Below are 72,089 nucleotides of genomic sequence, written 5' to 3'. Positions count from 1 at the left end.
TGAGCAGCAATAGGGGATGAAATATGCTCGTTGCACAAGTAAATTTTAGGGAAAATATTTCATTGATTGATTTCTTGATTAAATGATAACAATCTCTCCTATTTATAATACTCTAATACTACTACCCTAACTTAATGAACAAGAAACAAATATCTAAACAAATATGGGAAAGATATGGTGAATAAAGGAAAACTAAATAATTGGAAGATCATAATAGATATGATCGTATCAACTCCCCCACGTTTGAAATTCACCTTGTCCTCAAGGTGGGAACCACGAACCATTGACGAGAGTTGAAAGCAAAAGCTTTAGCAAGGCGTCTCCTCCTGGATCATACACGTATCGAATAGCTGAATGTCTCCCTTTATCACCTTTGTCAAAAATCAACAAAGGAGACCCAATGTTGTTGGCAAAATTCCATGCCACAACGAAAAGCTTGTTCACGCCTCCCAAAATGCTCAAACATGGCATGTCATTACGCGGAGGGATCAACCTTGCATCTGTGTCGAGCGATGTTGACCGATGATTCATACTTGGAACATCACCGACATTCAAATCCACATAGACACAAGCAATTATGGCCAATTCAGTGTAAGCGCCATATCCTTTCTTTCCCCAACAATTTCCAACAACATTTTTGGATGACATTTGAACAACATTGAGTGAGGCGATGGCCTTCTTCACTTCATCAGTAGAATCGTCCTCCTCTACATCGTTTAACAATGCCTCTTCCTCCTTCTCTTTACTCATATCGGGGCTGCGCGGTGGGTACATTTCCGCAAAAGATGAAACTTGTTGGTCTTCGAGTCTGCCATCTCTACCTTCCCTAGATCCCCTATTCTCACTAGGCACGCCTCGACCCATGGCTTCTTTTGCTCCTGTCTCTAATATGGAGTCCTTTGAATCACAAAGCTCCTCCTCGTCCTAACCACTATCATCAACGCAGTCTAAACATGAATATGCAATCTGAACATCTAAACTCGATAAATAAGAATCGACTTCATTTAGGTTCGTCCCTTCATTCACATATCCACTCACATAGCTACCCAAACTCACGTAAAGTGTGGGGGAATGTGTATGAGTAACGATGTTAAGGGTGAAGTTCCCTTAACACGATAAAAGGCAGTCGCCGGAGCTTTGCCGGTCAATCAAACCAAGATTTAGGATTGCAAAAAGATAAAATACGATAAAAGCTAAAAAGATAATTTCATATTTCTTGATTGCATAAAGAAAATAACAATAACCCTATTTATAATACTAATACTAACCTAATGAGCAAGAAATAGATATCCTAAAGATATGGTAAATCAAAATAACTAATTAATAAAGATATGAGGATCTTCATGTGGATATGCACATATCAACTCCCCCGCGGTTAAAATCCACCTTGCCCTCAAGGTGGAAACCAATGAGCAATGAGGCATCCTGGCTCCGAAACCCGGCTATCACAAAACTCCGTATGCTCATCAATCTTCATTCTTTGACCATGACCAAATAAAATCACATCTCCAAATGCATATTTTGTGTGGTCGATTTTCTCATTTAGACAACTCATATCGCCTTCCAACTTGCACATATATATAATTCCAGGGACTAGGAAGCTTGTAAATCCAATAAAGATTCTGCTGTCTTTGCGTCGAGCAAAAATTTCAGATACAGTTCCAATGTCAAGTGGTAAATGGTGCAACAGGTCACCTGTTCTCAGGTCCCTTGTGTGCAAAACATTTTTCACATCGCTTAAATAATTCACAACTATCCGATTGCCACTTACAGCTGAAGCAGATTCAAGCACATCCTTTTTATCTTCTTGAAGTACCACAGTCCAGGAATTAGGTTCTGTTAGATCAACTCGTACAAGTTTGTATCTTGGAGCTTCTTTACTTGTGAGGAAGATTAAATTCGTCTCGTCATTTGCAACATAGTGATAGGAAGCATCAAAGTTATCAACAAGCCTTATGAAAGGTAGCAACTCCTTTGTCCCCCTACAACCTTCAAGTTCTTTAGAGAGCAATGATAAATCACAGTAATAAACCTTGTTGACTGGGTCACAACTTTCTCCAATGTACAAAAGAACATACTTCCCATCTTCCGTGACTGAAGCAGAATGTGAATGTTTGGGATTATCATGATCCCTCCAACATAAGATATCTTCAGACTGATTGGTACCCAAAAAATGATAATACACTTCTTGGTTTAAGTTGGAAAGGGTCTCTGTGCCTGCATCTAAATTCTCTCACTCTTTCGGAGCTGGATAACGGCTGTTGAAAAAACCCTTGCCATCATGCGTCCAACTAATACCCGAAAACTTAACCCATGAAACAACATCAGGCTCAGTGGTTTTATAATCAATCTTGATAACTTTAATGGTCACCCAATCGCTTCCACTTGAACTATTGCCATAGGCCAAGTACTTTCCATCCTCACTAACTGCATTTTCACTCAGTGCCACAGTTCCATCATCATGTAACGTGTTCGGGTGGAGCAAAACCTCAGGTTTCCCTTCCAAACTATCCTGAACATAGAGAACCGTTCGGGAAGCAACATTATTTTCATCAGCTACAGCAGGAGCATCCTCACTAACATCAACAACTTTTACACCCTCTGTGTATCTGAAGGAATCCCGCACCGAGAGAAGCTCACGGTAGTCCTGATCCTCTTCCTTGGAAAATCCCCCATCCGCGATCGGTAAGGACGCTGGTTGTCGCTGCTCCTGGGGTTCCCACGACTTGTGACCGTTTTGAATTTGGTGATCTGGGAACCGATTACCCCAGGGATCCCAATCCACGGCCTCATCAGATCCATCGAAATGCGGGGCTTTCATCTTCTCGTAACGTGCCTGCTCCTGACGAAATTGATCATAACGGGGTGTGTTAGAATAGCCTGCTCCGTCATGTCGACCCTATGCGTTGTCCCACGCAGACATGTGTCGCCCGGACCGATTCTCCAGCCTATGAGCGGGATTGTCCCACTCCGTCGGTTGTCTGCCAAGATAATGATCAAAGCGTGGCTGATCTAGACGCCCATGATCCAAACGCTGCAAGTGAGAATAGGGACCCTCTTCTCGCTGGTCCCATGCATTCTCCGACGCCGGCACGTGTCTTCCGGCTCGAATGTCCAGTCTATGCGCGGGATTGTCCCAGGCCGTCGCCTGCCTGCCTCGACTCTGCCCGGTGTTGACCCCGTAGCGGTCCCACTGCGTCGTCTCCGAGTTCGGCGGAAGAAATCTCCCCCGAGGCGGCCCGGCGAACCCTTGTTGCGTCTGATCCGGCCGGAAGCCAGTGCTGCTAGAGCCCGATGCATCCCACGGCATCCCCTCCGAGTGCGGAGTATTATAACTGCCCGTCAAACCCTAGAAGTGGGTGAGACGCCACCGCCGTTGCCGTCGCCAAGATCGGCATGTTCCTCGCTGAATCTCCTCTTCCCCGCTGCCCATCATCAAACGGCGGGTCTGGGTCTGGCCATGGCGGAGGATGCGCGACGCTCTGCCGCCGCTCCATCGCGTCGAAGCGCGCCTCCACGCGTGCAAGCGACGCCAGCAGATGTTCGACCGCCATCGTCGTGGAGTCCAGCGATCCACTCGACGCCGGGAATTGCTCCAGTCCGCGTATGACTCCGGCGGAAGTCACAACTCCCGATTCCGTGCGGCTCCCCATTCGATTCGACATGGATAATCTGAGATCGTCAATGAAAGCACCAGTTGTTAAGGGTGAAGTTCCCTTAACACGATAAAAGGCAGTCGCCGGAGCTTTGCCGGTCAATCATACCAAGATTTAGGATTGCAAAAAGATAAAATACGATAAAAGCTAAAAAGATAATTTCATATTTCTAGATTGAATAAAGAAAATAACAATAACCCTATTTATAATACTAATACTAACCTAATGAGCAAGAAATAGATATCCTAAAGATACGGTAAATCAAAACAACTAATTAATAAAGATATGGGGATCTTCATGTGGATATGCACGTATCAAACGACCTCTCCGTAACATCTGTCCTCATCAACATCCCTCCGGTAGCGATGCGGCTGTGGCGGCTGTGGCAAAGGTAGGAATCTGGCACACTCAAGGTCAAGGGGCTCCACAGGCGTTGGTGGTTCATGTGGTGGGTATCCCCGCTGTTCCGGAGGGTCCCAGCAGGAAGGGCTGGCGCACGGGCGACGGTTGTGCTCGTGGAGGCCAGCCAGTTGGGGCCGGTGGCTCGTAAGCCGACACTCGCTGCTGAACGCGATTTTCAGGCCAATCCCAAAGCCTGGTTGGGCACGCCGGTGGACCGTCAGAGACCGGAGACCTCACATACTGTCTCGGGACTGGCAGGTCCTAGCAAGTCTGCTTTTTCGGAGGCAGAAACTGCTGCTGGTGTGATTCTTGCGAAAACCAACCCGGGTTAGGGCTTTTGCGCACGCAATGCGGCTGTCGAGGTGGCTGTTCCTGCTCCACGAACTGGTCCCCAGAGGTGGAGGCGTTGAGCAGACGTTGGTTGCCATTCTGTCGGGTAGTATACACGCTGGAACAAGAGCGCGCGGGCGGCTGCTGACTCTGTGGGGCAGATAGCTGCGGCGAGTTCGTTGCACGTACGGCGGGGATGGAGTCGGTTGTGGCTGTGGCTCCGGCGGCGGAGGTGCACGAGGGTAGCCAACACAGCGATTGGCTGCATCCTCCGAATGGCAGCTTAAAAAGCCGGCGGGGATGTTGCGCGACCCCAGATTGGTGTGGGCTGGGGTATTGTTTCCGACGAAGATTTTCCACGCGCCGATCTACTGCGTCCATACCGGATTCCATCATGTCCAATAGGCGATCAAATTTTGCAAACATTGAGTGTATCTGGTGCGGGGGCTGATATTGGTGGTAAATAGCCATAACTAATAATAGGAAAAAAGAATGAAGTTGGAGTGCCTTCTTTGCGAAGAAGTGGTTCGCTGTTATTGTTTTGGTGAAGAAGGTCTCTTTCTTTTGTTGATTGGTGAAAAGTGGATATGGATTAAATAAGGTGAAAGGTATAAAATAGGGACTTGGTAGCTTCTCTTCGGTGGATTTTTTGTAAGGGGAAATATGGAGGATTAGGTGATTTTTTGTAAGGGGAAATATGGAGGATTAGGTGTGGCTGTGATAATGGTACTGCGGCTGTTTTTTTTTTTTGATATTGGTGAATAGTTTGGGGGATATTGACGAACGAAGACGGAGGATGAGCTCTCAATGAAAGCACCAGTTGTTACGGACGTCCTCCGTAACGTGACCGGATGGCGATTTTCGCGCGAGTTGCTGTGACCAAACCTTCGACGTGCTCGAAGGAAAGCTCACGATTTGCCGGTTCTCGGACGTTCTCCGATGAGCAGCAATAGGGGACGATAATATGCTCGTTGCACAAGTAAAATTTAGGAAAAATATTTCATTGATTGATTTCTTGATTAAATGATAACAATCTCTCCTATATATAATACTCCAATACTACTACCCTAACTTAATGAACAAGAAACAAATATCTAAATAATTATGAGAAAGATATGGTAAATAAAGGAAAACTAAATAATTGGAAGATCATAAAAGATATGATCGTATCAAGGTAGTACTAGACATCAAATTATTAAAGGATGCAAATACAAACTCAAGGTCAACTAGATTTCCAGCAATTCACCTACTGTAGTAATATTACCTTTGTCCCAATAAAATTGAGATATTTTATTTGAACACAAGTGATTTTAAAAAATAATATTTAATGAGTTAACTAAAAGATAAAGTAAAATAATAAAAATAGAATAAAGTAGATAGGAAAATAAATTAATAGAAACTGACTGTGTTGATTTTGAAAAAAATTAACTGACTCAACTACAATGATACAAGCGAAAAGAGACTATGACCTAATATAGTGAAACAAAGGGGATACTTAATTCAAATTGAAGGGGTTGTTTTTGTAAATATAAGTTTCATCCAACATTGGTCAAAGTTCAAGATTTGAAATATTAAACTAACTGAAAAATATATTAAAATCTAAAATTGATCATATATATTAATATAAATGCTTAAATTATGCTTTTGTCCTACTCAACATATCATTTGATTCCAAACAATAACTAATGGTCTTATTTTTAAAGGAAGTGAATAATGGTAGTTGATTTCATTAACAAGCTTATACCTCGATTTTCATTTGTTAATCTTTTGTTTTTTTAAAACGTTTCTATTTACGTCCTCTAAAATGTAGTTAAGAGCCCAAAAATAAACACTATTTTTGAAGCGTTGAAAATATATTTAGATATATAAATTAGCGTTATTAATTGCATTAAAAAATATTATTAACCGTGAATACACTAATAATGTACAGAGTTTACAAACATACCTGCCAACTTATTAAAAGCAAGATTCAACTTATGATAGAGGCTCCCGATTTGTCTTGGTATTTCACCTAAATAATTAATCAATAAGTTACTTACAAATTTCTATAAAAATGCAGAAAGTATATGAAAGAATTCGAAATACAGTAGATTTGATGATTCTGAGATTTACTAGTAAAATATTGAAGAGGTAATCGAATACAAATTTAATTAATTGATAACCGACAAGTATTTCAACAACCTACGTTGTAGATGTCAACACGAAGACATTTAATGTCAACTAAATTTAGTTAACATCTATATTTGCATGTCAACAACAGATATAGATATGTCAACTACATTTAGTTACTATACAAATATCTTCGTTTTGGCATCTATAACGTAGGTTGTTGACATGCTTGTCAGTTATCATATGAAGGAAGTTATCAACCTAACATGACCCTTCTAATATAAATACATAAGAGAGATCAATTGTTAACTCAACCTTTAATTGCTAGTTACAACTAATTTAAAACCATAAGATTAGTAGAGATCTAGTGGTCTACAAATTGCCACGTGTAATTTCGTTATATTATTATTTAAAATTAAAAAGATAAGAAAATTACCAAAATTATGGTTTTTGATCAAAATATCAATATAGTGTATTAAACATATCAATACGATTCATTGAATATGTCAACATAATTTAGCATTGACATTTTATATGTATTATATTGACATATTATGATAGTTATATTGATATTGAGCTGTTACCAAAAAATTACAAAAATTCAAGAAATTTTTTCAGATTTTGACATCGGAACATATGCAAGTGAGATCTCGTTAAAGTCATTATAAAATTATCTTTAATTTGATATAAGTTATGTAAAAATGTTATTTAAATTGAGATAGTTATAATTATTTAAACTTTTTGGATATTTTTTTAAAGTAGGTTATAACTAACTTTTGGTCAATTTACATTAATACTCTTAATTGACATTTTATGTGAATTGTATTGATATTCATGAATCGATAATCTTGTACCTTGATTTTATAATCTAATGTATATTATTTAGTTGTAGTTAGCAATTTAAGGGTGAGTTAGCAATATAACACACCCCCATAAATACATACATTATAGTTTCTAACATATATACAAATATTACAGTACTATTTTTAAATATAAATTTCTCATATTATTTTCTTAGGAATAAAATATATTTTTAAAATTAGACAAATTCTATTTTAGAAAAAAAAAATTCTCTCTAATATCAGGTGACAGTTATTCTTACTAACAACACTTTTTCTTTCTATTTCTCTATTATTTTATCAATTGGGCATTAAATTTCTTATCATTTCAAAAATTGTATTAATTTTTAAACGACGTAGGTAGTATTTTTTTCTCATAATTTTTTACCAATTCATATTATCAAGCCTTAAACTGATTTTAATTAAAAGATAGAAGGCTCTCCAGTTTTGGATAATATCATTTTTATTTAGAATTAGATGTACAAAATATAAGTACTTCTTATAAAAATGAACAGTCTTTTTATTTTGGTTGGTCCCAAATAAATAGCCTTTTTCTATTCTAGTAATTTTTACTCTAATGTTGCGATGAACCGCATTTTCCACTAACACTACTTCAATCATATATTTTTTTAATTTCTTTCATACTTTTACCAAATGTGGATTAAAATTCACGCCGTCACAAAAAAAAATCCATTTTAATGGGATGGATGGAGTAAAATGAACCAAAAAATATATGTGCACGACTAATTTTGAACTTTATTATTAAAAACGTGATAAATGTAGTAATGTTTATTAAGAATATGCAATGTAGTACTAGACTTAAAATGTACAAGTTTATAAACATACCTGCCAACTTATTAAAAGCAAGATTCAACACTAATAATGAAGAGAGGTTCCCGATTTGTCTTGGTATGTCACCTAAAGAATTAAATCACAATTTTACTTACAAAATTTTATAAAAATGCAGAAAGTATATGAAAGAATTCGAAATACAATTAATTTGATGATCCGATATTTACTAGTAAAATAGTATGGAAGTGATAGTTGAATACAAATTTAATCAAGTCTACGATTGAGTTTGAATATTACAATTAGACTAATTAACCTCTGTGATAGACATTATAGAATTATGGGATAGTAATAAAATGCAAACTCTATATATTATACAAAAATACCAAACAGTGATCTGGACCATTAGAAAATATCAACAAATGACAAAATAATACCAACGAAAAATTTCAACACAGTGTCAACATAATTTTAACATAGCATCAACCGTTGACATTCGTTGACATTGTGTTGATATGATCGGCTGATAACTATCTTAAATTGATAACTGAAAATTATGTCAATAACCTGCATTAAAGATGTAAACACGAAGACATTTGTATGTCAACTAAATGTAGTTGACATATGTATGTCTTTTGTTGACATCTATATTTACATGTCAACAGAAGATATATGTATCTCAACTACATTTAGTTAATATACAAATGTCTTTCGTGTTGACATTTATAACGTAGGTTTTTGATATAGTTGTCAGTTATCCATTTAAGATAGTTATCAACCTAACATTACCATTGGATTCTAACAATATCCTAATTGCATACATTCAAATGACAAATTTTAATAATAAATTCGTGAATATTCATAGATAAGTGGTACAATATCAGCATAACTAGCATATGTCATTATAATAAATGTATAATGTCAAAATTAGACTGGGTTGACATATGAATGTGATCGTGTTGGTGTTTTAATATACTATATTGAATGTTAATGTTTTAATACTATATTGAAGCGCGATCATAAATCCTAAATTTGGTAGTTGCTATTATCCTTTTAATATTAGAGAGCATTAGATCTTTGAAAAATCTTATGGTCTCAAATTGGATAAAATTAGCATTTTAGGGAGAGTTGACAATTGATCACACCTCTATGGGTCCTACTATACAATATTTGCATCTTTACAACAAACTACTAATTAAATCTCGTCCATTAAATATGGGGAATAGACGCACAAGATGGGCTGATTATTGGTACTAGCAAATGTCAACAAACTCTATGAAAATGTCTACCGGGACACATTGGGAAGATATATATTACACGCGAATGTCAATAAACCCTATGAAAATGTGATCAACTGGGGGCATATATATACACGCGAATGTCAAAAAAGGTTCTTTGGTGACGCAAACAATGGGCCCAGAGACACGGCCAAGTATTTGAAGCGAGAGTTAGGACAGTGACGGTGGATTTTCAGAGAAACGACGATGGTGAATGATATTAGTGACCAATTGTCCTAATTTTATCACAAAATTCATAAATAAGACAATTTTCTTAAAACAATATATGAAGCACTTATTCTCGGCTTAAAGAGTTAATAGATATAAGTTGTTGCTCACACCTGTTAAGTTGTTCTTGTTAAGATACAACATTTGGAGGTTGCGTAAATTTTCCAAATTTGTTGGTATTCTTCCAGACAGTTTATTGGCACTGAGTAATATGAATGCCAACCGTGAAACGTTGAAAATAGAAGATGGAATATTTCCTGTCAAAATATGAAAAATGAGGTCAACTAAAATAGTTAAATCAATATGAAAGTTCGAATGAATTAATATAGTTACCTTGGAGATTGTTATAATATATAGATAAATACGTAAGCCTACTAAGATTTCCAACTTGGGTTGGTATGTTTCCATTGAACATATTCACCGATAAGCTCAGCTTCTGCAACTCGCTGCACTTATATATATTCCTTGGAATTTTTCCATATAATAGATTCTCTCTGAGAATTAATATCTTCAGTTTCGGAGTATTATTGCATATGTCACTTGGGAGCGCGCCTGATAGGTTGTTAACCCTCAGATCAATGTCTTCCAATAAAGACATGTTTGTAAGAATACCTCTTGGTATTTCTCCAGTGAAGTTGTTAGATGTCGCGTTTACATGCTTCAGACGATGTAGTTTAGACAGCTCAGTAGGTAAGACGCCTGTGAAGTTGTTGGAGCTGACGTCCAAGGTCTGGAGAAACGTTAGGTTTCCCAGATGTGGAGTGAGCTTTCCGTGGAGGGCGAAGTTGGAGAGGTTGATGGCCGTGACCCTGTGGTGTTTGACGCCACAGGTGACACCAGCCCATTCACAGATGGAAGAGTTGGTGAGCCAGCTGTTGCTCAACACACCATTTGTGTCGACAGTGATGGCATTTTTTAACGCAAGTAGAGCATCTTGATCGGTGGTGGAATCGGTTGGTGTTGCAGATAAGGTGAGGGTGCAGAAGATGTTTAAACTAGTTACTAAAAGCATGAGTGAAAAAGGAAGTAAGAAAGAGGTCTCCATGAAATTGGTAGTAAATTGCAATTTAGTTTTGCTAATGATGATGAAGTGGTTTAAAAAAGAGGGTATTAAATACTCCCTCCGTCCTCTAATAATTGTCCAATTTGATTATGCCATAGATTTTAAGAAATGTAAAATAAAGTAGGTTGAAAAAGTTAGTGAAATATATGTCCCACTTTTATATGTTAGTTTTATAATAAAATGTGAGTAAGATGAGTTAGTGGAATGTGAAGTCTACTTATCATTTGTGGTAAAAACTGAAAGTGAACAATTAATGGAGGACGGATAAAAATAGCCAATAAACAATTAATAACAGACGGAAGGAGTACTAGTCACTATAAGCTAAATGAAGTGGAAATATTTTGTCTCTCAAGATAAGTAAACAAAGAAAAGTCTTCATTTTTCAAGTTGCAATCATCTATCAAGATTTTCTATCTCAAAGTTTATTATTTCTTGAATACTCTCTGCCTCCACGAAGAATAGACAAGTTTTAACATTTTGATTTGTCCATAAAAAATAGACAAAGTTCAAAAAAAAAAAGTTTTCAATCATAACTAACCCTACACATCATTCTAAATATGGACCACACAATCCACTAACACTCATTTCGCTACCCTTTTCCTCTCTTTCTCTTACTTTTTTCTATATCTCTCTTACTTTACCGATTATACATAAAAACTCAAGCCATTCATTGTCTATTTATGGTGGACGGAGCAATCATATTCCCAGTTTTTTTTAAATAGATTCATCGTGTACATATTCACAAAATCGAGTATTCATAAATATCTATAAAGAAAATCAGGCAAACACAACATGGACTTAGGTCCCACATAATATACAAAAACAAAAGGTGGACTTAGGTCTACATAATATACAAAAACATAACATGGACTTAGTCCACATATTAAATGCAAGGCCAGAAAAATGCTCAAAACTATTGACAAAGGCTATTGCTTCTGGACTTCTACATATAAAATACAAAAACATAACATGGACTGTTAAACACATAAACTTTTATGGATGCATATAATTTTTCCAACGACGACTAATCAATTAAAAACAACAGTTTGGTGGTACTCCGGACATGAAAATATAATTATTTTGATACTATGAAGTGTGATTAATTGTTTAACTTTTTAAAGTTGCTAACTCTGCTAACTCATCAATGCAGTGTATTAAAAATATCAACACGATGACATTAAAATGACAACATAAACTTAGTTGATATTTTAATACCACTAGTGTTGACATTATATTTAAAATGTCAACATAGTATATTAAAATGTTAATACAAATTTGTGTTGATATTTTAATGTGATCATGTTGACATTATTAATACGTTGGGTTAATGAGTTAGCAAGTTAGCAATTCAATAAAAAGTTAACATTATAATGCAACCCATGGTTATTATATCTATAGTTACATTTTGATACTGCTAGTTCTTATATATATTTACTTTTTTAGCAATACAAATTGTGGAATCATTTTATTCTCCTACCGTACGATTTTAAAGATGTTGGAAAAAGAAAAAGAATATTGAGTGCGAGCTGTAAATTACTGAAATGCAATTTTAAAAGTGTCTTTATGGAACTAGTTCCTTTATGAATTCAACATAGAATGCTCATATCACCCGACATGAAAAACATTAGCATTGTACAAATTTATAATTTTAATGATTCCGAAGCGTGAGAATATGTCACATCTATATCTAGACAGCGGCGGAGGGAGGTGGGGTCGAGTGGGGTCGGCCGACCCCACCGTCGTCCCCGGAGAACAGCCAGAAAAATACTCCCAACGGTCCCCGACCCCACGGTCTCTGGAATTCTGCCCTTGATTCGGTGCTTGACCCAGTCACTGCGTCATGGCTCATGGTTGATTTCGTGTCTAGGGCTTGGGGAAGAAAGACTTCAGTTGGGCTTGAGCCTTGTACTATTAATTACTCCCTTGACTATTGAATAATTAGACTATTAATAAAGACAAATAAGTCAAAAATGGTAAACTATGTTCTAACTATCTTTATTTATAAAAAAAACAAATCAGTAAAATTATTTTTTGTAGAATATATTATGTAATGTAATGCTACGGGAAACACTAAAAGGGCTACCGATTTTATATGTATATTATTTAATGTTAACAAATTAGAAAAAGTTATACTCCTATAAGACTATATTTTAGTATGTGATCATCTATAAAATATGGAGTAATAATTTGGTCATATCATGATAACATGTTTTTAGATTTTTAAGTAAAATATTAGTTTTTGAAATTTGGTTCCACTTTTTATTTGGGGTGATTTAATTTTGAAAAACCAAACATAACTATAAACCAATTTAATTTTTATATATTATTATTATTTTGAAATTTGGCTTACCTCTTTAATCATGTTTTATCATTTTATCATTTTTATTTGGTGATAACAATTATATATTTTCCCTAATTTTGATTAATATGATCAATATATTATTTTTCATTATTAAATTTAATTACCTTCCTTTCTATATTAATGGATTAAATTTTTTCAAAAAGATCTCGAGTTTCTGTTAGTTGTTTTAGCTAATGTTGAATAAGAATCACAACGCCTAGAAAATTTTGTGAGATAGTTTCTATTGATAGTTTTGATATGAATATTATATATCAGTTATCACGTTTAACATAAGATGGATACATTTCATTTATAATATATTTTTATTAAACATACATATTTAAATACTATTATTTATTTTCTCATTCGACCCCACGATTTTTTATTCCTGGATCCGCCATTAATCTAGAGCAATAAAGATTGACCCGGTCCATATGAAAAAAAAAAATTGGCTATGGTGATTTAATTTCATTTAATATAATGCTAATTAGGCTAATTGAATTAATTTTGTATGGATGATCCAACGTTGCCAGAGAAGTTGTGTTTCCAAATTCCTTTGACACAGCACCTGAATTTTGCAATTATACAATAAGATTAACAGTTATAAATACTTGATCATGCTACATATAGCGATGAAGAGATAACTAATTGATGAAGGAAATTATCTAGAATTGTCTAGCTCCACGCTAGCCGACTTGGACCATAGATATTACTCCCTCCGTCCGCCATTAGAAGTCCCGTTGATTTTTCTGCACTCATTTTATAAAAATGATAAAAAGTAGTATGTGAAGAAATGATAAAGTAATAGAGAGAAGAACGTAGAGTCTCATTATTCTACATCAAAGGCTCAACCTTGTTATCTTCTTCTTCTTTGTGGTGCCACATTTCCTTTACGGCTTCTCATCTTTATCTTGTAAAATCTGTAGATCCATTCCACCAACCATTTAGGGTTTCCATACCCACCTTATAAATGAAGTGCAGGGAAACAAAACTATCCACATATTATATTCTATAGAGTCTTGAATATTTAACATAACTCAAAAAGTTCAAAATAACATGCAAATAAATGTAAGAAAACAACACCACCAGTAAATAAACAATGTAGCTCAACCTTGTTATGTTCTTCTTCTTCTTTGTGGTGTCACATTTTCTCTACGGCTTCTCATCTTTATCGTTATCCTGTAAAATTTGTAGATCCATTCCACCAACCATTTAGGCCTTCCATACCCAAAAATCAGACAACCCACAATACCACCAATTACAAATCCACATCCATAACCAGAAACAACCGCCTGCCAACAGAATCCCTCTAGAATACCATAATCTTGATCACCTTCTTCCAACATCGCTGAGGGCAAAGGCTCTTCGCATTTCCGTGATAAAGGAAATCCACATAGTCCAGAATTCCCAACATATGATGTATTTTCAAATGTGGGAAACTGGCCACTGGATTGAGGTATCTTCCCTGAAAGATTATTCATGGACAGGTTTATCGCCGAATGAAATTTGAGCTTTGTTAGCTCTGTTGGAATTTCCCCTTCCAATCGGTTTGAAGACAGGTCCAACGACTCGAGTTGTGTAATGTTTCCAAGAGATGAAGGTATATGTTATGAATCCTCCTGACCCACCTGTTAGTGATTCTCCAATGGAAGGGACGGCGGAGTCTACCCCGGAGGACTCGCCGATTAGCAAGACGGGAGAACCTAGCCCGACGACTGTATCGGATGACACGACGGCGGAACTGGGAAAACAGACGGAGGAGGCTACGGAGAAGGTGAAGAAGAGAGAGCTAAGGCCGAGGAAGGGACTCAAGCAGCCAGAACGCTACCATGACTTCGTGCCGAAGTAGGAAGCCAGCTGCTCGACGAAAGGCCTGAACCAGCTACTGTTTTATTCCAAATTAGACTAGCGTTTTTTCTTTCCTTATTTTATTTTATGTTTTATTTGATCGAATATTGTGTCGAGCGTTTTATAAGCTCCGTCGGGTTTTCTTTGTTGGTTCTTTCCCGATGTATAGGTTTAGGTCGAACCAACCCTAGGGTCCTAGTTATTATAAATAGGGCATCTCATTTGTAACGACCCGTTAAATCGTTACCTACACGAAAGAATAAACCACGTATCAAATACACTTTCGACAACAAATCGAGACGAAAAGTTGGATAAGAACCGCGTCACATCAGGCACGTTTTCCAAGTGGATAAGAACCACGTCACATCAGGCACGTTTTTCAACGCCGCATTAATTACGCGTCACATCGAAACGAAAAGACGTGAATTTTTGTCTTTTATGAAAATATTTTCTATAAATACAACCTCCTTTCATTTCATTTCATTTCATTTCTTTCGCAATCGAGAATCCGAGAGAGAGAAGAGAGAGGAGGAGCCGATGGCGGCGGATCCGCGACGGCGGATTCGTGGCAGCGGCGGCAGCAGTGAAGGGAGAGGGACGAATCGTGTCAACGTTTGTTTCTACCGTTCGTTTTCTTGATTCAAGAAGGTATAACTAAGATTTCCTTCTCATCTCCTTCATTGAAACTTTATTCTTGAATCCTACATGCATATAGAGGGTGTAGGAATCATAGATCGCAAAGTTAATCGGTGGGAAAGTGAGTTTGCTTGAGAACTTTGATAGTTATGCTATTGTTGATTAAGTTGTGTGAAGTTTGATTTGAATCCTAGGTAAATGATCTAAGTTTATGTGCAAACATGTTAAGAGAGTCTTATCAAGCATGATTGTGTGTTATAAGCATGAGAAAATTTTATTTGGATGATTGTGGAAGAAACTCAAATTTCGAAATTTTGAGTATGAAATTTGTGGTGTTCGGATAGTGGATTCCGAAGTGTATTTGACTGACCAAACGGTCGAATTTTGATACCAAAATTTTACTGAGTAAATTTCAAGGTGATTTCTGTGTCTCGTATAAATTTCAGCCCTTTTTGTCGAAAAATGAATTTTTGAAAAATGTTTGAAGTCGACTGCGCAATTCTGCCAGTAACATGTGTTCTCGGCCAGAATGTTTCGAAATCTGTTTGACCGACCAAATGACCTCCGATCGATTTGATTCTTGAACTAGATGAAAATTTGGAGTGTCTTCTGAGTCTTGTGAAAATTTCAGCCTTATTGGACATCGTATGAATTTACGGTGAATTTTTCAAATGAACTGCGCAGTGCTGCTAGAATTTTATGTTCCGATCAGAGAGTTGCATAAATGTTTTGACTGACCAAATGACACGATTTTGGTGTGAAACTTTAACTGGGTGAACTTGAATGTGTCTAATGTTTTGTGACCAAAGTTTAGCATCATATGAGGAAGGATGAATTTTTGGTGAATTTTTGAAGTTTACTGCGCAATACTGTCAGAAATTATATGTTCTGACCAGAGAGTTCAATATGTGAAATGACTGACTAAATGGCGTGATTTCGATATGAAAATTTTCATGGATGAACTTGAAGGTGTCCTCTGTATTGTGACCAAAATTTAGCATCTTTTGATGTTGGGTGATTTTATAGTAATTTTTACAAAACGGTCGCGCAATTCTGCCGATTTTCTGTCTTATTAAAATGACACTTATTTCCAAGTTTAAAAGTATTATATGATGCATGTATGTCCAAGGAACGTGTTTAACAATGCGATCACGTGTGATACGTTGAAATATATTATGGTTTATTTTTCCACCTTTGTGACGAACGTTGGGTTGGGTAAATGGAGAATAACGATGAGAGAGAAACAATAGGACATGCATGATAATATAAGTTTACGAAAGGCTGATTTGTGTTGTCGTTGGCAAGGGTGATTGAATATACGTGAGCTCGAGGAACTAGGGTTGCCTTAAATGGATGTTGAATGGTTTAAGCAAACGAGGTGGGCTCTCTTTTACTAAACTCTTTTACGCTTTCAAAAGTATGATTATGGTGTAATAAGGGTGGTTTAAAAGTGTTATGTCATGCCATGGATTGTTTTGATTGAGATTATGTGCCTGATGCCTAGTTCGTATGAGTTTACTCCGTTAGGCTATATGGCTATGAATGAAACGAATTCGGGTCTGAATAGGGCCGCAAACCCTATCAGGCTGTGTACACAAGTGGGATCGTGAGCCGTCCTTGCTAGTCGGCCGGTCTCGTGGGCGAATAGTGTGGCCACACTTTCGTCGCACTATGGAAAGAGAATGTGATTGAATGATTGATGAGAAAGTGGGGAGATTGATTGTCTGGCCAGACTTTGAAATATTTTTGTGTTCTCGTGATATTTCTTAACTACACATAAAACTCGAGATCACTGATATGGATGACATAACTGTTTTTATGAAAAAAAAATTTCGGCATGAGCCCATTGAGTACATCAAGTACTCAGCCCTGCATGTGTTTTCCCTATGTGCAGGTTGAGCGGGATGTTGCGGTGGATGTTGAGTCGGCATAGGGAATATGGATGCGTTGTGTCTTCATACATAGGCGTCATCCTTGACTCTCTTTAAAACCTTATTTCCGCTGCTATATTTTTGAACTAAAATACTATTCTTTCAAGCTACTTGAGTCTTTCTTATGAACTAAAATCCTTAAATGATATTCTTAAATGTTTGTCCCTTGGTCACGATCGCCTCGTTTGTAACACCCCTGGGGTGGGCGGTCGTGACAGAGTGGTATCAGAGCTTCGTTCTTTCGCTCTGGTCTGAGAGTCTTCTTTCACCTTAAGTCTAGAATGGTAAACCTTAAACTGGAAGTGTCACGAAGGCTCAACATCCAAAGCATCACGCTCAACTAAAGAAAGTGAGGTATGTTTTAAGTTGTTGAAAGAATGTGAGATCGATGTATGAAATTGATGATGATATGATGAGGATGTTTTGGCAAGTGTACGCATGTGAATGAATGTTATACGTGAAGCTAAATTTTGATGATATGATTATGTGGAATATGAGTACGATTGACATGAAAATTTAAGCACGTGTTATATATGTGAACACGATGTTGTGATAGTATGATTATGTGAAGTATGCACATGATTGACAAGATGATCTAAGCACGTGTGGTATGTTGATCATGATATTGTTATGATGTGATTATATGGAGCATGAGCAAGACTAGTATGATGACTAAGTATGTTTTATATGTGTGAAAGTACTACAACGTGAGCATGTCAACATAGGATGATGGAGTGTTTTACATGAAGGACGAAAGTTGATGAGTTGTTTTGAGAATGTTAAAATTTTTAGAAAATAAATGAGTAATCTAAGAATGTTGTTTCAAACATATATGTGAAGTGCATGAGTGTTTTGTTTGGAATACAAATGTGTTATGAGTTTTGAAAGATTTGCATGGTTTGATATGTAGAAAAAAAATGGAAAAAGGATTTTGTGGTTGATGTTTTGTAATATTAATGACTCGTTGTCTAGTGGAGTTTGATTGAGGAAAAAAATGTTTATGTTGTGGAAAGTTGTTAAAAAAAATTGAAAAAAAAAATTTGAAAAAAAAAAATTTGAAAAAAAAAATTTAAAAAAAAAAAATTAAATTAATTAAAAAAAAAAAAAATTTCCTTTTCGATTGGAAAATTTAGCTATGGAGTGTGATGTTATATATGTTATGAGGTGCGAAGTATGAAGCGTTACTCTATGGAGTGTTTTATACGAGTGATGAAAGTTGATGTGAAAGTATGTTTTGAGTTTTGAGTCAAAACTTTTACTCTAAAGTTGAAATTGAAATGTGAAAATTTTGAGGAAAGTGTGAGAGTCTGAAGAAAATTTTATTTCAAAAGTTTTGAATGATAATGTGAAGTGAGAAAGTGTTTTGCTTTGATATGTGAAAATGTTGTGTGTTATAGTACTTGTTGTGATATTTTGTTCTCTACGAGATGATGAAATGTGTCGTGAACTTAGAGTGCCGAAGATGTAGACCTAGTTGACCACGCGGACCGTAGTTCTAATTTGAAAACTCACCTATTGCTTTCCCGAGCAATGAAAACGAACGAGAATGAAAAGTGGGGCGAAATTTCCAAATTATCGAGATATGAGACTAGAGTATCGAGATAGAGGATGGAGACCAGTGGACCATGAAATTTTTCTATTTCTTGGAATGACGCTATGAACCTTGCATGCGAACATAGAGTGCCTAAGAAGTATGTTAGATTGAATGATATCGAAGTTAGTTGGTGACAACTGCAATATCACTTTTCCGAGTGATAGGACAAATGGAAATATGTGGTGTGAACTCGAACTTTATCGAATGATTACAAATTCAGAATTGTTTTTTTTTTCCTGAATGACGAGAACAAGGAGAATGCGAAAAGACGTAGCATATGATAAAGAGTTTAAGAAAAGAAGAAGTGCAAACTGAAGAGATGTTCCAAACGAGAAATGTTCGAGGCAAGAAGAGATGCGAAATGATGTAATCCTACAACGGATGTAGAGATCATACCTGCGATCTAGTAGATAAATCCGATCTTCGGTCAAAAGTGGCGATGCGGCGAAAACGACCGTTATATCATGTTGAGAGCGCGAGTATAACTACAATGCTTTAAGAAAATGACGATTATCACGTGCAAGGAATATATGAAGATATGGCTTTCGAATACTGTTATTAGTTGTAACGACACGATGAATCTTTACTTGGAATCAACAGTTTCGTAGAACGATGTTACCATGTTCGGCCTCAGAAAGATGAACGTGAGAGTGTGACCCTCGTAGCTAGAATGAATGATTTTAATCAACAGTACTTACTTGGATTATAAGAAATTCTTTTTGGAATCTTTCAATTAACGGTGAGCCTTTGTCTAATTACGACCTTGTTTGACTCACAATTCGCAATTATTGCACGTTATTTCTTTTCCTATATCGAGTCATGACTCACTTTCAGTTCTTGAAAATTTGTGGTTGCCTTCGTCATTTTTGGACATCTTGATTAGTAGTCTTCTTTGATTCATCTTTTGTAAGGACAATATTTTGACTTTATGAACTTCCGCCTTTGAGCTTCATTTCTAAAGTTGTTTGCAGTTATGACTTTCAGTACGATCCCATTCCCAAACATGTTTCTTCAAAGGATGGAATATTCTTCTTGGAACTTTTGTACACCTTTTTATTTCGTAACTATGCATGCGGCAAGTTCTTCCTTGCAGAAGTGAAATTTTTTTTAGCTCAGTTTCACTACACATATTGTTTCATGCTCAATGATTTTCTTTCTGCAACACCAAGTTAAGGCTATTGTGTCTCTTTTTCCTTAACGTGGTTGATCTAGCCGATCTTCCTAAAAAAAAAGTTCACTTCACGTTGGTTGCAACCCTGTGAATCCATTGATGTGACATCATTATTCAATAACATGATGTCGTCGAACCATGATCAGTGCTACCTCATGACATTTGTCTATGCTTCTAAATCCTCCCACGATTGACCATCTCGTGTAATGACATGTGTGAACCATCATTCATTGATTTTGCAAATTTGATTTGACAATTGAAATATCTTATTTGGCAGCCTACTATGTAATTTGAGACCTGATTCAGTTTCATCCTGTTTTCAAGGCCTATCTCATATTCTTTCGAGCTCTCGTCAGAAGTAAAGTTTCAACCTTTATGAGTTTATTTGAAACCTTAATTTCCAGAATGAACATGATCAAGATCAATGAAACTTAGACCCTGCCTTATTTTTTCAAACCAATTTCTGCAAGTTGGTAATGAGATCTAAAAGAGTCGAACTAGAAGTGTTGTTCTTGTTTTCTTGATTAATTCTACAACCTTTCTGATTAAGACACCTTCAGCAGTGTTGCTACAATTTTGAATTCAGTTCATATCCAAGTAAGACTGCATGATCAATTTTCGAGTTCTTGATACTAGACTTGGAGAAAAGGGAGGGGTTGAACTTTTCGAATGCACACGGGGGAATAAGTTTCTATACTCAGACATGCATAAAAGTGATGCACCAGCTAGAGGCAAATTTCTTTTCAAACCCCTGGCGACGAGCCGACTATTTTTGTAAGGGATTTCTTTAAATCGACAAACCTCTATAATCTCCGCATTGCAAGCAACCATGATGATAAGGAAAAGGCGTCCGGCGTATCTTGTGTACTTGAACGGAAAGGAAAGGAAGGAATTGAGAGTGGAAGAAGTGGCAGTAGTACTAGATTTTTTTTCTCGATGTGTTTTACAGAAGCTTTGTCTGAATCGCCAACCGACAGACAATTAGAGTTCACTATTGATTTGGAACTAGGGCCTGCGCCAGTATCGAAGGCGCCATACCGAATGGCCCCTAAAGAGTTGGCAGAGTTGAAGATTCAGTTGCAAGAATTGTTAGACTTGGGTTTTATCCGACCTAGTGTGACACCGTGGGGAGCGCCGGTGTTGTTCGTAAAGAAAAAAGGATGAAACGGTGAGAATGTGCATCGATTACCGTGAGCTCGACAAGATGACCTGAAGAATAAGTACCCACTGCCGATGATTGATGATTTGTTTGACCAACTTCGAGGAGCGGGCATATTTTCAAAAAAAATGGACTTGAGGTCGGGATATCATCAACTAAAGGTCCGACGAGAGGATGTACTTAAGACTGCTTTTCGCACTCGTTATGGCCATTATGAATTCGTAGTGATGCCATTTAGGCTGACCAACGCCCCGGCCATCTTCATGGAATTGATGAACCGAGTTTTCCATGAGTATCTTTACAAGTTCGTGTTAGTGTTCATCGATGATGTTTTAGTATACTCAAAGAACGAGGAGGAACATGGAAGGCATCTGCAAACTGTGTTGGAAACGTTACGAAAGGAGAAGCTTTATGCCAAGTTTAGTAAGTGTAAATTTTAGTTGACTCGAGTGAACTTTCTTGGTCATATCGTGACGGCAAATGAGATTCAAGTAGACCCCGCAAAGGCTGAGACTGTGCAAAATTGGAAATCGCAGAAAACGCCGAGTGAAATCCGCAGTTTTTTTTTGGGATTGGCGGGATACTACCGATGCTTCATCGAGGGATTCTCTAAAATCGCGAGACCAATGACTCAATTGTTGAAGAAAGGAATCAAAGCGGTTTGGACACCGGAATGCGAGACGAGTTTCCAACGGTTGAAAGAAAAGTTGACCACATCACATGTTCTAGCGGTGCCGGCAGCCGACAAGGACTTCGCCGTCTCTACTGATACATCAAAAGTAGAACTTGGATGCGTGTTAATGCAAGATGGGAAGGTGATAGCATATGCTTCCCGACAGTTGAGACCGAATGAGCTGAATTTTCCGACTCATGATTTGGAACTAGCAGCAGTAGTGCACACACTGAAAATTTGGAGACACCATCTCTATGGAGTCTGATGTGAGATTTCTACGGATCATAAGAGTCTCAAGTACTCGAGCAGAAGGAGCTAAACATGCGACAATGACGTTGGTTAGAAGTCGTGAAAGACTATGACTGTGGTATTCACTATCATCCGGGCAAGGCGAACGCAGTAGCCGATGCTTTGAGTAGGAAGAACCAACCACAATTAGCTTATTTCCTAACGCAAGAGGAAGCGTTGATTCGCGAATTCGATAGAATGAGATTGGAAATAGTAAAAGAGCCCGAGACAGTAGGAGGAAGAATAACGACGCTAGTGATCGAGCCAGACTTGATAACCAAGCTCATAGAAGCCCAACGACGTGATGAGAAGTTGGAAGAATTACGTGTAAATGTGAGAGCCGAGAAGCTCGATCATTATCGTGAGGAGGCGGATAATGTTTTGACGTACGATGGACGATTGTGTGTGCCGAGCGATGAGGCGCTAAAAGATGAGATTATAAGTGAAGCGCACGACACGCCTTATACTGCTCACCCCGGAAGTACGAAGATGTATCGAGATTTGAAGCAACGTTTTTGGTGGAATGGGATGAAAGGAGACGTAGCGTCACATGTGGAATGATGTCTAGCGTGCCAACAAGTGAATGCCTTACACCAGCGGCCATATGGGAAGTTGCAACCACTCGAAATTCCCGAATGGAAGTGGGAGCATATAGCCATGGACTTCGTGATGAGTTTGCCAAAGTCACATAAGGGCAAGTTGAAATCGCGCTTTGTAGGACCATACGAGTTTATCGATGAAGTAGGTCCTGTAGAGTATCGTTTGGCGTTACCTCCCAGTTTTGGGAATGTGCACAACGTGTTCCATGTGTCGCAGTTGCGCAAGTACGTGTTTGACCCCAAGCATGTGATTCGTCAAGAAAAAGTGATCCTAAACCCCGACATGAGCTACGAGGAAAGGCCAGAGGCAATCCTAGATCGGAAGATACAAGAGTTGCGAAACAAGTCGATAGCATTCGTGAAAGTGTTGGAAACACCATGGTTCCAAAGAAGCCACGTGGGAGTTAGAAGATGGAATTAAAGAAAAGTACCCCGAGTTGTTTATGTAAGACGATCAAATTTCGGGACGAAATTTCTGTTAAGGTGGGTAGAATGTAACGACCCGTTAAATCGTTACCTACACGAAAGAATAAACCACGTATCAAATACACTTTCGACAACAAATCGAGACGAAAAGTTGGATAAGAACCGCGTCACATCAGGCACGTTTTCCAAGTGGATAAGAACCACGTCACATCAGGCACGTTTTTCAACGCCGCATTAATTACGCGTCACATCGAAACGAAAAGACGTGAATTTTTGTCTTTTATGAAAATATTTTCTATAAATACAACCTCCTTTCATTTCATTTCATTTCATTTCTTTCGCAATCGAGAATCCGAGAGAGAGAAGAGAGAGGAGGAGCCGATGGCGGCGGATCCGCGACGGCGGATTCGTGGCAGCGGCGGCAGCAGTGAAGGGAGAGGGACGAATCGTGTCAACGTTTGTTTCTACCGTTCGTTTTCTTGATTCAAGAAGGTATAACTAAGATTTCCTTCTCATCTCCTTCATTGAAACTTTATTCTTGAATCCTACATGCATATAGAGGGTGTAGGAATCATAGATCGCAAAGTTAATCGGTGGGAAAGTGAGTTTGCTTGAGAACTTTGATAGTTATGCTATTGTTGATTAAGTTGTGTGAAGTTTGATTTGAATCCTAGGTAAATGATCTAAGTTTATGTGCAAACATGTTAAGAGAGTCTTATCAAGCATGATTGTGTGTTATAAGCATGAGAAAATTTTATTTGGATGATTGTGGAAGAAACTCAAATTTCGAAATTTTGAGTATGAAATTTGTGGTGTTCGGATAGTGGATTCCGAAGTGTATTTGACTGACCAAACGGTCGAATTTTGATACCAAAATTTTACTGAGTAAATTTCAAGGTGATTTCTGTGTCTCGTATAAATTTCAGCCCTTTTTGTCGAAAAATGAATTTTTGAAAAATGTTTGAAGTCGACTGCGCAATTCTGCCAGTAACATGTGTTCTCGGCCAGAATGTTTCGAAATCTGTTTGACCGACCAAATGACCTCCGATCGATTTGATTCTTGAACTAGATGAAAATTTGGAGTGTCTTCTGAGTCTTGTGAAAATTTCAGCCTTATTGGACATCGTATGAATTTACGGTGAATTTTTCAAATGAACTGCGCAGTGCTGCTAGAATTTTATGTTCCGATCAGAGAGTTGCATAAATGTTTTGACTGACCAAATGACACGATTTTGGTGTGAAACTTTAACTGGGTGAACTTGAATGTGTCTAATGTTTTGTGACCAAAGTTTAGCATCATATGAGGAAGGATGAATTTTTGGTGAATTTTTGAAGTTTACTGCGCAATACTGTCAGAAATTATATGTTCTGACCAGAGAGTTCAATATGTGAAATGACTGACTAAATGGCGTGATTTCGATATGAAAATTTTCATGGATGAACTTGAAGGTGTCCTCTGTATTGTGACCAAAATTTAGCATCATTTGATGTTGGGTGATTTTATAGTAATTTTTACAAAACGGTCGCGCAATTCTGCCGATTTTCTGTCTTATTAAAATGACACTTATTTCCAAGTTTAAAAGTATTATATGATGCATGTATGTCCAAGGAACGTGTTTAACAATGCGATCACGTGTGATACGTTGAAATATATTATGGTTTATTTTTCCACCTTTGTGACGAACGTTGGGTTGGGTAAATGGAGAATAACGATGAGAGAGAAACAATAGGACATGCATGATAATATAAGTTTACGAAAGGCTGATTTGTGTTGTCGTTGGCAAGGGTGATTGAATATACGTGAGCTCGAGGAACTAGGGTTGCCTTAAATGGATGTTGAATGGTTTAAGCAAACGAGGTGGGCTCTCTTTTACTAAACTCTTTTACGCTTTCAAAAGTATGATTATGGTGTAATAAGGGTGGTTTAAAAGTGTTATGTCATGCCATGGATTGTTTTGATTGAGATTATGTGCCTGATGCCTAGTTCGTATGAGTTTACTCCGTTAGGCTATATGGCTATGAATGAAACGAATTCGGGTCTGAATAGGGCCGCAAACCCTATCAGGCTGTGTACACAAGTGGGATCGTGAGCCGTCCTTGCTAGTCGGCCGGTCTCGTGGGCGAATAGTGTGGCCACACTTTCGTCGCACTATGGAAAGAGAATGTGATTGAATGATTGATGAGAAAGTGGGGAGATTGATTGTCTGGCCAGACTTTGAAATATTTTTGTGTTCTCGTGATATTTCTTAACTACACATAAAACTCGAGATCACTGATATGGATGACATAACTGTTTTTATGAAAAAAAAATTTCGGCATGAGCCCATTGAGTACATCAAGTACTCAGCCCTGCATGTGTTTTCCCTATGTGCAGGTTGAGCGGGATGTTGCGGTGGATGTTGAGTCGGCATAGGGAATATGGATGCGTTGTGTCTTCATACATAGGCGTCATCCTTGACTCTCTTTAAAACCTTATTTCCGCTGCTATATTTTTGAACTAAAATACTATTCTTTCAAGCTACTTGAGTCTTTCTTATGAACTAAAATCCTTAAATGATATTCTTAAATGTTTGTCCCTTGGTCACGATCGCCTCGTTTGTAACACCCCTAGGGTGGGCGGTCGTGACATCATTAATTCTAAATCAATTAATGAAATTATTATTGGCCCACTTATCGTGTTAACACTCTCAAAACCCTATCGTGTTGCCGACGGAAACCTCTTCCGCGCCAACCTTCACGTTTTGGCCGCCGACCCTGCTTGCGGGGCGCCGGATTCTTGGTGTTACTCTCGTAACCGGGTTGAAATCTACGTTAAGAGAAGGAGACTCTTAACAACTGGTGCTTTCACAGTGCTGAATTCATGGAGATCCAGACGGAGTCGACAAGCGCGCCGGTCGTCTTGACAGGCGGAAACGCACAGGAATTGATCACCACCAATGCACGCCGCTCCCAGGGAAATCGCAGGGATGGTGGCGCCCCGCCACGCCCTCCCCCGAGGGGCGACCGCCACCCAACAGATAGGCCTCCTACGGATCCTTTGACGCAGGGTTTTGATAGGATCATGGAGCGTTTTGACCAATTGGAATATCGAATGGATAATTCGGATAGACGGGTGGATTTACTGGAGAACCCGCGTCTCCCGGATACAGCCCCACTGGACGACGATTTTAATTCAGATGAGGAGGCGTATATGGAGTACAGGGAGTCAGAATTTGTGAGGAAAGACCCGACCCCACGACATCAACAATTAGGGTTGCGTGATCAACGACAGCCTAGGTGTGGCCGTCGGGGCAGCGCGTATGGCGCGCGTGGGGATTATCGTCGCGAGGGAGACTGGCCGCAGGATGTAGCCTCTGACCGCCGATTAGTGGTACACCAACCGCGCCAGTTATCCAGCTGGGAGCCACCTCCGGCACGTGGGCGTGGTTGGCGCGACAATCGTCGCACTTCGTGCTGGGACCCGCCCCCACGCCGTGACCGTTTTGCATACCATCAGGACTCGGATTCGCGACAGGGCGTCAAGATGAGTGCCCCGCACTTCGACGGGTCGGATGCATGAAATTGGATTTCACGTGTCGAATATTACTTTGATCACGTGCGAATGCCGGAGGAAGACCGCCTTCATTATGCGGTTATGTTGTTTGACCCACCAGCCGCAGAGTGGATTTTCAACTACCAAAACAATAACCGTTTTGTATCGTGGCCGGAATTCTTGGAGGATGTGCGCCACCGTTTCGACCCGCAAAGCTTTAAGAATTATATTGGTCCTCTGTCCAAATTGGTCCAAACCGGGTCGGTGGCTGAATACCACGATACCTTTGAGAAGTACTTGAATCGGGTAGTGGGCATGCCTGACTATGTATTGTTACCAATATTCATTGAAGGATTGAAAGAGACCATCCAAGAGAAAGTGGAGATGCATCAGCCTCAATCCCTCGCGGAGGCAATGGCACTTGCACTTCGCCTCGGGGCTAGTCAGGAACGCAGGTGGCAACAGACTTCTACCGGGGGGAAGAAGCAATGGGCAGGCCGCGAATCACGACAGCCCCTACTGACCGCCCCCGGACCAGCAGCAAGTGCGGTGCAACAATCGGCAAGTGCACCCCCAAAAATTACTCCGATTCGAGTTTCTAATGCAGAGAAGTCAGAGAGATCTCGCAAGGGGTTGTGTTGGCATTGTCCAGAAAAGTATGTTCCTGGCCATGTCTGTGCAGTCAAACTTCTGTGCTATGTGGGAGAGGACGACGAGGAGGAACCTGTGGATCATTGTGATGACATTCAACAACCCGACGAGGTCATTCGGGCGGATCTATCACACCTTCACGCTCTGAGCAGCAACACCCGATCCAAACCTTTCCACGTGGTGGGCAATATCGGATCGTCGGAGGTGGTAATACTGATTGATACCGGGAGCACCCATGATTTCCTTCACCCGCGCATAGCTGAGCGCCTCCAGCTTTCTTTAACGCCTATTCGCCCGTTTCGGGTCTATGTGGGTAACGGGGGATCCTTGCTATGCTCGCACGACTCTAGGCGGACCAAATTGACGATGCAGGGTGCCCAATTTCTGATCGACCTTCACATATTGGACATACATGGACCTGATATTATTCTAGGAATGGAATGGTTGGAATCCATCGGGCGTGTTGCCGCTGATTTTGTGGGGAAGACTTTGGAGTTTCACAAGGACGGTCAGAAAATTTTTATTCAGGGCAAGCTCCCTGGTCCACGCCAGATTTCACTCCACTCTCTGGCCACATTGACGGCACACTCACCCGCTCATGAGTTTTACGAGCTGGTACCCCTACATCTTGATGATCATCCGGCCGAGCTCTTGTCGACCCAACCGGAATTCCCACCGGATTTACCCGACGCGGTCCGCACGGTGCTTGACACATTTGGGCAGGTCTTCAACCTCCCAGTGGGGCTGCCGCCTGCTCGCCCATTCGACCATCAGATCCACCTGTTGCCTCATACGAGGCCAGTTAATGTAAGGCCTTACCGTTATCCCTACTTTCAGAAAAACGAAATAGAGAAACAAGTGAGAGAGATGCTGGACCAAGGGATTATACAACGGAGCCAGAGCCCGTTTTCCTCCCCGGTTTTGCTAGTCAGGAAGAAGGATGGCACATATCGCTTTTGTATAGATTATCGGGCCCTGAACCTGGCCACTGTCCCAGATCATTTTCCGATTCCCACGGCCGATGAATTGTTCGACGAATTGGGAAACGCTAAGTTTTTCACAAAACTGGACTTGCGTTCGGGATACCACCAAATCCGGATGCACGAAGCGGATATCTTTAAGACTGCTTTCAGAACACATGATGGGCATTTCGAATTCTTGGTGATGCCGTTCGGCCTGACCAACGCCCCTTCCACTTTCCAGGCGGCAATGAACAACATATTTCAGCCGCTCCTGCGAAGATGCGTGATAGTTTTCTTTGATGATATATTAATTTACAGCCCTACCATGGAGTCCCACTGTACACACTTGACTGAGGTACTATCGCTCCTACTCGCCCACAATTTTTTTGTGAAATTATCGAAGTGTGTTTTTTGTAGCACCACTGTTGAATATTTGGGACACTTGGTTACAGATGGCCGATTGGTTGCTGATCCGGCAAAGACAGAAGCTATGACCGCGTGGCCCTTGCCGCGCACGGTGAAACAATTAAGGGGATTTCTTGGTTTAACAGGTTACTACCGGCGTTTTGTCGCACATTACGCGGTGATTGCGGCCCCCTTGACGGATTTATTAAAAAAGGACTCTTTCGAATGGTCCACGGCAGCGGATACCGCATTTGGAGCTCTAAAATCAGCCATGACGTCTGCTCCTGTGCTACGCTTGCCGGATTTTACCAAAACATTCTGTGTAGAAACGGATGCCTGCGACGTGGGGATAGGGGCGGTCTTAATCCAAGAGGGTCACCCCATTGCCTTTTTCAGCCGTAAATTGGGTCCGAGACGCAGGGTAGCGTCAACATATCACAAGGAACTGTTTGCTATTGTCGAGGCGGTGCAGAAATGGAGGCATTATTTGTTGGGTAGGGAGTTCATCATTCGCACCGATCAAAAGAGCTTAAAAGAGTTTTTGCAACAAGTGGTGTGATACGATCATATCTTTTATGATCTTCCAATTATTTAGTTTTCCTTTATTCACCATATCTTTCCCATATTTGTTTAGATATTTGTTTCTTGTTCATTAAGTTAGGGTAGTAGTATTAGAGTATTATAAATAGGAGAGATTGTTATCAATCAAGAATTCAATGAATGAAATATTTTCCCTAAACCTATCTTGTGAAACAAGCAATTGCCTTTTTCGTTCTTGTTGCTTTGTGGAAGACGTCCACCAAATCAGCAAGTTTTCGGTCAGTTTCCGCGAGTTTGTCGTGGGAATTGCTCGTTGTTCCGTCGAGAAGGAAGATCACGGAGCCGTTGCGGAGAACGTCCGTAACAACTGGTGCTTTCATCCCGTGCTCATCCTCCGTCTTCGTTCATCCGTATCCCCCAAATTATTTCCCAGCCCCCGTCGAAAAAAAAAAGAAAAAAAAAGAAAGAAAAACAATCAGCCGCAGCTCCACCACCACGGCCACACCTAATCCTCCATATTCTTTCATCCCGAAACTCATCATTATCTGTGAAAACGAAATCTAATGGAGTCCGAAGTGCCGGTGACTGAAACACTGCAATTGGGGCCGATGCGTCAGCGGAATATCGGCGAGATTGGAGGTAGGCCTCAATCGACGGACCCGATCACGCTAGGGTTTGAGCAATTGAACGCGCGCTTCGATAAGATGGATCGCCGGGTCGCAAACTTGGAACGACGCGCTGATTGGGACAAGCGGCATCGGCGTTACACCCAGCCTACGTACCGGCGGCCACAACACCACCAGTCGGACAGGTACACACCGTCGCCTCCATATCAGCCGGATAGACGCCGCCCGTACCACCTCCACCAAACTCGTTATCAACTGCCCGAGCACTATCATCCCTTCGACTATGGACCGCCACCAACGTACAGGGGGTTCCCGCTTCGTCAATTTCTGCAGCTGCAGAACGAGCCTTCTCGCCAACCATCCTGTTGGGACCCGCCGGGCGCTGGGGTGTCGATGGGTAACCTGGATTATGAAAAGATCGCATCCATATATTACCCTGATTATGATTGTGACTCTGTTGGATATGGTGAGGACGCTGATGTCCACCACGACCGATCTAGCAACTCACAACTAACTGTCATTGTTGTCCCACCACCACCACCACAACGCTCGTCATCTTGCTTGAGCATGACAAGCCACTGCCGTGCAGCAGCGTCACTGCCCGCTATAGCTGCTGTCCCATCTTCGAATCTGCCCCCAACAGTTCCGTCTTGCAGCCCCGACGACGACAGCGGAGGGGAAGGCGGATTGTTAGATGAACTGCCTCCACCAGCTATGATCTCTCCGCCGTGCAGCCCCTATATCAGTGGAGAGGAAGAAACATTGTTAGATGGCGACGAGGAGGTTGATTCCATTGAGGAAGTGAAGAAGGTCGTCGCATCTCTCGATGCTGCTCGAATGACATCTCCCGATGTTGTTGGGAATTGTTTTAGTGAAAATGGTGGTGCTTATCTATGTGCATTAGTTGGAAATAAAATTGCACCGTCCTTTCCAATACATTTGAAGGAGATTGCCTTTATCTATGGGGATTGGCATGTTATGGATGCTACATGTCTGAATCCTCGATCAACATCGCTCGACACCGATGCGAGGTTGATCCCTCCGCGCAATGACACGTCATGTTTGAGCATTCTTGGAAGCGTGGACAAGCTTTTCGTTTTGGCATGGAATTTTGCCGACAACATTGGGTCTCCTTTGTTGATTTTTGACAAAGGTGAAGAAGGGGGTCGTTCAGCTGTTCGGTGTGTGTTTGATCCAGGAGGAGTTGTCTTGCCGAAGCTTCTGATTTCAACTCTCATTTTTGCTTTGTGGTCCCCACCTTGAGGACAAGGTGGATTTCAACCGTGGGGGAGTTGATACGTGTATTATCATTATTAATTAGTTTAGATATATTAGGGATTTACATATCTTTTCGTATATTTGTTTCTTGTTCCCTAAGCTAGTATTCTAGTATTATAAATAGGGATAGGATGTTATCATTTTATTCATTCAATGAACATATTATTTTCCACAAACTTGTCTTGAGTAACAAGAATATCATATTTCGTTTCCAAATTGTTGTTCATCGGAGAACGTCCGAAAATCAGCAATTCGTGAGGTTTCCTTCGAGCACGTCGAAGGTTCGATCACCTTATCTCTCCGAGAAGTTAGCCATCCGGCCTCGTTACGGAGAACGTCCGTAACAACTGGTGCTTTCATTGAGAGCTCATCCTCCGTCTTCGTCATCCATATTCCCCAAACAATCACCAATATCAAAAAAAAAAATCAGCCTACACCTCCGAACAGAAGCAAAAATTCTCTGTTTTATACCCTCCACCTTCCTTCTTAACATCATCATCGTAACACACACCTCTTCTTCATCAATCAACATATGGTTTGACTTTGATGAGAGATATTCCCGATTGGGTTTAATTGAGTTCTAATTGCTGCTGTTTATCCCGTGATGAGAGATATTCCCGATTGGGTTTAATCATCGTAACACACACCTCCGAACAGAAGCAAAAGTTCACCAGCTTCAGTAACTTTCAACCGAAAAAAAAAAGAAAAAATCAGTCACAGCACCTGCCCGATCACCTCCCACTGTCTAGCTTCACCGCCGTCGTTCAACGTCATCATGTTATGCAACTACACCGAAGCGGGGCGTTATGAACAACTATTCGATCAATTGGATGCCGCTATCTCCAGGTTGGAAACACGTTGTGATAAAATCGAACGGCGTAGGACAAACTTGCTTGCGTCTAAAGCAACGTATGCACAACAGGCGTGCTATGATTCCCGCAAAGAGATTCGCACTCGTCCGCTGCCGGATCCATCGCCACAGACGGGTCGGCGTTATACCCAGCCGATGTATCGGCAGCCACAGCACCAAAACCGGGACAGGTACCTATCACAGCCTCCATACCAGCCGGATAGACACCGGCCACACCACCTCCACCAGAGCCATTATCAACTGCCCAAGTACTATCAACCCTTCGGCGGACCGTCGCCCGCGTACAGTGAGTTCCCTCGTCGTCAAATTCGGCAGTCGCAGCACGTGCCTGGTCGCCAGCCATCCTGCTGGGACCCACCGGGCACTCGGGTGCCGATAAATAGCCTCTCCTATGCAGAGAGCACATCCATATATAACCCTAATTTTGATTGTGACTCTGATGGATACGATGAGGACTTTGATGTTGGCTATTCGAGGCAGCCCTACCACCAGCAACATTCGGTGCCTCATCTCCGTCAGACTGCTGCCTGCCTTGACCAGCCCGCTGCTCAGCAGCAGCCTCTGCTCCAACTCCCGCCCTCCTGCCGGCATCCATCGAGTGGAACCCTTGACGATGAGACCTGCTTTATGGATGACAAAATCGACTACCTAAGTGACAATGAGAAGGGGGTAGGACATGGGAGTATAACAGCAACAGGGACGCTACCTGCCCCGCCTCACACCGCTGAGTCCCAATGCTTCTCGCATCTCCACCACGATCCATCTAGCCCCTCGCTCCCTGTCGTCGCTGCTGTCCCGCCTTCGATTTTAACTCCACCATCACCGTCGTGCTGCCCCAATCTCAGTAGAGATGAGGGTGAATTATTACACGATGACCCGCCCCTACCGGCCCCAATCTTGCAGCTGTGCAACTCAGATATTAGTGAAGCGGAGGGGACATTGTTAGAAGATAAAGAGGAGGATGATTCTATTGGTGAAGTGGAGAAGATAATGGAATCGTTCAATGTTGCGAACACTAATATTCTTGTTGCTCAAATAACATCGAAGGATGTGAAGAATTGTTGGTTTAAGAGAGGAAGTGCTTACACTAGTGTAAGGACAATTGCTTATATCCATGTGGATTTCTTTGATGGCGATGTTCCAAGTATTGTTCATCGTTCGACATCACTCGACGTCGATGCACGATTCATCCCTCCGCGCAACGACACGCCATATTTGAGCCTTCTTGGAGGTGATAAAGGAAGATATTCAGTTGTTCAATATGTGTTTGATCCAGGAGGAGATGCCTCGCCATAGCGTTTGCTTTCAACTCTCGTCGTTGCTTTGTGGTTTCCACCTTGAGGACAAGGTGGATTTCAACCGTGGGGGAGTTGATACGATCATATCTTTTATGATCTTCCAATTATTTAGTTTTCCTTTATTCACCATATCTTTCCCATATTTGTTTAGATATTTGTTTCTTGTTCATTAAGTTAGGGTAGTAGTATTAGAGTATTATAAATAGGAGAGATTGTTATCAATCAAGAATTCAATGAATGAAATATTTTCCCTAAACCTATCTTGTGAAACAAGCAATTGCCTTTTTCGTTCTTGTTGCTTTGTGGAAGACGTCCACCAAATCAGCAAGTTTTCGGTCAGTTTCCGCGAGTTTGTCGTGGGAATTGCTCGTTGTTCCGTCGAGAAGGAAGATCACGGAGCCGTTGCGGAGAACGTCCGTAACATGGTGCACACACCGGACCAACAATTATACGTCCGGAAACTAATGGGTTATAAATTTAGAATTGCGTACAAACGGGGAATCAATAATAAGGCGGCTGACGCTCTCTCTCGTCGGGATGTCGGGGATCTATCAGCCGAGTCCTCAGCGGCTGCGGCCGAGAGGGACCGACCAGTGTCAGCGGCGGCACCGAGGGATTCGGAGGAAGACGGGGCGCTGTTGACAGCGGCGGCTCACCCCGTCCCGATATTACTGGATGTGTTGCGGCGGGAGACGTCTACACTTACGGTATCCTTCCAGCTCACCCCGTCCCGATATTACTGGATGTGTTACGGATTTGTCCAAAAATCAACTCATAGGATTCATCCCAACTACATTTCCAGTGGTTTGTAAGCTTAAGTCACTCAGCTTGAATGGTAATAAGTTGGCAGGATCATTACCCCAATCCCTTTCAAATTGTCGAAGACTGCAGATTCTTGATATTGGAAATAACAATATACAAGACACCTTTCCAGTTTGGACCGGAATTATAGACGGGAGACGTCTCCCGCCGCAACAGCATCCAGTAACAATTTCAGGAGGAATTATACCTCTGATGCTGCAGTTAGATGCTGCAAAGGTGGAAAGAGATTTAGGCAAGTTCCCAATGGAAGCTGGAAGGATACCGTTTATCATTGGATTGTTACTAATATCCAAGCTAAATAAAATTAAGCAGTTTGCTAAACCAGAGAGAAACTCCAATTCTTGATTTGGTGATTTAACCCCAGTCAGATTATTGTCACTTAGACCAAGGAATAGCAGATATCTTAGGTTACCGAAGTCGGGGATAAGGCCAGAGAATGAATTGCTGCCCAAGTATATATCCATAAGATGAGAAGCATTGGTGATAGAGGTTGGAATTTCGCCTGTGAGTGTGAGTCTGTTATAAAAACATCGAGATAGAGTGTGGACAGTAATAATAAAAGTTTGAATATGGTAAATATGACCGAAATAATTTAAGTGATAGCGCATTTTAGTTTTTGGGATATCCCACTCTAAACAACACATTTCTTAAAATAGAATTATGACTCTCTACTTTTTCTCACTCATACTTTTTCCTCTCTCCACTTAACTATAAATAACATTACATAAAATCTCGTGCCAAAAAATAATGCTCCGCTTAAAGTGGGGCGAAGGGAAGGATTTGAAAGACATTATGGCGTTAAGATTTCCAAGGTTTAGCCAAAGATTAGTTCAGGATCCCACTACTAGTAGTTACCAGAACATGTGCAAAATTTACCTATATAAACATACCTTTCAACTTATTGTTTGCCAAATTCAGTGTTCCTAGCTTAGTGATATTACCAACTTGGTTGGGTATGGAACCTGAGATGAATATGTATTAGATAGGCTTACACATGAATTCTTGCGAAATTTATAAAACAGAGAACATCGAATCTTGAATAAATTTTAAAGTCCATTACAACTCTTCGAGATCATTGCAACGCCAAGATCCAAAATCAGGAACATGGCAAGTAGTTGTAATTAATATGCAATGTAATATTCACGACGTACAAATTTAGCAAGATACAGGCCTAACAGTGAAGGGCGGTCAAACTTACTTACAAAACTTTATTTAAGTGCTGAAATTGCATGAAAGAAGTCAACTTTAAGATTCAAACTTAACAACGAAAATATTGAAGAGATATAAATTCCGAATATAAATTTATGTTTAAGAAATAGATTAATTGTGGCTAACATTTTATGATTAAATAAGACAAATTTGAAATGGATTGTGGAGAGTGATTAATACAGCTCGATCATTTTGACCAGTTATAAAGATAGAGTTGTGATATATGCAAAACTCAATCTTATTGCAGAACCACACCCGGATGTCATTTTTAGACAATACAGAGGTCAGGTCATTCTTAGTATGTTTTTAGGTCATGATAGTAAGCATGACCTAAAATGATCTAAGAATGACATTCGTATTCTTCAAATCCGGATTTTATAAAATGACCTAAACAAACTAACAATATTTAACAATGATATAAAACAAACTAACAATGACGGGTTCAATAGTTTGACACGAAAAATTAGTTATCCTATTCATACTTATATCTCGGCAATAAATTAGGAAAGTTTAACATCATTTCATCACAAAATTAATAAGACAGTTGTCTGAAAAGAGTATAATTTAAAATTACAGAATTTATTCCGGGCCAAAAGAGTACTACTAGATATAAGTTACTACTCGTACCAGTTAAGTTGTTGCCGCCGAGTGACAATTCTTGGAGGTTGAGTAAATTGTCCAAATTTGTGGGTATACTTCCAGATATAGAATTTCTATCGAGGTATATGGATTCCAACGAGGAAACGTTGAAGATAGAAGAAGGAATATTTCCTATCAAAAAATGAATTCTTGAAGGACTAATAAAACAGAGAACAATCAATCATGAATAGATAGTAAATTTCATTACAACTATTAAAAATCCAACTCCAGCATATGCCAAATAGTGGTTGGATAGATTTAGATACATAAACTTTTGGAATGTTAGAATTAGATTTGGTGAATTGTAGAAAACTATCTACTTCTAGTGATTCGGGACCAAAGGAGTAATAGATATCTAAATCCAAATTGTAGTAACTATGAATATTTATAAATATACCCCGCAACCACAAACTTATTGAGCAAGATCAAATCCTAATAGTAAAGACATGTCAAAGTTACTTTAAAAAATTATTAAAATGCTGAAATTGTATGAAAAAAAATCAATTTGAGATACAAAATTAATTAGGAAAATATTGAAGAGATATAGAGTTTCGAATACACTTTTATGTTTAAGATTGATTTACCATATGCGGGAATTAGACTAATTGTGATAGACATTTTAGAATTAAATTAGACGATTTGAATTGGATTTGTAGAAAGTGATTAATACTCCCGCTTTCCATAGAAATAGAATACATTTTCTTTTTCGTCTGTTCCAATAAAAAAGTCAATATCCATAACAAATTTTTTTCTTTTCACTTTTACTACTTTATTATTTAAGTCTCTCATTATCCACTATATGATTTCAAGTATTTTTTTTTTGTTCTTTCTTGTTTTATCAAGTATGGATTAAAATGTGTGTCAAGTGACATATTTCTACAAAGAAAATTACTCTATAACGCATTGACTTTAATCATTATGAAATCAAACTAGTGATGAAGTCATACCTATATCACTCTATTAAAATCTGAGGAAAGTAGTGATGAAGTCATACCTGTCAATCTATTAAAGTCTAGGGACAGACGAGTTAATGATGTAAGATGTCCAATCTCCTTCGGTATGACACCTATCAATTTGTCGTATAAGAGAAGCATGTACAATTAATTATACCCATATCATACGCTTAGAAACAACTTTGGCAATTAAATGTTTGTTTGGTAGGATACATGTGATAACATTTACTTCCTCAGTCTATAATAGCAGTTTCGTTTTTCTATTTCGGTCCGTTTATGAATAAAAGTTCCGGTTTATTTTTATTATAAATAGTATTTAAGCCTCACATTCTAATAACTCATTCGTTTTATATTTATTTAAAATTAATATATATAAGTAGAACTCTTATTCTACTAATTTTTTTACTCATTTTTCTTAACATTTTTTTAATTTTGTAACAAAACTAATAAGACTCATATTTGCAGACGGCGAGTATAATCTATTGCAATCTAGGGGAAGTAGGGGAGAGTAGTGATGAAGTCATACCTGTCAATCTATTAAAGTCTATGGACAATTGAGTTAATGATGTAAGATGTCCAATCTCCTTCGAATGGCACCTATCACTTTGTCAGGCATTAGTAAACGTCCGCCTTATGCATTTTCTTTTATTTGAATATTTAAATAACTGTAAAAATTGGAAAAAAATTTTATTTCATTTATAAAAATTAATACGTTACAATATGAATTAAAAATTAATACATTTATAAAAATTAATACATTTATTTAAAATCTTCATTTCAATCACACAACATAATCATCTTAATAACTCGAAGAAGCAAATTCTCGTTTCACCGAATTCTACTTTTTAATTATAAATTATCATTTTTTATAACATTATCATCTTAATAAATGTATAAAACAATTTAGTTTTCAAGATATTTTAACTAGTGTTTGTAGTCCAACGGTTAGGATTATTGCCTTCCAAGCAATAGACCCAGGTTCGACCCCCGGCAAACGCATTTTTTTAAGTAAAATGGGGCGCCGAGCCCACAATGGGGCGCCCGATGGGCGCGGACGATAGGCCGTCGTCCGCGTTTCTTCCGCGGATGATACATCGGGCGTAAACATGTACTTACTCCGTTTGCGAGTAGGAGTTTCATTTTTTTTTTATTTCTGTCTGTTCACGAATAGAAGTCCCGGTTTATTTTTATTATAAATTATAAATAGTATTTAAATCACATTCCAATAACTCATTTCATTCACATTTATTTAAAATTAATATACATAAGTGGAACTCGTATTTCACTAATTTTTTTATCTATTTTCTTTATATTTTTTAAATGTCGCGCCAAAAAATAATAAAACTTATATTCGCAAAAAATAATAAAACTTAAATAGTGATGAAGTCATACCTGTCAATCTATTAAAGTCTACGTACAATTGAGTTAATGATGTAAGATGTCCAATCTCCCTCCGTATCATACGCTTAGAAAAGCATGTACAATTAATTATATCCGTATCATACGCTTAGAAACAACTTTGGCAGTTTAGTGCTTGTTTGGTAATACTCCCTCCGTCCCGCACTACTCGCACTTATTTCCTTTTTGGGCGTCCCAAGTTACTTGCACTCTTTCTATTTTTAGTAAAAAATTTCACCTACAGCCGTCATTTTTTACTTTCCTATACACTCATTCCTTAATCTCCGAGCCGAAAAGGAAATGAGCGAGTAGCCCGGGACGGAGGGAGTACATGTGATAACATATGATAGCTTTGTGTGAGATGATTTATCTTAAAATGAGATGATTCGCTTATATATGTGAGAAGACATGTATGCCTTTTCTATATTTTTTTTTAATTAAATTTACATTTTAATATAATTAATGATTTTAGCATAATGCAAAATTTAACAATAGCAAACTTGTTAAATTGTGTAAAATATTAAAAATTCTAAATTGTCGAAATCCTACAAATACTGATAAATTACAATAATTATTGTAAAAGCCTTAATTATGTTCCATAAAAAAGTAAAAATTATGATATTCTTTCTTTTACTTTACTATCTTTTATCTCTCTTACTTTATTCTTTTTTTCTACTTTATTTAACTCACAAAACACAACTTTCTTAAATCCCTGTGCCGAAAAGAAACGACTCAAGTAACATGGGACGGAGGGAGTATAAGATAAGATGTAATATATAGAGGTTTTGAAAAATGAAGCACTTACCGTATAAAAAAAATACCGAAATACCACATCAATTTACCGTACCGAAAAAATACTGACTTTTTGGTACACCCCTTTGTCCCAGTTCATTAGCTGACACATTTTCCTTTTTAAATATTCCCGACCAAGATGACACATATCTATTTTTGATAACTTTCTATCTCCAATTAAATATTCATCTCTCTTTCACTCTCCATTTAATATCGTTGATGAGTTAATAACTTTAGTTTCCTTAAGTTTGAATATGGAAAAAGGGATGAGTATACATCCAATCGTTGAATGATGCAAATAAAACTCAAGGTCCGGTAGATTATCAAGATTCTTCGGCAATCCAGCTACTGGAAAGTTACAATTCAATTTAATGAGTTGTTTTTGTATATTTCAAGTCATCCTTTTTGTAACATTAGTCAAAGTTCAAGCCATGAAATATAGTGCTATCAATTAGTATTTAAAAGATGAGAAAATTTTGTAACATTTATTATGAATAAGTCATGTAATAAACCAGTAACGTACAAGTTTATAAACATACCAGCCAACCGATTTCCACTAAGTTCCAGCTTTAGTAGTGAAGTGAGGTTCCCGATTTGTCTTGGTATGTGTCCTAAATAAATAAATTAAGTTACTGAAAAAATATAGAGCCGTACAGAAATTTAAGTTTAAGATACATATAAAGTATATACTAGAACCACACTAATTGTGACATATTTAGGATTAAATTAGACAAATACAGATTGGGTTGTGGAAAGTGATTAGGTCAACATAACAGCTTATTAAGTTTAGTTTTTTTGATATTGAAATAGTAATCATATTATAACTAAATACGGTTTTATAAAGCTACGGCACTTGTCAGTATAGGGGTGTATGCAATTAATCACATCCATATGTAGAAACAACTTGATCCGTTTGAAGATTTATAAGGTTATTACTATTAGGCATTCCTTTGATCTTATTATCTTAGCAATAAATTGGAAGTTTAACATCATTCATTTAGGCCCAAAAGAGTATCCTTCAGTGTCCCACTAAAAATGAAACATTTTCTTTTTTGGATTGTCCCATTAAAAATGAAACGTTTCCTAAACTGATAGTAATAAAACCATCTCTATTTTTCCCTTCATCTTACTTTACTATCTTTTCATTAACTTAAAGAACAACACTGCATAAAACCCCGTACCGAAAACCAAATGTTTCATATTTATTGGGACAGAGATAATACTATATATTAGTATAAAATTTTATATCAAAAGCTATCAATCTTAATGTGTAGGACCAAAAGCTTTTTTAAGCTAACCAGTTATGAACTAGGGACAAATGAGTACTAGATAAGTTGTTCCACTCACCTGTTAAGTTATCCATGGTAAGATCCAGTGTTTGGAGGTTTCGTAAATTGTCCAAATTTGTGGGTATGCTTCCAGATAGATTATTGCGGGAGAGGTGCATGAATTCCAATGAGGAAAGGTCGAAGAGAGAATACGGAATATTTCCTATCAAAATAAGACAAATAAGGTTAATTAAAATTGTTAAATCAATGTGAAGGCTCCTTGAAATAGTTAAATCAAGGGGTTAAAAACACAATAAATTTAGCACTGTTTATTAGAAATATGAACTGTAATGCAATAGACTAACAATGTACGAGTCTATATATATACCTGCCAACTTATTAGAAGCAAGATCCAACCCTAATAGTGATGAAAGGTTCCCGATTTGTCTTGGTATGTCACCTAAAATTACAAACTTACAAAATTTTATAAAAAATGCAGAAAGTATGTGAAAGAATCCTCAAATCATCAAATAATAGTACATGAGAAAAAAAGAAACAATGCGTCATCGATGATGCAAACAATAGGCTCAATATCTTCAAAATATTTCTGCATCTTTAATTTTTCCTCTTAGGTAATCTGGGTTGTCCAATTTAGGATAATAAGGGCGGATTTGCGGAGACACAGCAGCGGCAGATTTATAGAGAGTGACGGTGTAGGTGGATTTGGAGAGAGAGAGAGAAAGAGAGAGAGAGAGAGAGAGAGAGAGAGAGAGAGAGAGAGAGAGTTAGAAGGAAGAGAGCAGGAGAGTTAGAAGGAAGAGAGCAGGAGAGTTAGGAGAGTGACGGCGATGGCAAATGATTTGCAGAGAGAGTTGGGAGAGAAGGAGAGCAGCGGGACAAAATAATTAGAAGATAATTAGAAGAGAAAAAATATGATATGTAAAATCTAAAATTACTTTTAATTTTATAAATATTTTTATACCAAAACAACCTCTTTTGTGTAGATAAGCATTTTGATTTGCCAAACCAACATAGTTTGGGCTGACTAGATTATCCGACAGCTACATGGGAATAACATTTGGCCATAATTGTTTATTACAGGAAATCTCAAAATTTAATAAAGTTAATGAATTTTACAACAAGTTTTAAGATAGTGGAAAAACAAAATTTCGTAATCAATTGTCCCAGTTATTAACACAAAACTCGAAATTAAGAAACTTGTCTTAAAATAATATATGAAGCACGAATTCTAGGCTAATAGAAAGTTCGCACCTGTTAAGTTGTTCCCGCTAAGATATAACCCTTGGAGGTTGAGTAACTTTTCCATGTTTGTTGGTATTCTTCCATACAGTTTATTCCCACGGAGAAATATGAATTCCAGCCGTGAAACATTGAACATAGAAGACGGAATATTTCCTTTCAAAAAGTAGGAAAATGAGATTAACTAGAATATATAGTTAAATCACAGTGAAAGCTCCATTTCATTAATTATACGCAGATTAATATAGTTACCTTGGAGATCGTTATAAGATATAGATAAATACGTAAGCATACTAAGATTCCCAACTTGGGTTGGTATGTTTCCATTGAACATATTCACCGATAAGCTCAGCTTCTGCAACTCGCTGCACTTATATATATTCCTTGGAATTTTTCCATATAATAGATTCTCTCTGAGAATTAATATCTTCAGTTTCGGAGTATTATTGCATATGTCACTTGGGAGCGCGCCTGATAGGTTGTTAACCCTCAGATCAATGTCTTCCAATAAAGACATGTTTGTAAGAATACCTCTTGGTATTTCTCCAGTGAAGTTGTTAGATGTCGCGTTTACATGCTTCAGACGATGTAGTTTAGACAGCTCAGTAGGTAAGACGCCTGTGAAGTTGTTGGAGCTGACGTCCAAGGTCTGGAGAAACGTTAGGTTTCCCAGATGTGGAGTGAGCTTTCCGTGGAGGGCGAAGTTGGAGAGGTTGATGGCCGTGACCCTGTGGTGTTTGACGCCACAGGTGACACCAGCCCATTCACAGATGGAAGAGTTGGTGAGCCAGCTGTTGCTCAACACACCATTTGTGTCGACAGTGATGGCATTTTTTAACGCAAGTAGAGCATCTTGATCGGTGGTGGAATCGGTTGGTGTTGCAGATAAGGTGAGGGTGAAGATGTTTAAAGTAGTTATTAAAATCATGAGTGAAAAAGGAAGTAAGAAAGAGGTCTCCATGAAAGTGGTTGTAAATTGCAATTTAGTTTTGCTAATGATGATGAAGAGGTCAAAGAAAGAGGGTATTAAATAGAAGTAATCGAAAGATAAATGAAATGGAGATATTTTATCTTCTCAAGAATGAAGTTAGCTAAGAAAAGTGTTCATTTTCAAGTTGCAATCATCTAACAAGATCTCCTATTTTAGTGTTTATTATTTCTCAAGTAATTTATTAATCATAGACACAATTTAACTCGAATACTCATAAATCCAGAAAGAATATCAGGCAATTACCCAACATGCATGGACTTAATTAGGTCCACATAATATACAAAAACATAACGTGAATATAGATTTAATTGTCCTACATAAACAAAAGGTTGACTTAGGTCTACGCAATATACAAAAACATAACATGGACATAGGTCCACATATTAAATGCATGGCCACATACAAAAAATGCTAAGAACAGTTCCACATATTGAGAAACTGTCTATTACTTCTTGAAATATATAGGTCCACTTTTAAAATACAAAAACATAACGCGAACTTAGGTCCACTAATCAACTGAAAAGCAACACTAGGCCAAACGAGCCCGAAAATATCGACGCTAAATAAGCCAGATAGATTAATGCTGATTAGCGTAATTGAATTAATTTAGTATGGATGTAAGTGTTGTAATGTCATAGAATGAATGAAATACAATCTTTTGAACGAATATGTCAATCTATTAAAAGCAAGATCCAACATTGCCAGAGAAGTTACATATTCTTTTGGTACAGCACCTGAATTATGCTGTTATACAATAAGATTAAAAGTTTTATATATATATATATATATATATATATATATACATATACATATACATATACATATACATATACATAATACATGTCAAGTCGTTACGTATAACTTCAAAAAAGTGTGGGTGTTCGAAATACAATATATATATATATATATATATATATATATATATATATATATAGGGTTGCGTTAAAGACAGAACCATTCTTAAGTGTAGAACCTAGAACTCTACATATTTTATTCATTGGATGAGGAAAAAATGACGGTCAAGATTAAAAATCATACATATTAGACTATGTTTTCACGACATTCCGGACTCAACATGTGAAAAAACTCACATGTTGATGGAAGAATGAATGAAACGAAGAAGAGTCCATGCATGCTTTATTTTTTCACTTCTCTGCATTCACCCATTAATAATAGTTTTGGTTGTAATGGGAAGTTGTTGTGCAAATCAACACGATTGGATTAAAAGATCTAACGACCTCCGTTTGGCATTTGTTCTACGTTTAAGAATGGTTCTACCTTGATCACAATCCTATATATATATATATATATATATATATATATATATATATATATATATATATAATACATGTCAAGTCGTTACGTATAACTTCAAAAAAGTGTGGGTGTTCGAAATACATGTCAAGTATTCTATAGAGTAACAATTCTTTAATACTGCTATCAATGTTATCTCAAGAATAAGTAAATAATGAAAAGTCTTCATTTTCCAAGTTGCAATCATCTAACAAGATTTCCTATTTTACTGTTTACTATTTCTCAAATATGATTTATTAATCATAGCCATAATTTAACAACATGCATGGACTTAATTAGATGCACTTAATATATGAAAACATAATGTGAATATATATTCAATTGATCTACAAAAACAAAAAGGTTGACTAAGGTCTACATAATATACAAAAAAACAGATCGTGAACTTAGGTCCACTTGTATGGATGCATCTAATTTTTCCAACGATGACTAATCAATTGAAAAACAACCCTTGGGGCCAAATGAGCCCGAAAATATCGGCGCTAAATAAGCCAGATAGTTTTTATTTCATTATAACGTAATTAACGCTGATTAGCCTAATTGAATTGATTTAGTATGGATGAAAATGTTGTAATGTCATAGAATGAGGTACAATCATTAAAACCCACCTGTCAATCGGTTAAAAGCAAAATCCAGCGTTGCCAGAGAAGTTACAAATTCTTTTAGTACAGCACCTTAATGATGCCGTTATATAATAAGTTGTTATAACATATATTTTTGAAGAATTTTGAAGTGTGAAAGAAAGCTTTTGAGGTTAAGATTATACCATATTAAGTGGTTAAAAAACAATAAGGAATGCTGGGAACGTTATATGAATCAAGTCCTAATCGTGGTAAAAAGGAACTGAAACTTATTCACCCATTACATAGGAGTTTTTTTTGTTGAATACTATCTCTATCCACAACTAATAATAGTCTTTTTAATCCATTTTTGTTGGTGTACAATTTTTTTTCATTTTTGGTAATATGCTGCTTTTTTTATTTCTTTCTTTCTCCTATTTATATACCTATAACTAATAATACTCTACTCATTTTTTTCTCTTTTAAGACTAGTCCAATTTTATATCAAAGCTTGTGTAGTATTGGTAGTGGACGGAGGTAGTAATTCTATACATTGTTTTGGTGAAATAAAAAGGATTAAAATATCGAATGAATTTTGGAGTAATGTATAGAGTGGAAATTTGTACAAAGGTAAAGATTTGCTTGTTGTAGTGAACAAGGGGTAAAGATTCTGGCTTAACTGGATTAAGTATCAGACATTATCTACCTTACCATGTTTTCCTTTTATCAATATATCTCCAAAATGAAGTAAACAATGGCAAGCCTTCATTTTCCAAGTTGCGATCAGCTAACAAGATTTCCTATTTTAGAGTGTATGCAACCACAAAATCGAGTGTTCATAAATATCCAGAAACAAAATTAGGCAAACACAACATGGACTTAGGTCAACATAATAAATATAACGGAATATAGATTTAATTGACCTACAAAAAGATAACATGGACTAAGTCCACATATTAAATGCATGGCTAGTAAAATAATAAGAACAGTTCCAAATATTAAGAAACTGTCTATTGCTTCTTGGCTTAGGACCACATATATATACAAAAACATAACATGGACTTAGGTCCCCACTTGTATGGATTCATCTAAATTTCCCAACGAAGACTATTCAGTTGAAAAACAACACTTTGGTGGTACTCTGGACATGAAAATATATTCATTTTGATACAATCTGGTTCTTATATAGTTATATATAGTTGCACCTTGGATATATTAGAGGATATTTTGATAATATTGGTTCCTATATATGTTTAGGATTTTAAGCAGTACAAACCTTGGAATCATTTTATCCTCCTACTACTATACTATACAATTTTAAAAATGATTGAAAAAAGAAATGACTAAGAACTGTAAACTAATGACGTGCATTTCAAATTTTGTTTATGGAATTAGTTCCTTTATGAATTCAACATCGAATTTTCATATCAATCAACATGAAAAAGATTAGCATTTTACAAATTTTTAGTTTTAATGATTCCAAAGCTTGGAGAATAAGTCATATCGATAGAGAGCAATCAATATGGGCCCGGTCCATATGAAGAAAAGTTTAATCCTACGAAGCCTAGTGACTTAGCTAGTGGGCTTGCTCACTCTAAGGCCCAATGGGGGCAGAAATATAGATCCAAATAATCGTAATAGAATAAAGATTTATAAATAATTGCTCAAGCTGTTACAATTTCGGAAAAAGTGGTCTTTCAGACATTTTCACAAACATCTTAAGCGCATCAGTATTTACAATACAAAAAGTAAACAGAAGAAGAGTCCGTACCTTCAAAAGAGAAAAACTCAAAGCAGCCTCAAATTCCCAATTTCAGTAGGTTTCCTACAGCTGAAACTGCTTCAGCCAATCTCCCCATTAATCTACACAGACAGCACATATGTGTGATCGATCGTTTATAGAATGGAAAATTAGAGCAAATCAATTTTGCAAATCGCAATTGATCTTGTGTTTAGAGTACTCTTCTAGGCATTAGATACACAATGTGACACCTCATCTTTTTTTTTGATTGACACTTAGCATTAGGAGAATCCCAAAAGCCTAAAGCTAGACATTTGTCACGCAAGTTAATTTGGCAAAATGATTAGTCGGATATCCATTAACAAAACACAAGTGAGAAGTCTTAGCTATTTATCAAGCCCAAGTGATAATATTTATGTTGAGGCCCAAACCATCGTATTCGATAAGCCCAAGTAATAATATTCTACTTTTTAGAATAAAAATTCATGTATACTAAACACTATCCACACATATACTCCCCCGTCCGTTAAAATTTGGCACCATTTGATCCGGCACGAATTTTAAAAAATATAATAGAAAGTGAGTTGAAAAAGTTAGTGGCATGTGGGTCTTATTTTTATATATTAATTTTATAATAAATTGTGAGTGAAAATGAGTTAGTGGAATGTTGGGTTCACAACCAAAAATGGTAAAAGTGAAAGGTGACAAATTTTTAGAGACGAATAAAAAAGGAAATAAGTGATAGATTTTCAGGGGAAGGGGGGAAGTAATGTTTTATAGAATCTTCAATTTACAATATAAGTTGAAAGTTATGCTATTAAAACAACAATAGCCATTATTCAACCTCAAAGGCTCAACCTTCTATCATCTTTAGCTTCTTTGTGGTGCCACATTTCTTCTACGGCTTCTCATCTTTATCCTGTAAAATCTATAGATCCATTCCACCAACCATTTAGGCCATCCATACCCAAGAATCACACAACTGATTACGAATCCAAATCCATATCCGAAAACAACCGCTTGCCAGCAGAATCCATCTAGAATACCATAATCATCATAACCATCTTCTTGCAGCATCATAGGAGGCGAAGGCTCTTCACATTTTCTTGTTAACGGAAATCCACATAGTCCAGAATTCCCAATATATGATGTATTTTCAAATGTGGAAAACTGGCCATTGGATTGAGGTATCTTCCCTGAAAGATCATTCAGGGAAAGGTTCATCACAGCAAGAAATGTGAGCTTTGTTAGCTCTGTTGGAATTTCCCCTTCCAATCGATTTGAAGACAAGTCCAACGACTCGAGTTCTGTCACGTTTCCAAAAGATGCAGGTATATTTCCTGTGAGGCAATTGTGAGACAGATTCAAATACATCAATGAATTCAAATTTCTAATGGAGGTTGGGATACTGCCCGAAAATCTGTTGGATGACATGTCGATCGTTGTGAAGGTTGTCAGAATTGTACCATACGACAGATTCAAACCTTTTACCGTTAATATCAATGAATCTGTATAAAATGAAGACTGATCTCCTTCTCGATTATTCACACGTGCATCTATCATTGCTTTGAAACTACTCAAATACTCACGGGGCAGATTTCCAGTGAATGCATTATGCGATATATCAAAAACTTGCAGGTTAGGGAATGGAAGCGTAGCCTTGGAAGAGAGAAAAGAAATGGTACCGCTGAAGTTGTTGGATCTCAATACGAGGACACGAAGATAAGTGAGATTTCCGGTCTGATGGTGATGAATGCAGGAAAATACAGATCACGACACAGAGATTTACGTGGTTCGATTTACTGAGGTAAATCTACGTCCACGGGAAGAAAAGAGGGCAGAGTTGTATTGCTTGATCTGTTTTCTACAGCTTACAATACAGACTTGCTATTTGATCTTTTATCTCTAGAGAGCTTAACCTTTCTTTATCTGATCTGAGTTCTATTTATACATTGAACTAAGATCGTGGCTTGCATCACCACTAATGATGGTTGTGAATGTCGTGGAGGTCATGGAGATCCTGCATGGGTCCACTATCCTGCATGAGATCCTGCATGAGTCCACTATCTCTGTGCTTGATCCACTATCCTGCATGTGATCCTGCATGAGTTGACTATCTTCCAGTTCGGTCGAATATTGAGACCGAACTGCTGAACTATTGCCGAGCAGCTTTTGCCGATCTGAGAGTAGAGCTTGATTGGTCGGCTTTTACCGAGCTGTAGGCTGGGGCCGAACTCTTTGGTAATGCCGAACTGATACTCTTCCTTGGGCTTTGGGCTGATGGGCCGTCACTGCTATTGGGCTTGTTTAGTACGTACTCCATCACTACCCCCCCGAAAAGCGAAGTGAATCACTTCGGCGAAGCGAGTCACTTCGGCATTCTGGATAAAGGTACGGGGGAGGCTGACGTCAGGGGACGTGCCTTGCGCGTGACTGCATTAAATGCGACAGTAAAATCCGGCCGTTGAATCCTGAAAAGGTGGGATTCGAAACGGTGCGATGATTTTGAAATCTTCTCCGAATCTGATAAATACGTCCTTTCTTCATCATTTTGAACACTTTTGCTATTGCTTCTTCTGCCTTCTCTCTCTTTTGTGCAAAAATTTCCTTTCCGCTTTCAAGAATCTCTTCAGAATTTCTTCACTTTCAAAGAGTAAGAACTATGTCTTTTTCTTCTTCTTCTGAGTCAGGTAGCGGTAGGAAAGGGGGTAAGAGGTCTTCTAGCCGGAAAGAATCCGGGGAGAAGACCGTAGAGTGTTTTCACAGTATCTTGAGTAAGGATACTGTGATATCCTTACACGAAAAATATTTTTTACCTGGGGGGAAGGTTGCGATTCCCGACGACCTTCATAGGGCTGACTCGCCGCCGGAGGGTTACGCCACCGTTTATGAAGCCGGCTTGGAATGCGGGCTTCGTTTCCCTCTTCCCCCTGCCTTTGTAGAGCTGCTAGATTTTTTTCAACTCCCTTTAGGTCAGGTGACTCCGAACTCTTGGAGGCACTTATCGGCTTTTGCTGCCGAACTGCGTAGGCTAGATAAGGATCTGTCTCTGAGGGCAATCCTTAATTTTTTCCAGTTTAAGAGGAAGGGATCTTGGTTTTACTTGGTCCCTTTACAGCCTTTTAGGGCCTTTTGTAAAACCAAATGGCCGAAATGGCAAAATCGCTTCTTTTTTTATAATAGGACAGCGGCTCCTGGCTTTCCCTGGAGAGGGCCGAAGTCCGTTATTCCTCACCCTCGGGTAGAACCGTTGGACGAGCTCGAGGCCGAGCTCAATAAGATTCCCATGATTAGGAAGAAGTACTCGGAGTCTGAGCTCGTCAAGGGCGACTTCTTGTTCGACTCCTCGTCTTCGGACGAAGAGGCTGAGGGTGAGGATTTCTTTTTTATGCATTACTGCTTTGACGACGAAAACTAACCTTGTTTTCTTGCTTTTTGGCAGTGTTCATGCTGAATAAGATTAGCCGCAAATCCTCCGAGCTTAAGGAGCCGGAGAAAGAGAAGGCTACCAGCTCGGCGCCTGATGCCGAGAAGAATCCGAAGAGGCAAAAGACCTCTTCGGGTCCAAAGAAGCCGGAGTCGACTTCGGCAAGTAGGAAGGGGAAGACCCAGAAGCCCCCGAGAGCGCCAGAGAAAGACGTGGTCTTGGCGCCTCCTTCGGAGCATATCTGTGAGCCATTTTTATGGCCCACGGACTTCGCCGAGGTGAATTGTCTTCTTGATTCTTTGGCTTTGCTTCTGTCCTGTATTTTTGGTGCCCTCTGTTGACTTTTTTCTTTATCCATTTTCAGAGGAACGATATGCTCTCCAAGCTCGTCGCCGTCGAACTCTCCAAAGCGTCCAACGACTATGCTGAGATGCAGAGGAAATTGGCGGCTGCTTGTCACCGGGCCGAGCAGGCTGAGGCAAACTTTGAGAAAGCCAGAGCTGCTAGGATTTCGGCCCAGGATGAAGCTCAGTTTGCCAAAAACCAGCTCGTCATCCAGCGAGAGCAGACGAAACGGAGGGATGCTGCCGCCGTGGTTGCCCAAGGAGAGGGTCTCCGTGCTTTCGTGGAGAAACTCTTTCTGAGCAACCAATTCTCGGCCTTTGTCGGTGATCTTCTGAAACTGATGACCGATAAAGCCGAGCAGGGGCCTGAAGTCGTCCTGCCGCTGTACGGCCGGGAGATAGCAGCTCGGCTTCAGAGCCTGCCGGTGCTTGAGGAGCTTGCTTCGTCCTCGGTCCTGCTTTCTGCAGACCAAGTTCGTAGTTGCCGAGCTGACCGCGATGAGAACATGGAGGCTATCTTTGCCTCCATAGGGTCAGTTTCACCCGCTCCAATCTTCCATGGAGAAGGTGAGACCGAGCAGCATGAGCGGCAGACCGGCGATGAGCAGGCCGAGCAGGAGGCGCAGCAGATCGGCTACGGTGGCGCCGAGCAGGCTGGGGAGAGCAGGGAGGCCGAGGCTGAAGCTGAGGCAGACAAGGAGAAGGAAGCTGAACCTCACCGAGAAGGCGGAGACGAAGCTGGCGGAGTATGATTTCGTCTCCCTTCTCCTAGTTTAGTTTCTTCCTTCTTGTAAGATGACCTTGAAGCCCTCCTTGTGTAAAAAAAATTTTTCCTTATGTATGAAAAAATTCTTCTGTCTACCCTTGTGTCTTCGTATAGCTTTTCGTACTCTCTTACTCCTGTTGTGGTTTACTACCTGCTCGGTAAGCTGAAATGCCGAACTGACGTAGCTGCTTTGTATTCTTAACTCTCAAGGAGCTGGAGGTACTTCACTGGAAGCGGCTGTACTCTTCGGCTTTAGACGAAGCTGAGAAAAGAGCTATAGCTGACCAGATGAAGAATGACGAACTCTTGGCTCGTTCAATGAAGCTGGAGGCCGATAATAAGGACTTAGAGTCCGAAAAGAAGGATCTGGAGGCCGAGCTGAATACTGCTGTCGCTGAGAGGACTGCGTATGAGGATTTCATCAGCAGGCGCGGGGGAATGACCATCTCTGAAGTTCAGGAACGAGTTGACGAACTGTGGGAGGAATATCATGTACTCCGGAGGAACAATGCGCTGGAGAGCTCGGCTTGCCAACAAGTTGTGAAATCATTGCGGCGCTGGGCTTCTCGGTACGACATCGTTCTTTCCCGGCGTCCTCCAATCGAGAGATTCCTTAGGCATTTCCCGCCAACAGATGTTCATACTCCAGCTCAAACCCTTGATTCACTTGCTCAAAACCGTACTCCAAGTCAGCAACGAACTCTGGAACAGCCGGAAACGTCAAGACGAGAACGGACTGAAGTTCGTAGAGGAGCTGTGATTATGAGTGAGCAAGATCAACAAATGCTTCGTGAAGAGACTCTTCGCCGCCGAGGTGCTAGAGCTTCCCGGGCTCAGGGAAGAGGCGGTAGGTCGATTAGAGCATCTCGTCGACCTGCTTATTCTTCAGCTGCCGAGAACGCCCGAACTCGGCTTCACGAGGATTTTGTGAATAGATGGCTCAACTTTAGCAACCCTGGACAGTAGAATAGTCCTTTGTAATAGCGTAACGCCATCTCGTAGGGTAGCGGAGTTGTGTGCCGAACAAGATTTGAAAAATGAAATTTTGTTTTCGCTTCTAACACTGTGTATTTACAGCTTAGCGAAAAAATTTCATCGTACTTGTCCTCGGTCTTATGAAGTAAACTTCTTTGACCGGACTTGGTCCTTGGTCTTATGAAATAAACTTCTTTGACCGGACTCGTCTTTGGTCTGATGAAATAAACATCTTTGACCGGACTCGTCTTTGGTCTGATGAAATAAACATCTTTGACCGGACTCGTCTTTGGTCTGATGAAATAAACATCTTTGACCGGACTCGTCTTTGGTCTTTATGAAGTAAATTTCTTAGACCGGACTAAGCTTGTGTCCTAATTCGGCGAGTTTTATCGCGTGGATCGGACTTTCCCTTGTCCTAATTCGGCGAGTTTTATCGCGTGGATCGGACTTTCCCTTGTCCTAATTCAGGCAAGTTTTATCGCGTGAATCGGACTTTTGTTGCAGTTCGTTTCAGACGAAGTGCTTGATTCTTAAGCTGAATTGTGGTCTTGTATCCTCTTTAGAAGCTTGGACTTCACAATCGTTGGCTTATTGCAGTTCGTTTCAGACGAACTGCTTGTTTAAGCTGAATTGTGGTCTTGTATCCTCTTTAGAAGCTTGGACTTCACAATCGTTGGCTTATTGCAGTTCGTTTCAGACGAACTGCTTGTTTAAGCTGAATTGTGGTCTTGTATCCTCTTTAGAAGCTTTGACTCACAATCGTAGGCTTATATATGTTCTAAAAAGGGGATCAGCCTTCGAAGAACAAGATACCTCAGCAACATTTGTAAGAGACGACACGCACATAGACAGACAAAACACACCTAGACAAATAAAAAGCACATAGAGACAAAAACGCACATAGCCTTAGGACCGAACTAGACACAAGACTGACTGACCGGACTGTCTCTTACAAATGGAACTTTTTGAGGTTGGAAACGTACCATGTTCGGGGTACTTGTGCTCCTGACACGTGAGTCAATTTGTAAGACCCTTTGCCGAGGACTTCTGACACCCGATATGGACCTTCCCATGTGGGTTCGAGTTCGCCCAGCTTTTCTGCTCGGCTTACTTCGTTGTTTCTCAAGACGAGATCTCTCACTTGAAATTGCAGCTTTTTCACCCTTTGGTTATAATACCGGGCTACTTGCTCCTTGTACTTGGCTGCTTTTATGCAGGCCAATTCTCTTCTTTCTTCGGCCAGATGTAGTTCGGCTCTCAGTCCGTCATCATTCATTTCTGAGGAGAAGTTTAGAGTTCGGGGACTGGGTATGCCGATCTCAACCGGAATCACGGCTTCAGTGCCGTACACCATCGAGTTCGGCTCCGGTGTGACTTCGGTCATTTCGCCTGCCTCTGACTCCGGCTGCTGTGATTGCTATGCTTGATGGTGCCGATCTTATTGCTCGGCACTTTTAAGCGCAATCTGCGAACACACTTGCTCTTTTTCGATCACCTCGGATGACCGCTATCCCTCCTTTGGTGGGGAAGGTGTTCGGCGAGGAAGCCTCTGATCGCTATGATCGGGCTTCTTTTTGTCTTCTCTAGATGAGCTGTCTAAAGACCGTTTTCGACGGTCTGCCTCATCCGCACGGGAAAACTGGTCTGCAATGTCCCACATTTCTTGAGGTGTTTGCGGACCGCACTCCACGAGCTTTCTGTAGAGAGCTCCAGGCAGGATTCCATTTTGGAATGCCGAAATGACAAGTAGATCATTGAGATTATCTACTTGTAGGCATTCCTTATGGAATCTCGTCAGGAAGTCGCTGATCTTTTCGTCGCGACCTTGACGTATAGAAAGCAGCTGAGCCGAAGTAATTCGGGCTTCCGGTTTCTGAAAGAACCTCCTGTGGAAAGCATCCATTAGATCTCGGTAGGATCTAATGCTGCCTTGAGGAAGGCTGTCGAACCACCTTCTGGCGTTCCCGATGAGCAGCTCGGGGAACAGCTTGCACATATGGACCTCATTGAGACCCTGGTTCGCCATATTATATTGATAGCATCCCAAGAAGTCATGAGGATCCACTAGCCCGTCATAAGTCATTGACGGTGTCCGGTAGTTCCGCGGCAAAGGAGTTCGGGTGATATCGTCCGAGAACGGAGTCTTTAATGCTCCGTACATGGCGAACCCGACATCTCTTCGGTACGGAGGAGATGGAGTTCTCCTGTGGTTCCGGTACCGAGGAGGAACAGGAACATGTCGGGGTTGAGGATTCTTTCTCCTGGAAGACACGTCACTACTGCGGTAGTGACTTTCATGTCTGGATGAGGAGGGAGAATCCGCCGTTGTCTTCTCCGGCTGTTGGCTCTTCTGCAGGAAGGTTAAGAACTCCTCCTGCTTCTCGGCCAAGAACAGCTTGACAGCTTCATTTAAATCGGGCGGCTGGGAAGACTCGGTGCGATCTCTCCTGGAGTGGCTTGTTCCTTCTTCGTGAGAACCGGAGGTAGATGTCTCCCGAGGCCGTTTTTCAGACCTGCGAGCTGGACTAGCTTCCTCACGGTTATCACGAACGGTATTATGGGTGTTATGTGATCTGGTATGCATTTTTTTGGGGTGGAAAAAAGATCAAAAATTCGCTTTATCACAAATTTGATTCTCTGTTTCCCACAGACGGCGCCAGTGATGGTTTGGCGAATTTTTGATGGTGATGAATGCAGGAAAATACAGATCACGACACAGAGATTTACGTGGTTCGATTTACTGAGGTAAATCTACGTCCACGGGAAGAAAAGAGGGCAGAGTTGTATTGCTTGATCTGTTTTCTACAGCTTACAATACAGACTTGCTATTTGATCTTTTATCTCTAGAGAGCTTAACCTTTCTTTATCTGATCTGAGTTCTATTTATACATTGAACTAAGATCGTGGCTTGCATCACCACTAATGATGGTTGTGAATGTCGTGGAGGTCATGGAGATCCTGCATGGGTCCACTATCCTGCATGAGATCCTGCATGAGTCCACTATCTCTGTGCTTGATCCACTATCCTGCATGTGATCCTGCATGAGTTGACTATCTTCCAGTTCGGTCGAATATTGAGACCGAACTGCTGAACTATTGCCGAGCAGCTTTTGCCGATCTGAGAGTAGAGCTTGATTGGTCGGCTTTTACCGAGCTGTAGGCTGGGGCCGAACTCTTTGGTAATGCCGAACTGATACTCTTCCTTGGGCTTTGGGCTGATGGGCCGTCACTGCTATTGGGCTTGTTTAGTACGTACTCCATCACGGTCCATACTGGAAAGGTGTCTTGTATTCTGTTGCTTCCAAAATTAAGAAGCTGCAGACTTCGACAATTGGAAAGGGATTCCGGTAATGGTCCTTCCAACTTATTACCATTCAAGTTGAGTGATTGAAGACTACAACCCTCTGCAAATGTAGTCTTGATGATTCCCCATTCCAAACAGTTGTTATACAAATATAACCTCACAAGTCCTTCCAAGTATCCAATCGTTGTCGGGATGAATCCTGTGAGTCGATTATTGGATAATTCCAAAACCTGCAAATTCCTCAAATTTCCGACTCCAGGAGGAATAGTACCGCGTATGCTGCAGTTAGAAGCTCTAAAGCTAATAAGAGAAGTAGATAAGTTCCCAATGGAAGCAGGAAGGATACCATTCATAATGGCATTGTTGCTAATTTCCAATAGAAGCAAATATGGGCAGTTTGTTAAAGAAGAAAGAAACTCCAGTTGTTGATTTGGCGATTCTGCTCCCTTCAGATTATTTTCACTAAGGCGAAGGACTTGCAGTTGTTTTAGATTGCCAAAGTCGGGAATGGAGCCAGTGAATGCGTTTCTGCTCAGTTCTATAGCAGTAAGCCGAGAAGCGTTGTTGATAGAGGTTGGAATTTCGCCTGTGAGTCTGTTATAATTTAAATAAAGAAATTCGAGATTGACAAGTGAGAGCCCCATGTTTGAAGCGAGACGACCATAGAACTGATTCTGTTGAAGAGAGAGCATCTTCAAATTTGATAGGTTGAATATGGAAGAGGGGATGAGTCCGGTCAGGAAACCGTTGAAGGATCCCTCTAAGAACTTGAGCTCTGATAGATTACCAAGCTCTCTCGGCAATTCAACTGCAGGAAAGTAATATAAAAGAATAAAGCACATGAGAAAATAAAATAAAAGATGGGATATTTTTATAATGACTCACTTATGGTGGGATATCTAAAAAAAGCGACTTGCTTATAGGGGAACAAAGAGAATATGAATTATTTAAAATACTAGAAATTTAGTAATGGTATCATGAATACCCGCCAACTTATTCACAGCAATATTGAGCCCTAATTGTGAAGAGAGGTTCCCGAGTTGCTGGTATATGACCTGAATGATGAAATTGACAAATTTAAGTGCAAAATTTATAAAAATCCTGAAATTATATAAAACTAGTAGTTAACACGCAATGAATTTTGAAAATCGAGATCAAGACAGAGTCATAATACAAATTAGGGTGCGTTTGGAACACAGAATTGGAATTGAATTGGATGGTATTGAATTAGAATTCAATTCCAAATCCTATGTTGATAAAATGAAGTAATTGATATGGAATTGAATTTGAAGAATTTATGCATACACACTATATACAAAATACACTCACACTCACATTACACAAAATACACACACTACACGCATTACACACATTTCACATACTTCACACATTCCACACACTTCACACATTTCACACACTTCATGCACTACACACACTACACATATTTCACATACTTCACACACTACACGCATTTCACACATTTCACACACTACATGCATTTCACACACTTCACACTACACACATTTCACACATAACACACACTACACACATTTCTCACACTTCAATATTTCACATATATTTTTTTTAAATTGGAGTTCGAGATACATTCGGCAAGCGATCTAGCCCGACACAGCCCCTCGTGGCTCGAGTACTTTCTTTAGCTTCCCTCCTGACGAGTTCGGGCGTGCACACTAACACACAGCCCTCCTCCGACGGTTTCGGGCGTGCACACTAACACACAGCCCTCCTCCGGCGAGTTTAGCCTCGGTAGACTCCCACCACCCTCAGACGCGTCCAGGCTCGAAAGCTTGCCAAGCCCTGTAAAGGCCCACAGGGGAAATTAATCCCAAGTTGCACCTTCCAGGATTCGAACTCAAGACCTTCTGGATGGTGCCATATCCTTGCCATCCTTCTCAACCACTTGAGCTAGAAGGCTTGGATTTCAATATTTCACATATTTCAAGCATCCAATTTTAGGATTAGGACAATTCGGTTCGGATAAAAAAAATCTAAAAACAAAAAAAAATCCTAAAATTGGATTTCAAGCATCCAATTTTAGGATTTTTTTTTGTTTTTAGATTTTTTTTATCCGAACCGAATTGTATCGAAAAATTTAAATTTTCAAAAATTTAAACTGAACTAACCAAAAAACTAAAAAACTGAACCAAATTTGAAGTTTCAGTTTGTGAATAGTATGTGTATTTTGTGTAAAATGCGTGTAGTGTATATTTTGTGTGAAATGTGTGTAGTATGCGTAGTGTGTGAATTGTGTGGATTGTGTGTAGTGTGTAAAATGTGTGTAGTGTGTGTAGTGCATGAAATGTGTGTAGTGTGTGAAGTGCGTGAGATGTGTGTAGTGTGTGTAGTGTGTGAAGTGCGTGAAATGTGTGTAGTGTATGAAGTGTTTGAAATGTGTGTAGTGTGTGTAGTGTGTAAAGTGCATGAAATGTGTGTAGTGTGTGTAGTGTGTGAAGTGTGTGAGATGTGTGAAATGTGTGTAGTGTGCGTAGTGTGTGAAATGTGTATAGTGCGTGAAGTGTGTGTAGTGTGTATTGTGTGTAGTGCGTGTAGTGTGTGAAATATTTGTATTGTGTGAAGTGCGTGAAATGTGTGTAGTGTATGAAGTGTGTGAAATGTGTGTGAAATGTACGTAGTGCGTGTAGTGTGTGAAATACGTGAAATGTGTGTAGTGTATGAAATGTGTGAAATGTGTGTAGTGTATGAAATGTGTGTAGTGCGTGAAGTGTGTGTAGTGTGTGAAATGTGTGTAGTGTGTGTAGTGTGTGAAATGTGTGTAGTGTGTGTAGTGCGTGAAGTTTGTGAAATGTGTGTAGTGTGTGAAATATGTGAAGTGTGTGTTGTGGATATATAGTGAATTTATCTAATTTTATTACTATTTGGAATTCAAATTTTCTATTTTTGATATGGAATTCAAATTGTGGAATTGGAATGCAATTCAATTCCAAATCCAAATATTTTTATGGTGCCAAAGATGGATTTGGAATTAAAGACTCCAATTCCAACTTCACATCTCCAATTCCATGCTCCCAAACACACCCTTAAAGTTTTACAATTTATTCGACGAATTGGAATTCAGTTGCGAGAAGTGATTACTACTTCCTCCGTATCGGATAAAATGACATATTTCTTAATCGACATGAGATTTAGAAGTTATTGTTTAATATGGTTTACTGGAAATAAAAAGAGTGATCTAAGTAGTCCATTCGTTTCTTGTTAATAGAGACGCTTCTTTTCGGCACGAAGTTTAAAAATAATGTGCTTAGTGGATAGTAAATAAAGTAAGAGAGATGAAGAGAGAATAAAGTAAGAGAGATGAGTACTTTTTATCAAAAATAGAAATGAATCAATTAACTTGAAACTTCCTAAAATAGTAAATAAAGAGAGAGAATTAAATATTAAATAAAGAGAGAATTAAATATTTAATTGGAGAAGAAAAAGGTGGTTGATTATATTAATTAGACAAAAAGAATTATTAAAAAAAATGTATCTTATTCGTCGGTGCAAACAAAATTGGAAAGTGTTATGTTAATTTAGACAGAAGTGTACAACTTTAGTTATCCTAAAATCCAAATACTGATAAAATCATACTCCCTCCGTCTCATGTCCACTTTTCCGATTTATTTTGTCCCATTTAAGATGTCCACTTTTTATATTTAAAATATCTCTCTCTTCAATTTTCTCATTAAAATATTTAATTACTTTTTCCTCTACTTTATACCAAACAATTATTCAACCTAAAATTCCATATTATTTATTCTCATCTCAAGTGGACGGAAAGAGTACGCACCTGTCAAGTTATTAGAGCATCTACAATGGCGCCTAGCGCACCGCCTAGCCGAGCGCCGGCGCTAGGCGGTCGCTAGGCGAACCATTGGAGGAGTCGAAAACCGCTGAGCGGTTTTTCGGAAATCAATTTCACCTAGCGCTAGGCGGTCAAAATCCGCTAGGCTATGCGTTGGGCGATCCGCTCGGCTCCATTGCAGCGCCCGGATAGCCCAGCGGATTTTTATTTTTTATTTTTAATTTCGAAACACTCTATATACGCGATTTGCACTTCATTTTCATTCGACGGAGGCGAGGGAGCCGGCGAGTGATTTTTTTTAAGTAATGTATTTTTTGCGATTTTGAATGTAATTTTTTTTATTAATGTACTTTTTTAAAATTTTTGTACTTTTTTTAATTTATTGTACTTTAAAAAAAAATTAAAACAGTATTATTAATGTTTCCCGTATATGTCTCGTAAATTAAATTCCGTATATTGTGTTATTATTGATGTGGCAATTGATGTGGCTGTGCTATTTATGATATGGCTAGGCTATGGCCGGACTATTTCTGATGTGGCAGGAGGATTTTTAGTATTGATGATGTGACAGGAGGAGTTTGTGGCTAGGCTATGGCTGAGCTATTGGTGGACTATAACCACTGTGGATGCTCTTATAATACAGAGAGAGATATTTCAAGGATGTAAGCTTCCAATCTCCTTTGGTATGCCACCTGTCATTTGTCATGGAATAGCAGTGTGTGCAATTAATTACACCCATGACAACTTCGGCAGTTTCAACACATAACTACCGAGGATGTGCGATTAAATTGAAAGTTTGACCAAATAATATTCCCTCGCTCGGTATGCAATAGAGGCGATTCTTTTTGCACAGAATTTTAACAACAAATTGTTTTAACAGAGTGAAGTAAATGATAATAAAATAGAAAAGAAAAAAAGATGAAAAAACAATAAGCTAAGAGCAAGTAAAATAAAAGAGAAGAAATATATTATTTTTTGTAAAAAAAAGAAAATAACTCGACTAAAGTGGACAATGCAAAAAGAAATACAACTCAACTACATAGGGATAAAGAAAGTATTAAAATAAAACTGATCAATAATTCCATGTTTTTGTTCACCTGTTAAATTGTTGTCGTATAGATACAAGTGTTGGAGGTTGATTAAACTGCCAAAATTTGTGGGTATGCTTCCAGACAGTATATTGCCATTGAGGTATATGAAGTCCAACCGTGAAACGTTGAAAACAGATGCTGGAATATTTCCTATCAAAATATAGAAAAATGATGTTAAAAAAAATAGTTAAACTAGTGTGAAAGCTTGAATTATAGATTAATATAGTTACCTTGGAGATCGTTATCATGTAGAGATAAAACTGTAAGCATACTAAGATTTCCAACTTCGGTTGGTATGTTTCCACTGAACATATTCATGGACAAGCCCAGCTTCTGCATCTCACTACACTTATATATACTCCTTGGAATATTTCCATATATATGATTCTCTCTAAGAATTAATATCTTCAGTTTCGGAGTATTGTTGCACATATCACTTGGGAGCGCGCCCGTTAGGTTGTTAGACCTCAGATCAATATATTCCAATACAGACATGTTTGTAAGGATAACTCCAGGTATTTCTCCACTGAAGTTGTTGGATGATGCGCGTAGATGCTTCAAACGTCGTAGTTTAGACAGCTCAGTAGGTAAGACGCCAGTGAAGTTGTTGGAGCTGATATCCAAGGACTGGAGAAACGTTAGGTTTCCGAGATGTGGGGAGAGGTTTCCGTGGAGGGAAAAGTTTGAGAGATTGAGGGCTGTGACCCTGTGGTGTTTGATGCCACAGGAGACACCGGCCCAAACACAGATAGATGTGTTGGTGAGCCAGCTGTTGGTCAACGCGCCATGTGTGTCGACAGTGATGGCTCTTTTAAAAGCAAGAAGAGCATCTCGATCAGTGGTGGAATCGGTCAGTGGTGCAGATGAGATGAGGGTAAAGAGCATGTTTACTGTGACTAAAATCATGAGTGAAAAGTGAAACAAGAAAGAGGTCTCCATAAAAGTGGTGGTAAATTGCAATTTGGTTTTGTTAATGATGATGAGGGTATATGTAAAGTAATAAGTTAACATATCAAACAAGATTTCCTAATCAAATTTTAAGGGGGTGTAGTGATAATATTGCATATCCTATTGAGAAAAAAAATGCATGCAAATTCAAAATAGATCTGATTTTATGTAAATAAATAGTTTCTCTCTCTCCGAAATTGTTCATAGTGGAAAAAAAGGAAAGTTCATAGTATTATATTTGGGAGAGTCTACCAACTTTGAACTTGCAATGCAAAAAATTGTAGTGTCGAATAAGATCATTTATTGATAATTGACAATATATTTTAATTTGGACGGTTAGTCATTGTTTATGTCGTATGTTTGTACTCTTGCAATTTGTATCAACTATATATATTGTTTTATTAGAGACCATTTCAATACGAAGATGAATGAAATATAAAGTTACTTCTACTTTATTTAAAATGGAGAAAAAAACAAAACTTGACTTTCCATGTATTGTAAGTAACGTATTATACTGTGTTGTGTTGTGTATTTATTCTATTAGAACGGAAATATTAATTCTTTTTATTAATTGTGGAAACTTTTTTAACAGTAGACTTTTCGCTGGACATTTTGTAATATTCCAGGAATGATGTTGACGAGGCTATTCATTATATTGTCGTTTTTAACCAGTACAAACTACAAATATGGAGCTGATAATAAGAATAAATTTTATTCTCTCATGTTTAGGCACATGAACAATCAAAATTTGAGGATGAAGACTAAGGTTTCAAGATACACTGAAATTTTCTTTCATAAAAAAAATAGTGAAAAATACGAAATTTAAAGAGGAATTGTTTGTATACCAAATTGTAAAATAAAAAGCATCATTCATGAATATTCAACACAGTATGTATAGAAAGTTGAACATAACATGCAAATAAATGTGAGAAAACAACAGCAACCATAATTATATATTGAAGCTGAACCTTCTTATCCTCTTCGACTTCTCATCTTTATCTTAATCCTGTAAAATTTGTAGATCCATTCCACCAACCATTTAGGCCTTCCATACCCAAAAATCAGACAACCCACAATACCACCAATTACAAATCCACATCCATAACCAGAAACAACCGCCTGCCAACAGAATCCCTCTAGAATACCATAATCTTGATCACCTTCTTCCAACATCACTGAGGGCAAAGGCTCTTCGCATTTCCGTGATAAAGGAAATCCACATAGTCCAGAATTCCCAACATATGATGTATTTTCAAATGTGGGAAACTGGCCACTGGATTGAGGTATCATCCCTGAAAGATTATTCATGGACAGGTTTATCGCCGAAAGAAATTTGAGCTTTGTTAGCTCTGTTGGAATTTCCCCTTCCAATCGATTTGAAGACAGGTCCAACGACTCGAGTTCTGTAATGTTTCCAAGAGATGCAGGTATACCTCCTGTGAGGCAATTGTGAGATAGATTCAAGTATATCAAGTAATTCAAATTTCCTAAGGAACTTGGGATACTGCCTGAGAATCTGTTGGATGACATGTCAATTGCTGTCAAGGTTATCAAAATTCCCTTATATTCTAGATCGGAACCTTTCACTGTTAATGTAGATGAATACCCATAAGCTTCTATCGGAATTGTAATCGGAATCAGATTCGGAAACCCATATTCTCCTGGATGAATCTCTTGTACATCAATCAACCCTTTGAAATTCCTCAGATATTCTTGGGGCAGATTGCCAATGAATGCATTATGGGATATATCAAAAACTTGCAACTTGGGGAATGGAAGACTAGCATTGGAAGTGTGAGAAGAAATGGTACCACTAAAGTTGTTGGATCTCAATATCAGGACGCGCAGACCAGTGAGATTTCCGGTCCAAACTGGAAAGGTGTCTTGTATATTGTTATTTCCAATATCAAGAATCTGCAGTCTTCGACAATTTGAAAGGGATTGGGGTAATGATCCTGCCAACTTATTACCATTCAAGCTGAGTGACTTAAGCTTACAAACCACTGGAAATGTAGTTGGGATGAATCCTATGAGTTGATTTTTGGACAAATCCAAAACCTGCAAATTCCTCAAATTTCCAATTTCAGGAGGAATTATACCTCTGATGCTGCAGTTAGATGCTGCAAAGGTGGAAAGAGATTTAGGCAAGTTCCCAATGGAAGCTGGAAGGATACCGTTTATCATTGGATTGTTACTAATATCCAAGCTAAATAAAATTAAGCAGTTTGCTAAACCAGAGAGAAACTCCAATTCTTGATTTGGTGATTTAACCCCAGTCAGATTATTGTCACTTAGACCAAGGAATAGCAGATATCTTAGGTTACCGAAGTCGGGGATAAGGCCAGAGAATGAATTGCTGCCCAAGTATATATCCATAAGATGAGAAGCATTGGTGATAGAGGTTGGAATTTCGCCTGTGAGTGTGAGTCTGTTATAAAAACATCGAGATAGAGTGTGGACAGTAATAATAAAAGTTTGAATATGGTAGATATGACCGAAATAATTTAAGTGATAGCGCATTTTACTTTTTGGGATATCTCACTCTAAACAACACATTTCTTAAAATAGAACTATGACTCTCTACTTTTTCTCACTCATACTTTTTCCTCTCTCCACTTAACTATAAATAACATTACATAAAATTTCGTGCCAAAAAATAATGCACTGCTTAAAGTGGGGCGAATGGAAGGATTTGAAAGACATTATGGCGTTAAGATTTCCAAGGTTTAGCCAAAGATTAGTTCAGGATCCCACTACTAGTAGTTACCAGAACATGTGCAAAATTTACCTATATAAACATACCTTTCAACTTATTGTTTGCCAAATTCAGTGTTCCTAGCTTAGTGAGATTACCAACTTGGTTGGGTATGGAACCTGAGATGAATATGTATTAGATAGGCTTACACATGAATTCTTGCGGAATTTATAAAACAGAGAACATCGAATCTTGAATAAATTTTAAAGTCCATTACAGTTTCTTCGAGATCATTGCAACGCCAAGATCCAAAATCAGGAACATGCCAAGTAGTTGTAATTAATATGCAATGTAATATTTACGATGTACAAATTTAGCAAGGTACAGGCCTAACAGTGAAGGGCGGTCAAACTTACTTACAAAACTTTATTTAAGTGCTGAAATTGCATGAAAGAAGTCAACTTTAAGATTCAAACTTAACAACGAAAATATTGAAGAGATATAAATTCCGAATATAAATTTATGTTTAAGAAATAGATTAATTGTGGCTAACATTTTATGATTAAATAAGACAAATTTGAAATGGATTGTGGAGAGTGATTAATACAGCTCGATCATTTTGACCTGTTATAAAGATAGAGTTGTGATATATGCAAAACTCAATCTTATTGCAGAACCACACCCGGATGTCATTTTTAGACAATACAGAGGTCAGGTCATTCTTAGTATGTTTTTAGGTCATGATAGTAAACATGACCTAAAATGATCTAAAAATGACATCCGTATTCTTCAAATCCGGATTTTATAAAATGACCTAAACAAACTAACAATGTTTAACAATGATATAAAACAAACTAACAATGACGGGTTCAATAGTTTGACACAAAAAATTAGTTATCCTATTCATACTTATATCTCGGCAATAAATTAGGAAAGTTTAACATCATTTCATCACAAAATTAATAAGACAGTTGTCTGAAAAGAGTATAATTTAAAATTACAGAATTTATTCCGGGCCAAAAGAGTACTACTAGATATAAGTTACTACTCGTACCAGTTAAGTTGTTGCCGCCGAGTGACAATTCTTGGAGGTTGAGTAAATTGTCCAAATTTGTGGGTATACTTCCAGATATAGAATTGCCATTGAGGTATATGGATTCCAACGAGGAAACGTTGAAGATAGAAGAAGGAATATTTCCTATCAAAAAATGAATTCTTGAAGGACTAATAAAACAGAGAACAATCAATCATGAATAGATAGTAAATTTCATTACAACTATTAAAAATCCAACTCCAGCATATGCCAAATAGTGGTTGGATAGATTTAGATACATAAACTTTTGGAATGTTAGAATTAGATTTGGTGAATTGTAGAAAACTATCTACTTCTAGTGATTCGGGACCAAAGGAATAATAGATATTTAAATCCAAATTGTAGTAACTATGAATATTTACAATGTACAAAGTTTATAAATATACCCCGCAACCACAAACTTATTGAGCAAGATCAAATCCTAATAGTAAAGACATGTCAAAGTTACTTAAAAAAAATTATTAAAATGCTGAAATTGTATGAAAAAAAATCAATTTGAGATACAAAATTAATTAGGAAAATATTGAAGAGATATAGAGTTTCGAATACACTTTTATGTTTAAGATTGATTTACCATATGTGGGAATTAGACTAATTGTGATAGACATTTTAGAATTAAATTAGACGATTTGAATTGGATTTGTAGAAAGTGATTAATACTCCCCCTTTCCATAGAAATAGAATACATTTTCTTTTTCGTTTCCAATAAAAAAATCAATATCCATAACAAATTTTTTTCTTTTCTCTTTTACTACTTTATTATTTAAGTCTCCCATCATCCACTATATGATTTCAAGTATTTTTTTTGTTCTTTCTTGTTTTATCAATTATGGATTAAAATGTGTGTCTAAGTGACTTATTTCTACAAAGAAAATTACTCTATAACGCATTGACTTTAATTATTATGAAATCAAAATGAAGTCATACCTATATCACTCTATTAAAATCTGAGGAAAGTAGTGATGAAGTCATACCTGTCAATCTATTAAAGTCTAGGGAAAGTAGTGATGAAGTCATACCTGTCAATCTATTAAAGTCTAGGGACAGACGAGTTAATGATGTAAGATGTCCAATCTCCTTCGGTATGACACCTATCAATTTGTCGTATAAGAGAAGCATGTACAATTAATTATACCCATATCATACGCTTAGAAACAACTTTGGCAATTAAATGTTTGTTTGTATCCTGTTTGTTTGGTAGGATACATGCGATAACATTTACTTCCTCCCTCTAGGAGTTTCGTTTTTCTATTTCGGTCCGTTTATGAATAAAAGTTCTGGTTTATTTTTATTATAAATAGTATTTAAGCCTCACATTCCAATAACTCATTACATTCACATTTCTTTAAAATTAATATATATATAAGTATAACTCATATTCTACTAATTTTTTTACCCATTTTTCTTAATATTTTTAAAATTTTATGCCGAAAACTAAGAGTGTCCACAATGGTGGCCCTTGAGGGCCACCAAAGTTGGCCAGGCCACCAAATGTGGCTCTCCATGGCCCTCCACAATGGTTAAAACCCAAAAACAACATGGGCCACGAAATGTGGCCCTCTCCAAAATAAAAATTAATTTTTTTGTTTGTTTAATGATATTTTTTAATTTAACTACAATAAATTTAATTAGACTAATAATTTGGAAAATAAACATAATTTAATAAAAAAAAATTAAAGACAAATTTTTGTCGTATTATAGATAGAGGAAAATTATACAACGAAATTTTTTTAAAAAACACTACAAAAAAGATGGGAAGATGGGAAGTTGCCGTATCCCGAGTCTCCATATCCCGGGAAATCACCATCTCCACCTTCCATTTTTTATAGGATTAAAATTAGGGTTTTGAAGGGTATAAAATGGAGTGGGAAGAAATGGAAATGGAAGTGTAATATTTATAAAAGATTTTTCGAAAAAAAAAAAATTCCGGTGGCCGAGCCACCAAATTGCGGCTCTCTGCAGTGGTGGGCCGCGGCTCTCTCTCGGCCCTCGGCTCTCAGCCACACTTCGTGGCTCTCTGTAGTGGGGGCCGCGCACCCGAGCCACCATCCGCGGCTCCCCCACTATAGACACTCTAATAAGACTCATATTCGCAGATGGAGAGTGTAATCTATTGCAATCTAGGGGAACTAGTGGAGAGTAGTGATGAAGTCATACCTGTCAATCTATTAAAGTTTAGGGACAATTGAGTTAATGATGTAAGATGTCCAATCTCCTTCGGAATGACACCTATCAATTTGTCAGACCATTAGCAAAGAAGCGCGTTATGCATTTTCTTTTATTTGAATATTTAAATAACTATAAAAATTCAGAAAATTTTTAATTCATTTATAAAAATTAATACATTACAATACGAATTAAAAATTAATACATTTATAAAAATTAATACATTTATTAAAAATCTTCATTTCAATCACACAACATAATCATCTTAATAACTCGAAGAAGCAAATTCTCATTTCACCGAATTCTACTTTTTAATCATAAATTATCATTTTTTATAACATTATCATCTTAATAAATGTATAAAACAATTTAGTTTTCAAGATATCTCAACTAGTGTTTGTAGTCTAACGGTTAGGATTATTGCCTTCTAAACAATAGACCCAGGTTCGACCCAAAATGATAAAAGTGAAATAGGTCAAATTATTTGGGACGACCTAAAATAGAAAACTGTGTCAAATTATGTTGGAAGGGAGTACAATCTAGGGAAAATAGTTATGAAGTCATACCTGTCAATCTATTAAAGTCTAGGGACAGACGAGTTAATGATGTAAGATGTCCAATCTCCTTCGGTATGACACCTATCAATTTGTCGTATAAGAAAAGCATGTACAATTAATTATATCCGTATCATAAGCTTAAAAACAACTTTGGCAGTTTAGTGCTAGTTTGGTAATACATGTGATAACATATGATAGCTTAGCGTGAGATGATTTATCTTAAAATGAGATGATTTATCTTAAAATGAGATGATTCGCTTATATATGTGAGAAGACATGTTCTATATTTATTTTTTGTTAATTAAATTTACTTTTTAATATAATTAATGATTTTAGCATAATGCAAAATTTAACAATAGCAAATTTGTTAAATTGTGTAAAATATTAAAAATTCTAAATTGTCGAAATCCTACAAATACTGATAAATTACAATAATTATTGTAAAAGCCATAATTATTTCCATAAAAAAGTAAAAATTATGATATTATTTCTTTTACTTTACTATCTTTTATCTCTCTTACTTTATTCTTTTTTCTACTTTATTTTACTTTATTTAACTCACAAAACACAACTTTCTTAAATCCCCGTGCCGAAAAGAAACGACTCAAGTAACATGGGACGGAGGGAGTATAAGATAAGATGTAATATATAGAGGTTTTGAAAAATGAAGCACTTACCGTATAAAAAAAATATCGAAATACCGCATCAATTTACCGTACTGAAAAAATATAGACTTTTTGGTACACCCCTCTGTCCCAGCTAATTAGCTGACACACTTTCCTTTTTAAATATTCCCGACCAAGATGACACATATCTATTTTTGATAACTTTCTATCTCCAATTAAATATTCATCTCTCTTTCACTCTCCATTTAATATCGTTGATGAGTTAATAACTTTAGTTTCCTTAAGTTTGAATATGGAAAAAGGGATGAGTATACATCCAATCGTTGAATGATGCAAATAAAACTCAAGGTCCGGTAGATTATCAAGATTCTTCGGCAATCCAGCTACTGGAAAGTTATAATTCAATTTAATGAGTTGTTTTTGTATATTTCAAGTCATCCTTTTTGTAACATTAGTCAAAGTTCAAGCCATGAAATATAGTACTATCAATTAGTATTTAAAAGATGAGAAAATTTTGTTACATTTATTATGAATAAGTCATGTAATAAACCAGTAATGTACAAGTTTATAAACATACCAGCCAACCGATTTCCACTAAGTTCCAGCTTTAGTAGTGAAGTGAGGTTCCCGATTTGTCTTGGTATGTGTCCTAAATAAATAAATTAAGTTACTGAAAAAATATAGAGCCGTACACAAATTTAAGTTTAAGATACATTTAAAGTATATACTAGAACCACACTAATTGTGACATATTTAGGATTAAATTAGACAAATACAGATTGGGTTGTGGAAAGTGATTAGGTCAACATAACAGCTTATTAAGTTTAGTTTTTTTGATATTGAAATAGTAATCATATTATAACTAAATACGGTTTTATAAAGCTACGGCACTTGTCAGTATAGGGGTGTGTGCAATTAATCACATCCATATGTAGAAACAACTTGATCCGTTTGAAGATTTATAAGGTTATTACTATTAGGCATTCCTTTGATCTTATTATCTTAGCAATAAATTGGAAGTTTAACATCATTCATTTAGGCCCAAAAGAGTATCCTTCAGTGTCCCACTAAAAATGAAACATTTTCTTTTTTGGATTGTCCCATTAAAAATGAAACGTTTCCTAAACTGATAGTAATAAAACCATCTCTATTTTTCCCTTCATCTTACTTTACTATCTTTTCATTAACTTAAAGAACAACACTGCATAAAACCCCGTACCGAAAACCAAATGTTTCATATTTATTGGGACAGAGATAATACTATATATTAGTATAAAATTTTATATCAAAAGCTATCAATCTTAATGTGTAGGACCAAAAGCTTTTTTAAGCAAATGTAGATAACCAGTTATGAACTAGGGACAAATGAGTACTAGATAAGTTGTTCCACTCACCTGTTAAGTTATCCATGGTAAGATCCAGTGTTTGGAGGTTTCGTAAATTGTCCAAATTTGTGGGTATGCTTCCAGATAGATTATTGCGGGAGAGGTGCATGAATTCCAATGAGGAAAGGTCGAAGAGAGAATACGGAATATTTCCTATCAAAATAAGACAAATAAGGTTAATTAAAATTGTTAAATCAATGTGAAGGCTCCTTGAAATAGTTAAATCAAGGGGTTAAAAACACAATAAATGTAGCACTGTTTATTAGAAATATGAACTGTAATGCAATAGACTAACTATGTACGAGTTTATAAATATACCTGCCAACTTATTAGAAGCAAGATCCAACCCTAATAGTGATGAGAGGTTCCCGATTTGTCTTGGTATGTCACCTAAAATTACAAACTTACAAAATTTTATAAAAAATGCAGAAATTATGTGAAAGAATCCTCAACTCATCAAATAATAGTACATGAGAAAAAAAGAAACAATGCGTCATCGGTGATGCAAACAATAGGCTCAATATCTTCAAAATATTTCTGCATCTTTAATTTTTCCTCTTAGGTAATCTGGGTTGTCCAATTTAGGTTAATAAGGGCGGATTTGCCGAGACACAGCGGCGGCAGATTTATAGAGAGTGACGGTGTAGGTGGATTTGGAGAGAGAGAGAGAGAGAGTTAGAAGGAAGAGAGCAGGAGAGTTAGGAGAGTGACGGCGATGGCAAATGATTTGCAGAGAGTTGGGAGAGAAGGAGAGCAGCGGGACAAAATAATTACTCCCTCCGTCCCCCAAAATTCGTCACCATTTGACCCGGCACGGGTTTTAAGAAATATAGTAGAAAGTGGGTTGAAAAAGTTGGTGGCATGTGTGTCCTACTTTTATATATTAGTTTTATAATAAAATGTGAGTGTGAATGAGTTATTGAAATGTAGGGTCCACTACCAAAAATGGTAAAAGTGAAAGATGACAAATTTTTAGGGACGGACGAAAAAGGAAATAGGTGACAAATTTTCAGGGACGAAGGGAGTATAATATAATTAGAAGAGAAAAAATATGATGTGTAAAATCTAAAATTACTTTTAATTTTATAAATATTTTTATACCGAAACAACCTCGTCTTTGTGTAGATAAGCATTTTGATTTGACAAACCAACATAGTTTGGGCTGACTAGATTATCCGACAGCTACATGGGAATAACATTTGGCCAGAATTGTTTATTACAGGAAATCTCAAAATATAATAAAGTTCATGAATTTTACAACAAGTTTTAAGATAGTGGAAAAACCAAATTTCGTAATCAATTGTCCCAGTTATTAACACAAAACTCGAAATTAAGAAACTTGTCTTAAAATATAGTTACCTTGGAGATCGTTATAAGATATAGATAAATACGTAAGCATACTAAGATTCCCGACTTGAGTTGGTATGTTTCCATTGAACATATTCCTCGACAGCTTCAACTCCTCCATCTTGCTGCACTTATATATATTCCTTGGAATTTTTCCATATATTTGATTGATACTGAGAAATAATCTCTTCAGTTTTGGAGTATTATTGCATATATCACTTGGGAGCTCGCCTGATAGCTTGTTATACCTTAGATCAATGTCTTCCAATGAAGACATGTTTGTAAGGATACCTCTCGGTACTTCTCCAGTGAAGTTGTTAGATGTCGCGTTTACATGCTTCAGACGATGTAGTTTAGACAGCTCAGTAGGTAAGACGCCTGTGAAGTTGTTGGAGCTGACGTCCAAGGTCTGGAGAAAGGTTAGATTTCCGAGATGTGGAGTGAGCTTTCCGTGGAGGGCGAAGTTGGAGAGGTTGAGGGCCGTGACCCTGTGGTGTTTGACGCCACAGGTGACACCGGCCCATTCACAAATGGAAGAGTTGGTGAGCCAGCTGTTGCTCAACACACCATTTGTGTCGACAGTGATGGCATTTTTGAACTCAAGTAGAGCATCTTGATCGGTGGTGGAATCGGTTAGTGTTGCAGATAAGGTGAGGGTGAAGAAGATGTTTAAAGTAGTTATTAAAAGCATGAGTGAAAAAGGAAGTAAGAAAGAGGTCTCCATGAAATTGGTAGTAAATTGCAATTAACTTTGTTCAGGATGATGATGGAGTTTTAAAGTAAGAAGAGTATTAAATAGTACTAGTAAGTATTCGAAAGCTAAATGAAATGATGAATATAATATTCATTTTCAAGTTGCATCATCTAACAAGATTTCCATATTTTAGTGTTTACCATTTCTCAAATAATCTATTAATCATACCCACAATTTAACTCGAATAGATGCATCATGTATGTAATCAAATAATTGAGTGTTCATAAATATCCAGAAAAAATATCAGGCAATTACCCAAAATGCATGGAATTAATTATGTCCACATAATATACAAAAACTTAACATGAATATAGAT

At 38.2% G+C, this 72,089-nt stretch overlaps 2 protein-coding genes, 2 long non-coding RNA genes and 1 other non-coding gene across 11 annotated transcripts in view; 1 reads left to right on the top strand and 4 right to left on the bottom strand.

Annotated features, from left to right (window-relative positions):
* Nucleotides 1-10,642, bottom strand: part of LOC121780110 (receptor-like protein 36) — a 14,144-nt gene extending 3,502 nt beyond the window's left edge. Inside the window, exons 1-4 of the mRNA XM_042177630.1 lie at nt 9,964-10,642; nt 9,744-9,887; nt 8,183-8,254; nt 6,334-6,399 (exon numbers count right to left, since the gene is read on the bottom strand). Of these exons, the coding sequence (XP_042033564.1) occupies nt 6,334-6,399; nt 8,183-8,254; nt 9,744-9,887; nt 9,964-10,642 (961 nt within the window). The remainder of the gene's footprint in view (nt 1-6,333; nt 6,400-8,182; nt 8,255-9,743; nt 9,888-9,963) is intronic.
* A 2,885-nt stretch (nt 10,643-13,527) lies between these two features.
* On the bottom strand, nt 13,528-15,244 carry LOC121779366. Its single transcript, XR_006045797.1, has 3 exons — nt 14,146-15,244; nt 13,887-13,954; nt 13,528-13,783 (listed from the first exon to the last, which is right to left on the bottom strand). It is a non-coding gene; the product is annotated as an uncharacterized LOC121779366 (long non-coding RNA).
* Nucleotides 15,245-33,734: 18,490 nt separating this feature from the next.
* On the bottom strand, nt 33,735-71,817 carry LOC121778106 (receptor-like protein 35). Of its 7 annotated transcripts, XM_042175395.1 has the most exons (16): nt 71,032-71,815; nt 69,991-70,062; nt 69,682-69,825; nt 68,865-68,936; nt 67,671-67,742; nt 67,096-67,167; nt 65,958-66,029; nt 64,900-65,043; nt 41,876-42,019; nt 40,992-41,063; nt 40,683-40,826; nt 39,875-39,946; nt 37,187-37,258; nt 36,181-36,324; nt 35,235-35,306; nt 33,735-34,846 (listed from the first exon to the last, which is right to left on the bottom strand). In XM_042175395.1, exons 1-16 carry the CDS (start codon nt 71,741-71,743, stop codon nt 34,290-34,292), a joined length of 2,637 nt encoding a protein of 878 aa, XP_042031329.1. In that variant the 5' UTR covers nt 71,744-71,815; the 3' UTR covers nt 33,735-34,289. The 7 variants fall into 7 exon arrangements, with proteins under 7 accessions (XP_042031329.1, XP_042031330.1, XP_042031326.1 ...); XM_042175396.1 differs by lacking the exons at nt 37,187-37,258; nt 39,875-39,946; nt 40,683-40,826; nt 40,992-41,063 and having other exon boundaries at nt 71,032-71,817; XM_042175392.1 differs by lacking the exons at nt 33,735-34,846; nt 35,235-35,306; nt 36,181-36,324; ... (3 more) ...; nt 40,992-41,063; nt 41,876-42,019 and adding exons at nt 62,000-63,564; nt 63,953-64,024.
* TRNAG-UCC lies at nt 38,073-38,144 on the top strand. The gene has a single exon. It is a non-coding gene; the product is annotated as a tRNA-Gly (tRNA).
* Nucleotides 45,285-46,813, bottom strand: LOC121778107. Its single transcript, XR_006045614.1, has 2 exons — nt 46,500-46,813; nt 45,285-45,528 (listed from the first exon to the last, which is right to left on the bottom strand). It is a non-coding gene; the product is annotated as an uncharacterized LOC121778107 (long non-coding RNA).
* Nucleotides 71,818-72,089: the final 272 nt, after the last annotated feature.

This window comes from Salvia splendens, chromosome 19, assembly GCF_004379255.2.
Source record: "Salvia splendens isolate huo1 chromosome 19, SspV2, whole genome shotgun sequence".
Taxonomy (NCBI): Eukaryota; Viridiplantae; Streptophyta; class Magnoliopsida; order Lamiales; family Lamiaceae; genus Salvia; species Salvia splendens.
This window is presented reverse-complemented; position numbering and strand designations above follow the sequence as displayed.

Coding starts and splice junctions, on each gene's coding strand:
- LOC121778106 (XM_042175392.1), bottom strand. CDS start 71,743: ATGGAGACCTCTTTCTTACTTCCTTTTTCACTCATGCTTTTAATAACT. Junction 68,937..69,681: donor TACCATGGATAACTTAACAG/GTGAGTGGAACA, acceptor TTATTTATTTAG/GACACATACCAAGACAAATC. Junction 67,743..68,864: donor TAGTGGAAATCGGTTGGCTG/GTATGTTTATAA, acceptor ACAAATTGATAG/GTGTCATACCGAAGGAGATT.